Here is a 72,089-nt window from a genome sequence, read left to right as displayed (position 1 = left end):
TAAACGCAGCCAGCACACACGAGCACATCTGGAAATGCTCTGGAACCCTATTTCTGAAATATCGGTATTAAATACAAAAGAATGGCTTCCTTATCTGACGTCATTGCTTTAAGGAAACTTTTCATGATTTTGCTTCTTAGTCTAAAATATTGATAATGGGGTGATTCACAGAGAGTGATGACAGTAACCTTTTACCTTTGTTATCTCTTGAAAGGTCATTTGATTTTGTGGGATTTAAGGGTACTTATTTCAAATAATTTTGTACGAGTTATCAGTAAAATCAAAAGTATAACGTCAGAAGAGAAAAAGAAGCTCCAACCTCATATTGAATCCCCATGTTCCTGTTTGGACCCACTGCTGGAGCAGTGCCGTCTACACAGCAGGTGACATGCGTTTCAGGAGTGGAGGAAGGAAGGGAAAGGGGGAGAGGGGAAGGAGGCGTGCGAAGAAGGGGAGGAAGGACAGGAGGGGTGACGGAAGCAGAGGGCAAGGAGTCCTGCTGCACCCTCCTCTTAAACCAGGACACTCCACCCTGAGGTCCTAGTGATGCCAGACAGGCGCATAGGAAGTTCCCAGGTAAAGATATTCATGCGATAATGATACCAGGGACATGCATGAGCACAATGTTCTGCTGCTCTGAAATTCAGAGAAAATTCCTCTGGTTACAATGTACCGTTCAATTAGGTTAATCAAGCATGAGATCATGCTGATCATTGCTTTTTAATAATAATTTTAAAACACTCAAATAGTGTTTATTAAGTGTCTGGTACGGGTCCAATATAATGCTAGTTGCTGGGGGAAAAAATAAAGCAAAAGAAGTTGTACGATCATCCATTAATTCAGCATTTATTGAGTATTCAGTAATTTGCCAGATGGGCTGAACACTTTCCCTGCCCTTGAGATAATCTCATTGTTCCTGGGAAGCCAAAGCACACAAGTGTAAGACAGAACATTGTGAGAACACTGAGATAAATATGAGCATTTAATAATAAAGGTGGGATCAGCCAACATTTAGTAAGTGCTACTATGTGCGGTCAAGGTGCTAGGCATTGTACGTGCATTATACTATTTAACGTTCAATGTACTTGATATTCATTGTCATTGAAATCCCCATTTTATAGCTGAGAAAGCTCAGCCCAAAGCAGTTAAATAATTTGCTGAAGTCATCAGCTAATAGCATGAATCAATGGTGTTTCCAGCTCCAAAATTCATGCACTTAAACATGATGCTCTACAACCTCTGATCACCGGCCTAAATTTTTGGATATAGATAATATATTCTAAAGAAAAGAAATCTGTTTTGCTGAAAATTATTTTTTTTTAAGTTTCATGGCAAAGATGAAAGTTGAGATACAGCTCTTGAAGTGTTAATATGATTTATATTACTTGAATAAATAGAAGAAAAAATAGATAACATCAAGATGAAGGCAGGGATAGTAAGTTCAAAAATGTCAATGCAATTTTATGCAAAATGATGAGATCTGTGGAGGAGCAGATAATTTAATGATATGGAGGCTTTGGGCCCGTAAGTCTTTCGAGACCAATGGATGTGCCCAAAACGGCAACCTAGACCTCGTGATCCACCTCCCTCCCCTTCCCCATCGCCATTTAATGATACTAAGTTCTGTTCCCTTAACTTCTAAATCAGTTTTTTCCTTTCCACCTGCACCAGCAAAACCTTAGTTCAGGGCCTGACAATTTCTCCCTGGGATTAGGGCTTCACCACTAACTCGCTTTGTATCACCATGCAAATATTAAATCTCTCCCTATTCCTGCTCTGTATTTTTTATCAGAGAAGAGGAAAGGATAATAAAACCTGTTTCACAGGCTAGTATGTGCACTGAAGAAGACAATGCATGTAAAGTACATAACTTAGTGCTTTTTCTTGGCAAATAGTATGACCTCAATAACTGTTAGCTTTGTCATATTCTTAAAATCTTTTTAGGATGTCTTCCCCGTTATCTAGCTCCTAACCTACAGCTAGAGATAACCTTTCCCAAAACGCACATTTAATAACTTCAGTCTGATGCTTTAAATTTTCCCAAGAATTTCTCACTGCTCCAGGATGAAATCTAGACTGTTTAATCTAGTATTAGCCATATGGGCCATCCATTTATTGGCGGACTACTTTAGTTTTAACAACAACTGAGCCCCTTCTATGTGCCAGGAACTACTCTGGATGTGCAACAACAACAACAAGCTGGGAAATTCAAAATCTAGAGCCCAAGATGAAGCTCTGGTCTAGAAATAGAGATTTGAGTTCATCATCACTGGGGTGAAACCATGGGCATGGCTGTGGTTGTTGGTGGAGAACATGAGACATGAGAAGGAAAAACGGTCAAGAATAAGACCTTTGAGATCGCCAACATTTAAGGGTTAGACAAAGGAAGGAGAGTGCAGGAAGGAACCGCTGGGAGAAACAGAACGGGGACCAGGTGAGGGTGTCATGAAAGCCAAGGGAGGAAGAAGCAAAGAAGGGGAGCGTGGCCAACCACACAGGTCAACGGGCCTGCACTGGAAAGCCACGGGAGGCGTGTGCCCCAGCAAGGGTGGACCCCTAACTGCATAGCTTGAAAAGAGAATGGCAGGTAAGAACATGAAAGCAGGAGTAGAGCTGTGGCTTTGGGTGCTTCTTAGTGAAGTCAAAGAGAGAGAGATCCCTCCACTCCCACCCCTGAATCTCCACGCAGCCAAGAGCTGAACGTTCTTTAAAGGGAAGACTTCATCTGCTAGTAGTTTTCCACCCCTGCTGCTTATTAGAATCACTTTGAGATACTTTAAGAAATAATGACACCCAGGCCTAATGCCAACATTTCTATCCAATTGATTTTGAAATAGATCTGACATATATATTGGTTTAAAGCTTCATAAGTGCTTTGAAACTGCAGCCAGGTTTGAAGACCATTATCACAGGTGACAGGGAAGAAATCACGCACAGGCCTCCCGGTCTCACAGAAGATATGTGCAGACTCCTGTTCCATTACTCTCAGGAATAATATCTAACACTGTTTATGCATTTGTGCTGCACCGTGCCCAGGAACTGATTTATACCATCCTAACGTATCCTTACAATCACGCTATAAGTTCTACAATCATCCCCATTACATGGCTGTGGAAACTGAGGTTCAGGAAGGTCAGTTAGTACTTCAGCCAACTTTAGCTAGCTGGATTCACAGGAACCCGAGCTGTGTGCCTGGCTCTGCTGCCTCCCACATTTAAATCATCAATCCCACCACCAAAGCACTATGGCTGGCAATACAGAATAACCCAATTATTGATCCTCATGTCTACACAGACAAAAGAAAAAAGCCAGGTGTGAAAATGTAAGACAAACAGCATAGGACAAACTATATTATATATAGTGGAACCTGCAGTATATGGGAGCGACATGTTATCAATTTCCAAACTTATCCCTACATCATTTGCTCAGCTAACTATATGCTGCAGAAATCTAATTACCAGATCCAGCACAATCCAGATAAACCACTAGACAGATAATTAATTTTGCTTACACTTACCCTGAACCTGAATGGCACTTCTATTCTACCTTCCTAAGTGACCCAAAACTGAATGGATGCAATGACATCAACCTAAATAATGATTTACTAGAGCCATTACCAAAAGTTTAAAATTTTCTCCTGAGTGATCTGCATGATAGAGAGCCTTACATTTGCATGTAAGTGAAAGTTTGTAAATTATTCAAGACGGGTGGGTGAGCAAAGACTATCACCAGCTGCCTAAACTGTAGCTCACTGTAGCTGAAATCCATTCCCTCACTCACACACATCAGCGCACACACATCACGCCTGTCCTCAAGGAGTGGACGTAAATACATTCGTGTGGGCACACATGAGTGTAGGGTCCACATGTCCCTTTACATGGACCAGCTTAGATCTGTCACAGCATCTGCAGTTGCCCTGACAACTACAGCATCAGGGGCTAAATAAACAATGGGTACTTTTTTAATTTGTAAGTGACAGGATGAAGAATACTGTGGATTTTCCCCACCAGACTGTAACAATATTAAGGTAAATCAAATTTTGCACCTCATTTATTTAACAATGTCGTTTTTTCAGTTGCTATGGGTTTTTTCACCTCTCAAAAATACAAGGCTGCACAAATTTCCCAGAACTTATTTTTTAAAAGAAAGAAGAAGAAAAAAACACGTTAGCTCTTGAACACTTAATTATAATTGGCTACGCTTCTTTTCTCTTATTAAGTGATAATTTATGAAAGACTACTTCAAGATCGTCTAAAATGCTGCCTTCGGAAAGACTGAAGCAAGGGAATATGTAATCACCCTGTAATGTAATCAGAATATTTAATTAACATGTAATCATAAAAGGAGAAAGCGGGCTCATGGTCTTTGTGCTCAGAAGTCAGCAACAGGAATCTATGTGAAAGGTTATATGTGCTCTCTAAATTATTTTTAATGAAGGCAGCATGATTCTTCATAAAGTATTTGCTCGATCATTCTTTCATTTCACGCAGGGAAAACACACTTTGGCATGGAATTTGGCCTCGAAAGGGTGCTGCCTCTGGGCTCTCCTCAGTCACAGCCTCCACCCTGCCGGGAATCAGGCCCCCAGCCCGGGAATCAGTCCCCCCAGCCGGGCATCAGTCCCCCCAGCCCGGGAATCAGCCCCCCAGCCCGGGCATCAGTCCCCCCAGCCCGGGAATCAGTCCCCCCAGCCTGGGCATCAGTTCCCCCAGCCCGGGAATCAGCCCCCCAGCCCGGGAATCAGTCCCCCCAGCCCGGGAATCAGCCCCCCAGCCCGGGAATCAGTCCCCCCTGCCCGGGAATCAGCCCCCAGCCCGGGCATCAGTCCCCCCTGCCCGGGAATCAGCCCCCAGCCCGGGCATCAGTCCCCCCTGCCCGGGAATCAGCCCCCAGCCCCGTCCCGGCCGCTCCTCTGATCACAGCCTCGTGCCCCCCTCACAAGGCTCGCCTTCTCCTGCGTCTGGGGTTGCTATGGAAGGGCACCCCCCAATTAGTTTCTGGTCATTTTCCTTCCTATGTAAGGACCATAAGAACATACAGAAGTAGAATTTTAGAAAAGTCACTGAGAAATTAGAATGACACCGAACCCGTAGCAAAACGCAGGTCAAAGATGAACTTAATCAAAAAAGTAACATTCCGAATTATAACAGCAAGCAGCTGGGAATCAGGCGTTTTGTACACCCGTTGGCGGGCAGGTGCTCTCCAGCGGCGCTTGCTTTTTCAAGCTGCAACCAACTTTTGTGCGCATCTCCCTGGACACGAGGGCGAGGCTCCTTAGGGCAGGTTCCCAGGCGGCGCGAGGGCGGGGCGGGCAGAGTGGGGACAGCCGCCAACAGTTCTCCCGAGTTGTCACCACAACCACACTCCCACCCCGGCGGGAAGAGCTCCATGTCCCTCTTCTTGCCAACTCAACAGACTCTGTCATTTTAATTTTTGCCAATCAAAAGAGTATGAAAGAATACTTTGTTTCTTCAGTTTGTACTTCTCTGATTATTAATAAAGTTGAATTTCCTTTTACGTGTGTGCTAACCATGTGTGATTCCCTCTTCTTAGAGCTGCCCAGTTTTCAAGAGTTCTTTGTATTTCTTCCTTATGGATTTCTAAAATTTTTCTTATATTTTCCTTATGTTAATGATACTAATCTTCTATATTATACGTGTTAAAATTTTTCTCAGTTTTCACATTACTTTAACTACATATTGTATTTGTCATTGCATCAATAGTACTTTAATTTCTATGTGGTCAAATTTATAAATCCTCTCTCTTAGAGTTGGGCTTTTTGCACCTTGCTGAAGACATTTCTTAACTAGAATTTGTTAAACTGCACACAGGTATTATCTTAAATTTTCTTCTGTACCCAATATTTTTTAAAAAAATTGGTAGTCAGATCTAGAGGCCTAATTAAAGGTTCAATATTCTATTTGGCAAAAAATATTTCATAATGTTATGTATCATAAAGAGATTCGTAATGTCGGGCTGAATTTCTTCTCCTGATGTTAACAGCCAGTGATGAACTCGAGGTGAGTCAGTGCTAGACTCAAGGCCAAGAGGCACAAAATGATGACTTAGAAACTTTATCGTTCCTTCTGCAACAGTGAGCTTGAAGGCAGTACTCCTAAAAAGAGAATCATTTAATTCAATTATTTGGTTACCCTAAGCACAGTTCAAACAGAAAGATGGGATCAAAATGTAAACATACTTGATTCCTTCCTTTTATCAGTTGTCAAATAATGAGCTTCCAAAGGTAACAGGTAATGAGCTTCTTTGTTAGCATATTTATGAAGCCATGCATTTAAGCATACTTGATATGTTATCTTCGTTGGTTCTCAAACTGTCCCACCTTTGGCCAGCGGGAACCTTTTCAATTTGGCTCTGAAGTCTTCTTGACGTGGTACCAAGGGTCTTTGGTGGCTCCCTTCCTTTCTCTCTGACAAGCTATTCCAGGCTCTCACAACTGTTCTGCTCCAGACCTCGACTCAGCCACTTCCCATGGACTGTGGTTCATTTTATTGGTAAATGGCATTTAGTTACCACGCCCTGAGCCAAGAGACACTCATGGCCCATTGCTGTTTGGTGGTGTCCTCCCTACCCCACCCCTCCACCTCAGCAGGGGCTTTTTAATGAACACAGCTAGAAAATAATATTTTAGATAAATATATATCATGACTTTATACGGATGCTTCTAATTGAAATCCCTAAGAAATTTCTACATAGCCTCATGTTCCTCACACGTGTATCATTTCTCCTCACACTGAGAACCCTGGAAACCCTGGTTCTCAGCAACACCAGTGGGAACATTCATCTTCTTTATCCGTTCTCTTCATACACACAGTCTTAGGATAGTATCACCTCTAAAAGTGTACTGCGGTTCTTTTTGTCCCTGTAGTATATAATTCAACATGTAGTCACATTACTTTTTAAAAATAGCTTGGAATAATTTCTCTCTGTGTAGCGATTGCTTTTTTAGTCCTAATAATTTAGATGGTAATTATCTAATTTATTGTCTAGACTGTCTGCTTTGTACTGAACCTTATATATATATTAAAATTTCAGTGTTTAAGGGCACCTCTCAGTCTTAAGGGAAACCCAACAGCTGAGTCCCACTTTCCATGGGGTATTTCCCAGTGTCTCTACCGATACACTAAACATTTCACTGGTTATGAACTAATTTTATACTAATTTGTGGTTCTGTGTTTCATTGGCTTTCAGTACAAACTCGTTTCAATTCTCAAGACAATTCTTTACTCCCACAGTATGAACTCTTATCTTCCAGGCTTACAAGCAAAGATGGTCCTACTGATAGGTAGGGAGAGTGATTCACAGCTTCTCCACTGGGCAGGGAGCCTGGTATCATCTCTTAGGTACACCTGGAGCATCTTCTCTAACCTGCAAGTGTACGGTGAGTTTCCATCCTAGAACCCCTCTCACCATTACTGCTTTGCATACTCTCTTCATTGCGGGAGTTTTATTTTTATCATAAGCCTGATTGTATATTTCTTAATATTTTAAAATAGTTAGGCTGCCATGTCTACGTACTTTCAGTTCCCTGTACCTAAGGCCACACCTTGACCAGAAATTGAACTGGTACAGATGTGTTCACACAGTCCAGGAAATCCAGGAGACGTTTGATATCTGTAAACATCAAAATAATTGACTGAAGTTTTCACCTGGACGCTTGAGTTCATGTAGATATACATCCAATTTAATTTCTGGTACTCATTTCAAAAGAGTTTTAAACATTTAATCTATGCCTTGCAGTATTTTGACCTTGAGCCTGATATGTAGGCCCTGGGAGGCCTCGATGGGGATGCTTTACTACTTCTAGATTGTGTGATTTTAGCTGATATGTGAGTGCAGTAAAGCCTAAAAGATCCTACAGGTTTGAAGGCTCTTCTTCTGGGTGTGCATTAAGCACTGTTTAGGGGAACTATCTTTCCCAGCTCATTATTTCGTCAATTGTCAATAAAGGAGACTCCAGGGTTCCCCAAGTGCCACATTCGCATTTAAGACATTAGGCTCCTCAAACTGAGCCCCCATCTCCTTTAAAAGTTTAATTTTCTAAAAGAGAGTGAATTGTATATTTTCAGCACTTTCTTCTTTTATGTCTTAAACATGATTTAAGAAAGATATTTAAAAATTAAATTTATCCCTTGGCAATCTGATTTGTAGGCTAAGGAGAATAAACTTTTACCAGTGGAATACTTTTAAATAAGTTCTAATTAATTAACTATGCAAATATATCAAATAAATTTGGATGCATAGTTAGATGAGTAATTACAGTTAAGAAAGGCTAGAAATTGTAATGCCATTTTTTAACTTGGTGAGTATAATATTATAATTTGGGTTGCTTTGATCATGGGGAATGTCGGGGACAATAATTTTTCAAGCTTGAATAATTTTGAAATCTTATGGTTATGAGTATTAGCAGCTTAATATAGAACGTGGTGCCGTCCACAGAGTTAAAAGAAATTATTTTTGTCGTTATAAGCAATATTAATTTAATTAGTTGTGTAGGTTTTCATTTGAAAATGAAAGAATGGTAGCCGATAGATCTAGTCCCTGAAAAAGAGAAGAAAGGCTCTTTGATATTTTAATTCCACAGAAAAAAATCTGCCTCCCCAGGCTGTCCTGTCCCCCGCCAGGTTTCAGAGCTCTGCGTCCGCCTTCACTCCGGGCGCGGGGGGCGCAGCCTGCCGCCTCGGGGACCCCCCCAACGCCAGTGTCCCCGCCTCGGGGAACCCCCCCACGCCGGTCACCCCTCTCACTCCGCCTCGGGAGCCCCCCCGCCCCCCCTGCCCCCCCCCCCCCGACGCAGGTCCCCGTCCTGGGCCCTGCCTGGTGCCCTCGGGGCCCCTCACTGGGCGCCCGGCCGCGGCCCCCTCGCCTCCGCCTCCACCAGCCGACAGCCGCGTGCTCCTGGGCCCACCCTGCAGTGTAAGTCTTGTTCTTTGTTTAAATTTATTATTTTTTTAATATGTCTTTATTGATCTCAGAGAGAGGAAAGGAGAGGGAGAGAAACATCAATGATGAGTCACTGATCCACCCGCCCTGACGGAATCGAACCCCGAGCTCCTGGGCCCCTCGTCCACCGCCCGCAGCGCTGAGCCCGGAATGGATGTGCTGCCTGACAGTGTGACTCGGTGAGGCCCAGCAGAGGGGAAGACGGGACGGACTCCAGATTTGTTAGGAAACATACTAAGTTATCAAGCGTAAGGAAAAATATAGAGATCAACGGGACCTATCTATACCGCGTGGAGGGCTGGGTCCTTGAGTCATCTGACCTCGAGGACAGTCGGAGTCTAAGTGGGCTGAAGAAAAGGCTCCTCTAGTCATCTTGCCAAGAAATCCTGTCTCTTCCAAGAATAATAGAGCAAGAAAAGCCTTTGCAAATTAAGTAGATATTAATTGTAGGTGGGATAGTATATGACTCACCTAGTAACACCTAAAAAAAATGTGCAGGAAGGTATCTGGAAGGAGTTTGCAGCACTAGCACAGGGTGGGGTAAAGCTGCAAGAACTGAAGCCATGAATAAAAAGGGTGGAGTGCAAAGGACAGGTGGGCTATCCATAATTGGTATCCATTAATCAACGTCATGGTACCAATGGACTTTTTTAATCCATTGACCTCACCTCCTGGAAGAGACTTTGAACTGAAACAGGGAACAGTCACAGTTGGGGACACAGCTACTGCAGCGCCAAAGCTCCCACGGACACTGAACTGGCTGGAGGGCTGAGGCTAGGTGGAGAGGATGTCAGGACTCCAACCCGGCCTCAAAGCACCAAAAGACCAATACACTCCTTTTCAGCATAGTTACAGGAGTTCACTGTTCTTGCTGAAGAGCCTTCTTCTAAAAAGCACTCCAACATGGATTCAGGGCAATTATTTTGTTTTCTCCTCTTGGCCAGAAGAAATGCTAAAAATATGCCAATGGAAAACACAAATTTGGGGTTTAATATATGTAGTAGTAACAAGGCATTTCTTCGGGACAATTGTCCTATTAAGTTGTCTTCCACTGGGAAAATTTATGCTTTAAGTATAAACTTTCAAGCTTTGACATAAAATCTACACTCTCCCAAGAGCTATGTGGTCAGTGAGGTAGGACAGAGTAGCACTAGATGACTGATCCTCTTTACATGTGACAGACACAGCCTAAGGGCCCAGTCATTCCAAATCGTATTTTTTCTTTATTGGTTCAAGTTAATTAGCCAGGCCTTCATAAAATGCATTTAGCTCTGGATGCCAATCAAAATAGAATCATCCATGCACATAGGGAAGTTGTCAGTGGTTTGGGAAATGCATTTGGGCATCAATCTTAAAAGTAACATGGTCAGACAGGCAGACGCCAGGACTGGGGGTCAGGCACCACAGACTTGCAGCTCAGCCAGGACAGTTACTAACTAGGAGATCTTAGGAGAGTTACTGAGCCTCTTTGCCTCTCCACAGCCTCCTCACCTGTAAAACAGGTCTTAAACTTCCTCATAGGTCTTCAGGATTAAGTATCATAATGTACAAAATGCTGAGGACCTGGGAGGCCATCAGGAAACATCCATTCTCCAGGCCTCCAGAGAGCGATCACACCCTCCCTGTCGGCACATCCAGGCCCTGTTGTCTAGGGCGCAGGCTCCTGGAGTGAGCTCTTGGGAGATGCTTTCTGCTAATTCTTTCATCTCTCTCCACCACTGAGCAAAACTATGAAAACAGAGGGGTAGTGAGTGACGAAATGGAATAGCCAGTGGACTTGAACAACTGGGCTCTAGTCCTGTTTCTCTATTAACCAGCAATCTGACTTGAAACTAGTCCTTAAAACGAGACTATTGCTCCACATCATCTATACGTTCTCCCTCAGTTCTTGAGTACTGATTCTAGGCAATTTTGCTTCGAAGGATGGGGCTCTGCAAAACACATCTGAAAATATATTGCCAAATTTTTCTGTGTACGCGTGTCCTGCGTTGTTGGATGATGGTGATGATGACTGTGGACAGGGTTGTCCCGTTTTGCCAGTTTTTGGTTTAGTGCTTATCGAACAGCTGTAGAAATCTTGTCATGGTACCAAGCAAACATACTTCTTTTCTGTGCTTACAATTCTTTCTTCTATTTGCCTTTTTAAAAAAATTTTGTATTGTTTCAATTCAGCTTCCTAATGGCCCTTTGTCAACAAAATAAATCTTCAAAGTTATAATAATGCAAACATTGATAGGAGAGTAGAATAACAACAAATTGCATGAGATGACAAGTGAAGAGCAAATCATTTCATCCTGGAAGACAGATGCCCTTGAACCCGCTGAGTGACATGGGCATCTTTCAGTGCAAATGTGTAAGGCTTTCTACAGCTCATCTTTTCATATCTGGTGGTTTTACTGTAAAAACAAAACACTAAACCTTTGTTTGATCTTCCTGTTCTTCTGAACTCTGATCAAGCTGTCCCGCAGTTTGGCAAACTATCTTGTAAGTTCCTAGCAGGCTTAAAGTAAACTTTCCAGCTTGTCTAAAAGGATCACAAAAGGGAGTATTTCAATAGATGCTCATTTGCTTTCTTACTCGTTACCAGAAAATTCATGGCTGATGCAAGAAATATTTATTTATAGGAAGCTTGATTTATATTATTTCGCCCCTCCTCTGTCTATTAAATCAAATGGATGTAATTCATTGTTTGGTTCCGGAACCTTCCCTGGGGCCCACTGGGGATTCGTGAGCGTGCAGCGAGAAAGAGCAGCAGGAAGCGAGGTTTGGAAGTGCTCTCTTCCTCACAGATATGTGTCTTCAATATTTAGTTGTTGTGGCAGGAAAACGGCAACAAATACATGAACTGTAAACCATCTGGCTTGAAATATGTTCAAATATGAATGTTCATCTTGAAAAATGAAATCTATGGAATTCTGGCATCCACGTTGACTTCTGAGAGATGAACAGCTTGGCTATGCAAAGAAGGGGTTTCTGGACTAGTCTCCTTAAACCTTAAATTCCCCTGAACTCAGAAGTGAAATGATTCACTGCCTAGCCAGGAAAACTCCCATCTCACTGTTCAGCTTTAAGGAAAGACAGGGACTGCTTGAAAACCCTGCATCTCCCTGTGTAGGGGCTTGTACAGAATTGTCTTAACATGTGAGGAAGCGGAGAAGTGAGTCTGGTTCCACGATGATAATTTAACATCGACAAAGTTTCAACGCTTGCGGGACACAGTACGGAACACAAACAGGATGGCAATTCCAGCTTCCACCAGATTCCTCAGCCAAAAAGTTAAAACTGGCCAAACAGGCGACTCTGAAATGTGCCACTTAGTTTGGGGGAAGAACTGTGAGTTGGTCGCTCTGGTCCCTGTGGACTGATCGTCAGGCGACGGCGTCAGTGCCCTGCAGAGGCAGCTCTCCGAGTGACTTTGAGAAGGGTGTTAGTGATTTGCTAAACAGAATGTGTTGCAGACGTGTGTGAGCAGGAGGAAGACGCAGGCAGGACGGAGCGGAAGGAGGCACGGAAGCCCTCGGGCTGAGCAGGCCAGGCCGGAGCCAGCGCAGGGAGAGGGCCGGAGACTTTCTGTGTGCTCTTCAGTGTTTTGAGAACTTACTTCAGGTGACCCTTAGAGAGACGCTGACATTCAAATTGTTCTTCTCTTCTCCGCACTATATAATTTTTGACAAAGCCCAGCTTGATCCACTTCTGGGGAGAATTCAGCCTCGAGCAAAGCCCTCACCTAGATGTCTCTGCTTCAGGCGCCCCAGGAGCGCACCCTCTGCCACTCCAGGACGCAGTCCCCTTTAAAGGATTCTTCAGGTTGCACAGAACCTGTCGCCTCCCCACTACTTTATAAGCATCTAAATGACGGGATCCGACCTCTAACACCCACTGTGCCTAGGATGCCTGCAGGGGTCTCAGTGAAAATTCATTTGAAAATATAAAAGTTGGATAAATAAAAGTGATGTCATAGGTGGGGGGAAAAGTGTGAACTGGATAATGTAAACCAGGTTTAGGATATGAGCCATTTTTAAATGATGATAAGAGAGCACAGTTTCCTGAGATAAAAATATGAGAAACTTAATTCAGCAAAAGGTAGGGTACTGGTGACATGCTTAATTAAACTGTATTTGAAAATCAGATATATTTTAATGTACGGTTTTCTTGTCTTTTGCGTTTTATTCCTATTTTCTTTTTTAAAATGGAATTTATCCAACATATGATTTATCTAATATAAATGCATAATTATCCCAACAAATGTTCCTCAAAATAACCAGGTAAGAATTTGAGATTATATGTTTGTATATTTTTCTTTATTTTACTCATCTCTTTTCAATTTACTGCTTAAATATATATAAATGCTTTTAGGAAAAGGAAAAACAGTGTTTGATGCTTGGAAGAGGGGAATTTGACAACGTTACGTTTCATGCTCTGGGAGCTCCACTCCACCCACGGGGAACCTGGGTCTTAGTATGCAGCAGCCGACGCTGCAAGACGATCAATCCTGCCCTTGAGGATCAAACTGTTCCTTTGTTGGGTCAACTGTTTAACAAAGAAACTGAAAAGAATTAAAACTATAATGCAGTGAATCCAGCCCAGGACTCTGGGCAATGCAGAGTCTGTGTTCCTCTCGACAAGCAACTGGCCTGTCTCTGCAAACATCTTTGCTCTGCTTCCCTCCTCTCATTACAGAAAGTTTCTTATTGGTGATCTTTACGAGGGGAAAAACCCACGCATCTTTTGACAGTTGGCTGTAAGAGCCAATGCGTGCATCCCTTTAATTAGAAAGACTCCCCACCTTGGAAACAAGAAACGCAAATTTCACTTTGTTTGTTCTGAGAGAGAAAAAGGGCACCACTATTAGCAATGAACACAGTTAGGTGAGACTAGATCAAATTCTGAGCATTTATATAACTCTAGTAGATTCTGTACAATTTCCTCTCTCCTTAAGTGCAGTCCCATTAACTTGGCCCAGTTCAAACAAGTCTTGATTTATACTGTGATCTGTACAGATTCCTTCACTAAAGTAAAACCTGAGGCAGACATTTGAGGCATGATAGGCATTCCCGAGCCTACCAGATAAACTAAGAATAATGAGGGGGAAAGCACTGTCTTATTTATCAAAACTGAGAGCTTCTGGGAAGCAGCCCAGAGGCTGAACTGAGGGGCTCGGGCGTGTGACATGATACAATATCTTGAGTCTTACGAAGTCTGATTCCAATATTGTAAACCAACCAGTGGCATTACTGAATGATTCCTAAATGTGAAAATAAAAAAGTTGAGAGGAAAAGGTACGTCCATCAATTGCACAAAACTGTTGAGCTCTGAATGGATCTGAATATAATTTGAAGTTCACCTTTTTTATATGAGTGAACTAAATATCACGGAAAGTTCCACAAAAATAAAACTGATGATTAAAAATGCTGAAGTTAAGTCATGACTTGTGCTTTTACAATGCAACGATGAACCATTCTATACATTATGAATGAATAATAGCTCTAGTTTAACACTGTACCTTTTCCTATTCAAAAGAGGAATAAACACATTTAGAAATAAAAATGAGGCATGCAGAGATGTGTTTTCAAACCTCAACCTCTAAATTTTATTTTCACTACCAGAAATATCTTCAGCAACTAACAACAAAAGATGTGACCACACATTATTATTCATAAATCTATGCCTCTCATTTGTAACACTGTGCGAAAGTACAGAAGGCTAGAAAATGCCAGCTCTTCCTCACACTCACTGAATCTAAAATAGACACGGGAGTATAAAATTCTAGGTGTATTCTCTCTGAATTAATTTTTATAACCCAACTGAATACGGCCTCTAAGATATGTAAATCCTAAAGCACTTCAGAAATAACAAATCATTTCATCATGGAAGATTACTGGTTTAAGGAAATGACTGTGAAGGCTTTGCATCTTTATAATACTCACTGTTAAAGAAGCAACTAAAGGTATTTCACTAACTGCACTCTAATCTCAGGTTAATGCTGCCCAAATACCTCTACTTTTACATATTTCTAGAGGGGGAAATTCCTTTAAAAAGATGTATTTTCCTAAAGGGAAGAAAATTTGCTAAATTTTTATTGGCAAACCTAAGATTTCTCCTAAAGAGCCATCGTCTGGTGAGTGTACATGAGTGTGTTAAGTAGGTGGGTGTATGAGTGTGTGTTCGGGGCACTGGAGGTGAAGGAGAATTAGATGGGCTTTACGAGGTAGATGTATTTAGCTCCATTAAACAAATGTGAAAACTAGGCTCTTTAAAAGAGGTAACACACTCAAGGCTGGATGACAAGTAAAAAGCTCACTTATTTATCTAAATGTTTAACCTGTGATACTAAGGTTCCGATGGTTAGAAATATAGATGTTTTAAAATGGAATTTGTTCTGAGTATGGTAAGATGGTAGACATGGGTACATCGGCCTTGAAAGAAGAGTTTGGTACCAATAGTTCCCAAAAGGAGGGGGCACACCACCCCATTCAGGGCCACACAGGGAAGCACCAGGGTCAGTCAGGAGGCAGGAGGAGCACGGGGAGAGCCTTTATTGTGGTTTTTGAAGAAAAGTGAGCAAGACTGGGTGGACAAGCTGAAAAGCTTACGATTGACTAGTTGGAAGAATTTCAATAAGCTCTAGGCTGGAGGGGTGGTCCCGAATTGTCCAGTACTTGGCCCTGGGCTGCACTAGGGCAGAGAAGATGCTGACTTGGTGTGTGAGAACTTGATGAAGGAGGTGACTGGGGCTGTGAGCTCTGGATTAGTTTGTTTGCCTATCAAAGATGTGTTCACATGCAAGTTGTTTTCTATCACTAGGAATTAGCTTATCCTGAGAGCGGTAGTCCCTGCGCGGTATCAGCAAGGCCCCCAAGATGTTAAAGACATCTTTTTATATACAAAATAAAAAATATGATTCATATGATACAACAGAATATATAATTCATTGGCATTATATGGAAATAGCATACTTAATCAAATACAATAACATAGATATCTGAAATTAATAAATTAAATTAAATGAATTCCTATGGTTTAAATACGTCTAATTTAAGGAATAATTTAATATCTGTATATTAAGTATGTTTGATACACAAATCTATATATTAATACTTTGTAAAATGCTTCATAAGATAGTGTTTAAAAATGAAGATGCTCGGGTCAGAGAGAGCTGAATTCAAGTACCAGCTTCCCCTACTACAAGTTATTTCATTGGGTCTGTTTCCACATTTGTGTAATGGGATTTATAATACCTACTTCTTAATGTATGATTTGATTGGACAATACTCAAAAAGTTCTTAACCTAGTACCTGGATTATTTATTTAAAGTTTAGGGTTGTTATTATTATTGTCAATTAATTATTATTATTATTATTGACAGGTTTTTAAAAATTGTTAATTCTTTTAGAACAACTAAATAGACTCACCTTATGAAGACACAGAAAGCTTAGACAATCATTCAAATGATTCAAATATCCTCCTATTTTCATCCTAATTGTCTGAAAATTTTAAATAAAATACTTGGGCCAGGACTAGCGAGAAAATTGCTTCAAGTGGTACAACTTTGTTTACCAGAGTTGTCATAGTCATTGTATTTAACAACTACAACATGCAAAATCAGAGCATGGTCAGGTTCACACACAGCCACTCCTGGGATCTACGCATCAAAGGATATTCTCATTTACCTCATGGGTGCCCCAAGTGGGATTAAGAAATATTGGATTTATTTCATTAAACCCACAAAAAATAATCTACTTCATTCTTCATAGTCACACTTTTAGGTTTATGTTAGTTTTCCTGTATGTGATTTTTTAAAAGATCTTTAATGTTTTAAAGGAGCTTTTTTTTTAAAAAGGCGGGGGGGGGGGGCAGTGCTGGAAGTAAAAGAGAGAAAATAAACAAAGTAGAGAAAGCTCCTGTGAAGTGTTTTGCTGTATCTAACCTTCGGCAGTTAGGTTATTTCTCAAATTTACATAAAGACTTATTATCGTCTTGACTGCAATCATGTAGAAAATGAATAGGGTATCAAGTACACGAGGATAATTTAATACAATGAGCTCTCTTTGCTTATGAGACCTTTGAAGGAAGGAATCATTAGACAGAGACTTGCCTTGTATTCCAGCAGGTCATGAGGCATGTAGCTCGGTGATGTGCCTTCGGCAAAAAGTCCTTAATTAGAAATTCCTCGAGAGCTGCGCCCGGTAGGTGCTTCCTAAGACATAAAGATGTAAGAATTTAGCAGAGGAGCCCTGACTAAGGATAGAACTCAGGTGAATGAAAGAAATAATTTGCCAACAGCAAAAGAGCAGAGTCAGCGTGATGGCGTGCTGGCTTCTGAATGAGAGTCTCTCTGTCGTATTAGTAGTAAGTTTCATTTCTGTTATTCAAATTTAAATGTATATATTGAATAGTCTTTGATTTTCAGAATAACTTGTATAGGGATGCTAAATAGCTTCAAGTATTACTTTGGTTAAAAGACTAAAAACTTGTTAGAAAACATTCAGTAGATATATTTAATTTACCCTTGCAGAATCATATAAAGTTGTTTTCCGATTGAGTTTATTTTTAATTATTTTTAAAGTCAAGTAGTTTGTTTTTGCATAATCTATGAGTGTTTCTCTAAATCAAATGAAGTCTTTGAATTAGACTATGAAATTGGCATTTTTCTAGAGTACCTTCTGAGCTGTTTTTAAAGAGTTCCTCCACCTTCACATCGTTGAGTTAAAACATTACAGCAATGCTGATTAGGAAGATTTTGTACTTTCATAAAATTCCTTAAAGAATACCCATACGTACTTAAAATCTTTTTTATAATTATAAAGGTAATGATTTCTTACCAATATAATTACTGTTCAAAACTAATCTATAAAATAATTGCATGGATTAATTCTGATTAATATTGAGAAGCTCATTTCACTTGAACTGAACCCCAAGAAGAACCCCAGGTGATTTTGCAAAGAAAAGGTTGAAGATCACATTGACTGGTTCTCTTTCCATTCTACTCTAGCTCTCTTGGTTGGGAGTTAACTTGTACCTGTTTATCAACACTTTCTGTTGGTATGAAGAGGAAGAGTCTTTCTTTTACACACGAGTTATTCTGGGTGTAAGTAGAGTTGGTGACTATACATTATCCTTTCAGAAGACAAAATGCATTCTCTTTTCCCAGCTTCCCTGTTTTCACTGTGTCTCTTATATCTTTACATATATACAGTCAACACTGGCGTGGGCAAGAGCATCTGCAGTCTGCCTGAATTTTAACTGCATGCTAATTCTATTACCAATCAGTCGAAACCTCATTTCGTTCATAAGAGGAGCAAGTATCGTAAGTACTAAATTATTTGAAATAATTTTAGTTGTTATGACTAACATAAGTGCCACTGAAAATAGAGATGTACTCTACTGTGAAATTCCCAGTCATCTTGTTTAGAATAAGGTTTGTTTCTTTGTAAGAGAACACAATAGCTAAAACTGAAAATCAGAAATCAGTACATCTGGCTTGACTTTTGTTTTTGCTACTGACTCCCTGCATGACAATGGACATCGCTCCACCTTTCCCTGATGCATTTGCTCCATCCGAAAAGCAGGGCTCATAAAAATTGACCTCACTCACCGACATGGAAGTGTTATAACAGCTTGAACTATTACCATTTCTGATTGAAAGGAGACAAATACACAGTTGAGCCAAATATCACTGCAGAAACGTAAGAGTTCTCAATACCAGAAAGCACAATCACAGTACACAGATTCTACTATGAGTATTTTAACCCCTACCGGACATAATGGAACAGTTCCTAATTATACTGATTGCACTGTGTTGGGTACTTAACCGTGACTCATGCTAAACAGAGTAACACACTGCACAGAAAAATGAGGCCTTCAATTACTTTCAGTAGACAACGTGATTTATTATATACTCATCAGCATAATGTTATGAATATTGAGATGTAGGTGAGTATAGTTCCTTTCTTTGTATAATACAGAATAATTTATAAGCTACTAAACCACATCAATGACAGTGATGAGCATCATCATTTTCCAAATAAGCTGAGCATGAATATTAGCGGGTTTATTCTAGAGTTTTGAATTATACCCAGTGTACTACTAACTCAGTCATTTTTATTGAGTTGAAATTTTAGGAAAACCAATGATAACCATTTGGCTTTGCCTGTTTGACTAATTAATGTGCACTAATTGTGTGTCACATTGCCTCACCTTCAGTTATTTAGAGGCAGAGTGTGGGTCCTCCTCTTATCTCTTATGACAACTGTCATCGCTGTGACATTTTCCAAAACAGGACTTTTATTTTTGTTACCCTAGTGCTGCAGAGGACCATGGAGAAGACAGTTAGACAAAAACCTCCAATTCCACAAGCTGGTCGCCTATGGAATAGCCATTAATGCAAGTAAGTGCTTATTATTAATTGACTGATGGATTTTCCAATGCCTGATGTTTAACTTTATAGCTTTGTTTACTTCCTCTCACCAATGGCTCACGCTCAGGTAAAAAAATCTTTGCCTTCCATCTGACCACAGAAACCTTCCACAAATGGATTTTTAAATTTCTAATCTATACTCATGCAGTTTTCCCTACCAAGCCTTCTGTAGCTGAAAAGGAAGTTTACGAAACTTCATTTTCATCTGGGAATAATTGGGCTTGTTGTTAATACAATGATAAATGCCTACTTGACGACCAAACACTTTGTGATTCAATATCATTCACATCAGGAATAAAATTGACCTATATTCAAAATTTTATTCAGTCATAAGAAAGTACCTATCAAATGGTATCATGGGCAGTAAAAAGAGAAAAGAAAAGCCAGATCGCATGAATAGGTTCTGAATAGTGCTGAGCTAGTGAATATAAAAGGATCTTGAAAAGATGTGAAGCTTTATAGGCATATAAAGTGTTATTGTTATTTCTTGAATTAGAAAACAAGAGAATTCAAGAGAAAGGCACTAGAAATTAATATCCAAGGCCAAGGTTAAACTCTGGGGGAAAGACAAGTGTTGGGGGGAGGTGGCAATAACCAACAAGCTTGTGGTTTTGTTGGACAAAAAATTACGTTGAAATAAAACGCTATCTGAACAATAAAGACTTATAATTCAGGACTGTTTCCCTCAAACTAATTTAACTATAAAATGTTATCCTCATTTGTTTTTATCCTTTCATGCATAATAAATAGGAGAGTAAAAAGAACACTCAAAACAAATGTGGATTTAATTAAGCAACAAGACATGACAGACGGTACCCAAGTGCCACAGTAACACAACTTTGGGTATGTGGCGAGACTGTGACTGAGATATGTGGGGAGATTTCCCCACTGATTGTCTTCAACACCAGATAAAGCCAACCCAGGAAATGTTTGCAAAGGGTCTTTGTAGTTTGTTAGGAAATAAGGGTAAAAAGACATCACGTTCTAGAGAAAATCAGCTAAGGGAGGGAGAGCAAAGAACACGCTAATTCATTCCTGTGTCCCAAGGCCCACAAGAGCACTAAATACTATACATAGGTGCCAATAACCTTTGAGGAATGCGTGAATGCACGAAAGAATGAGGACTCAGGGAAGATTTCAGCTCAGAAAAGGAAGTCTTTCCCAGACCGTGAAAATGATCTAAAATTAGAATGAGGGTCCCCTGAGAGTACTGAGTTCCCTGTCCTGGGTGGTGTCCAAGTGGAGTCAAGATTGCTCCTTAGAAGGCTCTTAGAGAAGGAATTCAGGAGATTTCTAGGCTGCCATAAAATCTTAAGAATCCTTAATTCCTTCATTAAAAGAGATAAAACACGATAAAATGCAGGAAGGGATATTATCACTATGCAATTACTTAAAGGCAGAATTGGACTCTAAGAGAAAGTTACAAAGATACTATAAACGGAAGAAACAGAAAAAACAACAACAACAAAAACCCAAGCATCAAAGCACATCAGAAAAGAAAGCGAAGAACAAGGGAAAGTGTGTTATGCAGTAGTATTTCCGTAACCCTTTGGGCACGTGCATTTCCCCGGCTGTGATCACGTATCAGCAGCAGCGCATAAGCAGTGTGCGTCACATGTCTCCCAAGCGCAAGGTGTTCTGGTAGGGACGCTACCTTCTCAAACCAGTGTAGTCAGCACTGTTTTCAGAATGGAGTATAATCAAGTGATTATATACCCCTGCAGCAGGAGACTGGTTGTGTGATCTCAGAGAAGTTCCTTACGCCCTGCCCTCTGTGGAATTAAAGTAACACTAATACAACCCACCCAGCCCTATGAGATGTGCAGACTAGCTGTCGGGAGCGGACCTCCTGGAAACCTACAGGCTACAGGGTCACTCACTCACTACAAGTGAGAATCAAATCCAAGTTTAGGGTGGGCAGGGCTCCACTCATCAAGCCCTGCCCTCTACTCCAGTCTCCTCTCCCCCCACAGCCCTTGCTTTGCCCTCCTGTGCCCAGCTCCTGGCGGCCCCAGAGTGGTCTGTGCCTTTGCTCTTGCTGTGCCCTGCGTCTGCAATGCTCCCCCTCCCCTCCCTCAGCGGGTAACATCCAGGGCCCCTGCCTGGTCCGCCTCCCGACCCACCGGGTCTGGGCTGTCCGCCCCCTCCCCGGGGGCCACAGTCACACCTCCTGGCAGAGAGGAATTTCTCAGGCTGATTACCCCAAGGGCTGGGACTGCGCATCGACAAAGGCGGTGGACCCTGAGGATGAGTAGGCGCCGACCAGCGGGCAAAAGAGATTGAAGGAATTCCTGGGGAAGGTCCGAGACAGGACAGGAGTTCTTCAGGGAGCCCGGGGCAGCTCAGGGCGCAGAAAATAGGGTGTGAACAGGAAAGGTTCGAAATGATGCCACTGTCCACGATAGTAAGTTCACATTCTGGTGCGACAAGAGAAAGCAGGTGCTCCCCCCCCAGTCCCTCTCGGACCCCCGGAGAGAAGCAGGAATGCCCGCCAGCCCCTCGCGCTTGAACTCCCGCTGCTCTGCCTGCTCTCCTGGCACCGCCTGGCGGCCAGCCGCTGGGGGGTTTCCATTCCCGGCAAGGGGGGGGGGGCTCGCTTCTCCCAGACCCTACAAAGCCATGATCACATTTCACACTAACTCAGAAATGCGGCTGGCGATTGCACTTGGGGGTGCTAGGCGCTGGTTTCGCGGACGCGCGGCTGCTTCTGCCTGTGGTCCCGCGGGTGGGCCTGGGAGCGCGAGAAGCGCCCGGAGCCCTGCCTGGCGGAGGCGGCTCCTTTCTCAGCGTCCCCACCCACGAACCGCAGCCTCGCGGGGTCAGATCATTAGGGAGGCACTCAGAGCCGGGGCAGGACGCGGCCGGGAGGAGGGGCAGGCGAGCTACGGCAGCTGTGGCCCAGGGCATGGCGTGGAGCCGGCCACGGGCCTTCCCGCCCACCGGCCGCTAAGAGCGCCGGCATCTCGGCCACCCAGACATTTCCAGGGGCCGCGACCCCCTGGCGTGAGACCCGTGGTTCCACAGCCCCTCGGCTCTCGCCGGCGCAGATCTCCGGACGCCCCGGCGCACGGCGGGCCCCGCGGGCCCTGCGCCGAGCTCCCCGCGGCAGCGCTGCACCGGGCGCGGGCGGCTCTCCAGCGAACCCCGCGCTGCAGCCGCTCCTTCCCGGGGCTGCGGGCGCCCAAGGGCGGCTCCTGGTGAGCAGCTAGAATTAGTTTACAAAGCTCAGTGACCACAGCAAGGGCAGGCTGCGAGGCCTGAGCTCAGAGGAAGCCTCTGAGAAAAGAGACGTGGAGGCCTCCGGTGGAGAACAGCCCCAGAGGCCCTCGCTCTCCGGCCGGATCCCCAAAGAATTGCCGCCAACGCGGTTCTGCGCCGGGCCAGGGAGCTCCGGGGAGACTCTCCCAGTCCTGCCAAACATGATTAAGTGTGATTTACAAACGAGTGGCGTGCGCGGGGTGCCACAGACAGAGCATGTTCCTGCGGAAATCAGACCACAGGCCCGAAAGTCCGGGCCGGACTCTGGCTGCGCAGCGCAGCCAGCCTTTGTCCCTGGGCCCTTATTTCTAGCCGCTGCTTAATTAGGAGGTGACCGGCTCCAGAATGACTGTTATCACAGACCGGCAGGCAGAAAGCGCAGGAACAGACCACCCTTCTGAGAAGGTCCCTCAATTACTTTCCTTTGATTTCCTGAGAAATAAAAAGGAGGGAAGAAGGAAGGAAAAGGAACTTTCTTGGGGCAGCTGGCTCTAATTGGAGCCTTTATGATTTTTTGCTTCTCTCCTCAATAAAAGCTCCTTATTTGAACTCAAAAGTTCACACACCAATTAAATGTGCATTTGTAGTATGTCCAAGATTGCTGCTCTCTTTTAACTGTAAAAGTACTTTGGTGAGAAAGTAAAATTGTGGAAAGACCCAATAGTAGCATCTTTTAGCCTGGCATTCGGGTGGGTTCTGGAAATGTTTACCACCAGCTCTTCCAAGCACTCCGCAGAAAGTCCTCAGAGGCCCTAGGAAGAGCCCACCTGCGTAGTTGATGTCATTGGATTTGCTGCCGGACTTGAAACGCCCCTTTAAGCTAGTGTTGATTTTGAAAACAAAAGGCTGCAAAAAAAAATGTGAAAAAAATATACATCAGCATAGACAACACTATTCCAACAATGTTGCATCGAAAGATCGACTTCCTGGCCCTTTTTCTCTCTGTAATCTCACTGTCACTCAGTATGTCGTTATCACATACATATTGGTGCTAAGCAATGTGCCAGGCGTTGAGGTTTCAAGATGAACACCCGTGTTACCTACATAATGTTAGCAGGTTCTGTGAATGAATCTACTTGTTTCTGACCACTTCCTAAATTATACTGGGATTTGGTTTGGGCTGGGGTTTTTTGTAGGGGGGTCGTGTATATTAACTTCCTGGGGCTGCCCTAACAAAATACCACAAACTGGGTGACCTAAACAATAGAAATTTGTTGTCTCACAATAATTTCTGGAGGCTAGAAGTCCACAGTCAAAAAACAAACAAAAAGAATATACAGAGAGGTTTAGTTCCAGAAATACTGGCTTATTTTAATCCACTAGGAAAACAGATGCGATTATCTGTGTGTATGTGTAGGGGTATATATACACTAAAATATGTAAAGTAAGAATATAAAATATTATGTCTGAAAGACAACAGACACAGTATCTCCCCCCTGGAATCATCATATGTGTCATATGCCCATATATCAGTGTGTGCAAGGTACAGTATTCTAGAATGATGCTTTCTGATTTCTTGGGAAAGAAGTTTTATTCATAATTACGTTGTGATAACAATACCTCTTCTACTTCTAGAATAATCACATTATATTCAATTATGGTGAGTTGAGATCTACTTTATTTCTTAATATAATTAGTATGAATGTGAAAATCATACAATATCTTAGGAAGCATTCACTTCATTTAAGACACTGGGTACGATGCCCATTATAGTTCACTCGGCCTTGGGATTACAAAACTCATAACAGAAGAGCTTGACCACACACACCTTGTGTTCCTAAGTAACTAGAGAGGGAGAAACCCACACGACGCATGTCCCGTTGCCCCCTCCGCAGCCATCCACATCGTGGCGCACGTGTGCAACCTGGAGCGCTACCACCGGGGACAGTCCTCAGAGGCCCAGGGCCTCCTGGCTGCACTTTCCAAGCTTGGCGACGCCTCAAATGAGAGCTACCTCAACCCCATCCGGACCTCCCAAAGGGTGAGTTCTTGCACGCTACCTAATTTTTCATCTGAAAAATGCGCTTTTCCTATCCCTTTTACAATCAAGAACATTGTATTTTAAAAGCTTTTAATAAAAGAGCTCGAGAGAAGAAGTTTCTGCCAAGTGTTAACATTAATTTCACTTTTTCAAAACAGTCATTTTTTCTGCCATAAATGTTGCCAAGAGGTTGTGAGCAAGGAGAAAACTGGTGCCACTTCATTTGTTTATAGCAAAAAATAATAATAAATACACCTAAACAGGAAATATGGTGACCTTTTAAATCTCCAATATTTTAAATTTTTAAAGCGGCTCATGATTAGGTATTTTTTTGCTGATGTAAGACTCATAAAGAATGTGAAGCACCATATAAATCCGGGGATTATAAAGTAGGTGTCTCCATTTTCAATTTGCAGATTGTTCTCTAGATCTGTTCAGCGTCCTATTTTGGCACACATGTGACTAAGCTGGCTTGCCAAATCAGGTGCTGGCCAACGTAGCTAATTTCATAGTGAGGCCTACCTGGCTAGTGACATCACTAATGCTAATTATCTGTGTGCAAATGTGGGAAACAAAAAGAAAACCAAACATGTAGCCACCGAAATCCACCTGTAGAGATTAAGACATTTCTCTCGCTTAATGTACCCCCTGCCTTTCTCCCTAGTTGATCTAAACCTTTGGCCATGTGCTACCATATTGGAATATGCATCCAGAGCACTGATCAGGTTTGAAAAACATCTATATTGCCCAAGAGGAAGCCTAAGACAGAAATGGAAATCTCTCCATTACCATCTGGGCCATTTTGCCCAGGCAGCCTTATTTGAAGAAGGAAAATTCAAAGTCTCTTTTTGGGAAAATTCTTCCATGTCATGTCCCCTAATTATCCTACAATGATTTCCAATACCAGGCCACTGGTCAGGTAGAGCTACATTTTCTTAGCTGACAACAATTCAAAGCACAAGTTTCAAAGTTATAAATCAAAACTACAGATGCCCTAAGCCTGCAGGAATGCCCTGGGGTACTCATTTGAGCCTTGGGGTACTCATTTGAGCCACAGCGTTTACCTGGGCACCTACAGTAGGGTTAACTGTTTTCTCCACTAAGGCTCTGGAAAGTTCATTGCCACACATACCCAAGAATAAGTCTCAACATTTTAAAGAGACTATAGAGTAAATAACATTTATTATACATAGTTTTAAAGCAATTTAACAACATGATTAAGGTACTTCCAATATAATGATTTCAAAATTTTAGTAGTAATCTATGTAAGTACTAATTAAGTCCAGGAAACCCTCTAATTTGGGGTATTTGGAGAAAGATGAGTATCAGTAACACAAAGTGTACTTTATAGAGCGTTTCTAAACAGACGCAGTGGGACTGTTTTAGAGGACACATTGCAACTCAAACCAGCCCATAAGTATGGTGCAAGAAAAGGGACATGGGGATTTGCTTTAAAAAGCCAAGAGGGATGGTTTAAAATTATCACATCATATGATATAAATGGATTTCTAAAATGTGTGAGTACACTTGAAAAACATCTTTTAAATGTTTTAGACATACCCTTTCAATTTTATTTCCACGATTTGCTCCATGAAGAAAAAATAAACATCAGAGAAGTCCCTGTCCAAATTACCTCAAGATCTCAAGGCAACCCAAATTAATGAGATTTTACTGACAAACGATACAGTGTGAGTTTATTAAGCTCACAGTCGTCTCAACGATAGCAAGACAATGTATGAATACTAATGACTTGACAAGAATATGGGAAACTCACAATAAAAACAAAACACTTTGTGATTTATATTCTAAAAGGCTATTTATCAGTCCCCTGAACTCACAGGTCAGAATTCTGGCCTTTTGGCAGTGTATACCAGATAAGAATAGCTGTATCTTTATTGATCACCTAGGATTTGCAGAGTCTTATGCCAAGCCTCCTGAGGTGGCATGAAAGAAATGCAAGTCATGATCCTCCCAATTAAAAAGCAAAAGCAAGGAATCACTAACCACCAGAGGAGCAGGGGCTACAGCTGCTTGATTCAAATGCCTCTAAGGGGTCTCTCAAAAAGAGTGTTTCTTAATGTTAAAACGCAATTAAGCAAAGGGACCCACATTTTTATCTTAAAAATTAAAAATCTGAAACTCAGATTTATTTTGCAGTATTTGATCTTAAAATGTCTTTTCATATATTGCCCTAATTTCATTTCAACATAGTATTTTTGACATAAAAATTGATTTATACAGATGAAAAATGAAGTTAATGAAATGCATTTGATGAAATTTTCACAAAGTGAATGTTCACCATCAAGTGGGAGAGCGGAAAGGGCAAAGGAGCTCCCTTCTTGAGGTTTTGTGTTTTTTTTAAATATATTTTTATTCATTTCAGAGAGAAGGGAGAGGGAGAGAGAGAGAAACGTCAATGAAGAGAGAGAGTCATTGACTGGCTGCCTCTTGCACGCCCCCTGCTGGAGATCAAGCCTGAAACCCAGGCATGTGCCCTGACCAGGAATCCAACCTCAATCTCCTGGATCCTAGGTCAGTGCTCAACCGCTGAGCCACGCCCAGCTGGGGCCTTCTTGAGTTTTATGGGGACCATTTGGAAGCTAATATGGGGTGGAGCAAAAGTAGATTTACAGTGTGAGTGTGCAAAATAGAGTTTATTCTTGTTATTATTTGTTACTTATTGTATTATTTTCCATACAAACAACTGCAAACCTGCTTCTGCCCTGTATATGTGTCTGACTAGAACATTTTGAACTGCTCTTTGCTTGGACTGTCAAGTGCTGGTCCTCAAATGGAAAACTGGAACTAAGTTATTAATGTCCTGGCGTCTGTGTTTTTCAGAACACAACCACTGAGTTGCTGATGACAGTGGCGGGCATTACTGGCCTGCTCATCTCTCTGGCTTTAATCTTGATCATGACCTCTTCCACCGAGTTCATTAGGCGGGTCTCCTATGAGTTGTTCTGGTACACACACCACGTTTCCCTCGTCTTCTTTATCAGTCTGGCTCTCCACGGGGCAGGGTAAGTCCCTCCTGTGCTTAGCATGTGAGATTTTATCTCAGTGGACCTCGCAATAATCTTAGAAAGTCCTTCAGATGGAGGAACATGACGTGCAGGGGACTAAAGGACACATAGATCACATGAAAAAGCACATTCAGTGTGGCAACATACCTTTTTTAGTACGACTGGAAATAGGAGACATAGGTGTTGAAGTGTTATATTTTTTTTTCCTAACTAACTCTGTTGGGGTGTCTTGACATGTTTATAAAATGTAGGAATTGTAACAAAGGTTGACGACAATAGATGTATGTTTTACTCCGGACCTATTTCCACAATCCCTTTTATGTGGCATTAGTCGGGATATATATTTTGACACCCATATTTCACTTCTACTTGACCAAAACCATCTGCTAGGAAACCCATTGTGGGTGAGAGGGTGGTATGTGAGGTGGCCCATCTGACCCGGGCTCTGCCACTGGCCCTTTAAATTCTCTGGCCCTCAGTTTCCCCTCTGACCTCAAACATCCTTGTTGCTCACACATCCCATGAATGTGCTCTGGCATTCGACACCTACCCGATGCTGTTAATCTCTTCCTCAGGAAGCTAGAATGAAGTATGACTCAATATAATGTTTTTAATTCTTCAAATATTAGCAAAATAGTTTTGGACCAATTAACTAATTGATGTCTATAAACTAGTTTGTCCCAATTAATCATTTCAAAAATGGGTGCCTCTTTCCTCCATTTCACAATTTGCAAAGCACATTCATGCGCATGATCAATGTGACCCCAACGAAAGTCCCGTCCAACAGAGACTGAGCTGTTTTCCCATCTCATCAGGAAGAAGCAGGTTCAGAGGGTTCACTGATTCACTTAAGGTCCCAGGATGAATAAATGGCAGAGTCAGACCTAGGATGCCGGTCTTCAGACAACTAAACCTTTACTGGTAACAAGCCCTGAAGGGCTGCTCTTCATTTTCAAGAATTAAACCTTCCTCCTTGATACCCCGGGAAATGCGGCAGGATGCTGCAGACACCGGGCGTGGCCTGGAGCAGCTTCTGCTCTGTGTCCTGCACTGTCATCGCGCATCATCACAGCTGCTGAGCACGGAGGTGCCTGGTGCCCAAGGCGGGCTCCGTTCTGCCCAGACCTGGGACGACAAGCACAGCCACAGAGACGGCACAGCATGGTGACCTTATCCTCTGTGGGCCCAATGCCAGCTCTTCTAGACCTGCCCCCTAACAAATCACTGCCTCCTCCCACGCCCCCTATACTAGACGCCCCTCTTTCTTAGCCCCCACTCCTAGGAGGGGGTCAGACTTCTGCTTTTGTTGCTCCTGTGCCTAGGACCTCCCCCACCACCCAGAGTTTGTCTGATGCTCAGACACTGGAAGACCTGCCCCTGGGGGTGTACCGTACCCAACCAACCACCTGGCCCTCTGTGGAGCCCCACAAACCTGTCGGTCAACACTCGCACTGCTGCGGCTGCCTGCCTCAGGCTCTCTAGTCTCTTTGGCTTTAAAATCTCTGCGGTTGGCTCCTCTGAGTGTGTGATCAGTCCCTCACTCTGACTATTCATATCTTGAAGGGGAGTGGTCCCAAAGGTTTTCACCCCAAAGACTGTCAGTCCCTCCTCAGATTCTTCTCCCAGTGCCGAGTGTTAACCCCTGCAGTGCATCTGGGAGGCTCTTCATAATCCACATAGGTCTAGAAATCTCTTCACAAAAATTATGCATACACCCCGCCCCACCCCCTCACCCCAGCCTTCACACCCTGGCGATTGTCGAGCACAAGAGGATTTCAATGGGTAGTGCTCCGCTGGAGATAGTGTTTAATATCCAAATACCATTTCATACGATGAAATTTTCAGTCATTTTAACTTAGTTGAAAGGCTTATTTTGGGATAAGGGCCTCATCGAATCTTCTCAGCTTGAAGTATTTTACAGCTACTGTTTACAGCAAAAAGCAATTTGTGAATTCCAAGTAAAGGAGGGTTACTGGAATATGTTAAAGCCACTAATCCTCCTATTATGGGATGGCAGAGATGAAGACGCAAAAATTGAAAAATTTTAAAAAGATATTGCATTTGTGGAATGGCCTGGGGTTTCTTTAGAGAATATAGAGAATGTTGCCTAGAGCCTGCGAATGAAGGTGTTAACATTTACAGATTCCGTTCCTCCAGCTCCCATTTATTATTCCCCCTTCCCGTATCTGGGGAGATTCAGAGATAGTCTCTCTCATCTAACTCAGAGGGATGTTATCTAGTTTGGATGACTTCCACCAACAGACTGGGCCAAAGGCCAGGATAACAGTTCTCCAGGCGATTTCCAAGGGCATTGCTGCTCCCTCCCCCATGCCCTATGATATAAGGGATCACCTGGTACCCCACAGGCTACCCAGGGCATGACCCTGTGTGATGTTCAAGTGTCTTGGTCTGTGAGTACCATGTTTCTCAAAAATAAACCAATGTATTTCATTCATAAACACTTAAGAATTGAGTAACTACCAGATTACACGACCTCAATGTCTTGTACATCGCAGCCTGGGCACCAGTGGGTAAATCAAGGAACTTATAGGAAAACTGCTAGTCAAAGGTCAGTCAGTGCTGCATTTGTGGCAAATGTAATACAGAAGGATCACAGGATTCTTGATCCAGCACTCTGTTCACAGAGGCCAGTTTCCTTTCTCGCCCTCAAGTTCTTCAATATAGTCCTGAAGACCCACCTGTTTTGACCCTGTCCAGCACTAAGCCTGCCGGTGGTCACTGGGAAAATAATATCTTTATTCAAGTCCCTTCCTCTGACTTCTTCACTTGAAAACTTCTAGGTGCTCAGAAACAAAGCAAGAAGGGTAGAAGTTAAATAAATCTGCAAAAGACCCAGATAGTACAAAGTTAGCCAATTAGCCCAGAATCAGTAATCAGGATGAGATGTAACCTAATTAAATCCAACAGGCTACAAAAGGATGTGTTCAAACAATTTCCCTTCATTATAAATTCTCTAATACAGACGCTTTCCATTTAACACAGGATATCACAGAGGGGCACCTCTTTTCTGGGGTCTTCAAAGTTACTCAAAGCTTCTGAGGTTCTCATTTTGAAAGACGCTAAGGGAAATGAATGAATGACAGCCTGATACGAGACGTGGACATGTTATTCTAGAGCCCATTGTAGAATACATATCTGTGGTATCACAAGACTGCACAAAATCAATTTTAAGTGTCTGAGCTTTTTGTTTTGTTTTGTTTCGTTCTGTTTTGAACGGCAAGTCGGATTGTTCGAGGCCAAACTCCCGAGAGCCTCCTGCTACACAACGTCACCTTCTGCAGCGACCGCTATGCCGAGTGGCGGGCGGCTGCCCCATGCCCTGTGCCTCAATTTTCTGGCAAGGAGCCTTCGGTAAGAATGAACCCAGGAGGTTTTAAAAATAGCTGTCACCATAAAATAACTAGAGCTCTTATATGCTTGAGAAAAGAACCACCATGTCACTACGAGACAAAGCCAAGTCTTTATTAAGTGTGCTAATGGGGAAATCGAGTTATGGGTAATTTTAAAAGAGCTTTACTGCCAAGAGCACTCTGTGCATTTCAAAATGTGTTCCACTTACATTTGAATGGGGATGTCTGATATTTCGGGAATTCATAGCACCACCATCGCAATAATGTCCCCGGGGGAATCAGAAAGCCGAGTGGCTCTCCACCCCAGTTCTCAGCAAGCTCAGCTCCCTGTCCCTCCTTTCCAGTCTGAGAATTAATAGCATCACTCTTCAAATGAACACCATCCAACAACCAGATGAGAGTGTGCCCTCTTCCTAAGCTTGCCTTCTTTCTTTCTACAGCTTTTGGGACAGAGAAAAGGGAGTGTTAAATTCATTGCTTTCTGTCCTAATTAAGCTCCCAGGACTGAAACAATGGCAATGGGAGCCAACTGGAGACTTAATGAGAGTAGATGGGGGAGCCCACAAGATCTCAGGAGTCAGATTCCCTGCTGTGCTGTGATCATTTCCGTCGAAGGCACAGGTGGATAGACAGAGCAACCCTATGTGGTCCCTCAGGTATCTTAGAACAACACCGACCTTGGAGTGGCTGGGGGATGTGTAAGAAATAAAATTAAATTAAAAATTAAAAAAACAAAGCTAGGGGATTAAAACTAGAAGAAAACATGTGCCAAAAAAATTCGTCATGAAAAATGGGCTCATTGTATATAACAGAATATAAATCGTGGGATTTAGGAAATTAAGTCATCAACTTTTGAAGAATAAAACAATCGACTTTTTCTAAAATCCTCAAATATATTAAATTAAGCACTGGATTTTAAGGTGAAAACTGCTGGAAAGAATGTTTAAAACAGAGTGAACCGGAATAAATGTGCCCATAAGGCTGTGGCTCTTTTAATAGCCATTGTAGATTGTCTTTGTCTTACACTCAACTACCAGTAGCCATTACCCAGCCTGCATATTAATAGGGAACGTGAATGCCTCTCTAAAATTTTCAGCTACAGTGTCTCCATAAAAAAATCAATATCTTCCTACACCTCAGGAATACAGACCAGAGCCCGCTCCCAGCAGCAGCAGATGCCGACATTAATTACCATTAAAAGGGAGACCTTGCCCATCTCTCCGACTCTCCCCTGCTACACCTGCATGCACACCCAAACCCATGTTGTCACTCCTCCCCATTATTTTTAATGGATCCTAATTCAAAGCGTGTGTGGGCTGTGCAATTACCGCTTGGCTGGACGTACAATATTCTCTCTGATGTCTTAGAGACGGTGAATCCGGAAGGCATCCCAAGGACAAGGAAGGGCTCCTGCACTGCGCTGCACCAATGTACCTGGTCTCTGCAGGGCTTCATCCCTTCCCCTTTGCCTCCCTTAACTCAGTGCATGTTCATGGTTCTTTTATCAATGGACTATTTCAATTCACCATCAGTGGTGCACTACTCCCCAGGTTACATCGCCTCATAGAAACTGAAGTGATCAAAGGAACCAATTATACCTTGCAGCCCCTTCTCCCCATCTTGTCTTTTGTCCTGAAACTCAGACACATACAAGACTCCAGATTCTAGAATTGACACAACCCATTCTCAAAAGATGCCTGGTCTTCCTTAGCCAAAGAAAGCACCTTATTGCCGTTAACTATGGCATTAATCAGTAATAATAAGTAACAATAATAATGATGATGATAAGGCTGATGCCTTTTAAATTATTAGGCAATGACATCAACAGTACAGGAAAAGTTGTAACTGCAGTAGGGTCAATTCAGCAAACTTTCTCCAAGTGGCTATTACACGTTTGGACCTGCACTAGACGCAGGATTCAGAGACGTCACTCCTGCCCCTGGAAATCTTATTGTCTAGAAAAAGAGGCCATTCATAAGCTCACACATAAAATACAATCAGAGCCAGCATGTTCTTATTTTCTGGTAGGAATGAAAAACCAGGAGTGAAAGTGTAGGAAACAAGTTTCATTGCTGCAGCTTTTAAATCAACGTTACTTTATTTCTATCATAAAATACTCACTGTGCAGTGACTTTCTGAGTATTTTTGGGGAAAAAAAAAATAAAGCTAAGAATCCAAAAAATATTTTAGCATTTAAGAAACTTGGATACTAAACAGGCAGGGCTCTTTATTTAACAGATGGAGAAATGGATGCCCAGGGAGTTTTAATTTCTTACCTATGGTCATGAAGGGCATTCCCAACAAAGCCACATGAAGAAACCAGAGTTTCGCCTGGCTGACGTGGCTCAATTAGTTGAGCATTGTCCCATGCACCAGGAGGTTGCTGGTTTGATTCCCAGTCAGGGCACATGCTCGGGTTGAGGGCTCGATCCCCAGTGGGAGGTGTGCACGAGGCAGCCGATTGATGTTTCTCATCAATATTTCTATCTCTCTCCCTCTCCCTTCCTCTCTCTCTGAAATCAACAAAAGCATATTTTTTTTAAAAGAAATCAGAGCTTCTAACTCTGTGGCCATGAACTTCCACCTCTACAGCCTTCAGCATTCATTCTGAATCTCTGGCCTCCTCCCACCCCTCACTTTGCCAGCTCTCTGCTGCTATCTATGAGCACATGTCCCCAACATTGTATTTATCTCTGTGAATAAAGCGAAAACATTTAGGAGCTTGGAGAGGACCTGAAATGATAATTTCTTCCAACCCATTTTATGAAACAGAAAATTTGAACATAAAAAGGCTCAAGACTTGCCTGAAGGCATAGGGTTATGGGTAGTAACCCTAACACCAGACCCAGGTCTTCAGAGACCCGGCTCCAATCCACCTGGCCACCCGCCCTTGTTGCTCTGCGCCTTGGCCTCTTTGGCCTCACTCACCCTGTCTGCGCTGGCCATTGCTGCTAGGATAACCTTCTGAGATTCACCTCTGGCCAAACCTCTCCCTCACTCCCAACTTTCAGAGCACCAGGACTAACTATCACAGCGGAACTAAATTGGCGCTTCTCCCCCTGAAGCAATTTATATACCATAGTAGAGACAGATCCAAGAATGGCTAGCTTACATCTTCCTTCCCGAAGAGACGTACAAAGAAAATTAATCCATTCCATTTTATCCACATGGAAAAATCTGAGACCGTGACTGACTGGACACCACCGAAATCAACTCTGTGATGTCTGAAACTTTCCAAAATGCACATGAAAGATTATTTGTAAAAATACATAGAGACTATGTGAGTGTTTTTGCAAGTATCTAAATTTATACAGAAAGAATTGCATTCTTGCTATTATTTCTGTAAATATCCAGACGAATTCTCACAACACTTTTTGGTTCATTTGAGCATAAGCGACCGAAGGACTCAGTCACTGGGTCCATCCTTCACGTCGACCCCGCCCTGTCTTTTCCCTTATTCTGCTCCTCATCGCAGCTGCGCCCACAGCAGAGGTGCACAAAGATTTCACTCTCTGCTATTCTGGTCATGCTGCTGAACACCACTGAGGAAGAAGGGAATACGTGGGTCAGGTTGCTTTGCATTGCCTGCATAAATCAAGCCTTTCTCGGGTAAATGGGAGACTCTCAGGGAAAGAGCAAAGAAGGCTGATGCCGGCAGGAAGAGGTGCCAAGCAAACACACCCAGAAATTAACAGGACAGAACTAAAGACAGCAGGAAAGATAACAGCAGTAAACATAATGCTGAAGTGCTGTGACCTGTCAGCAGACAAGATGGAGCGGTATAGCAGGTGAGGGACCAAGGCGTGAGGAAGACAGTTAATCGGTGATGGTTTCACGGGCATCCTTCTAAGGCAGTAAGATACTAGGGATTTAAGATTGTGCAGGGTTTAGAACACCAGGGAGGGAATTTAGGGAAACTGTGAAATGGGTTGAGTTACAGTCCTGGCTCTCCACGATCCACATCTGTCTTCTTAGGCAACTCATACCCATTCCCAGAACAACTGGTTTTTAATTCTATAAATATAAAATTAGGATAGATTTCCAAAAACCCTTAACATCCTGAAATTCAATGAACTAATAAGTCTCTAATGCTTTGTAAAATGAGTGTCAGTACCAGTGTCAGGGTTGGATGGGAAGAAGAGTGACTACATGGAAAATGCTCGAGGGAGGCACTAGGGTCCTGGACAGACCACAGCCCAGGTGGCCAGGCACACTGGGGTTCACGTCTTTACTGTGTGTCTCATGGCCTTTGTGGCCCTGGACAACTTGATCTTGCTGAGCCTTAGTTTCCTCTTCTGTAACATAAAGAGAATACCGTAGGCTTGTGGGTTTGTTTGGTATCAAACCTAGGCAAAGACTTCAGAAATTTTAAGATCCCATTCCTTTCCTTTTAGGGCAGGGGTGGGGAATGTCCAGCTGTATACGGCCTGTAAAATCATTTGGTCTGGCCCTGCCAAGGCCTCACCAAAGAGAAGCAGTTCCAGTTATCACATTAGGGGTGAGTTAATTAAATGTTTGACCAAATATAGCAGGCTAATTTTTAAGTTGATGATTCTGTATGGACTTTGAATGATGTTATAAATATCCAAATGGCCTTTGGCAAAAGAAAGGTTCCCCACCTCTGTTTTAGGGGACAAAGATACCTTATGTTATCCCCAACACCTGGTACAGGGATAGCCTGCTGGTCAAATGAACATCCATAATGCAGTTTATACTCAGAAAGGGTTGACAGAGGATGGGCTTCAGTAAAAATGGATATGCTCGCTGTCACAGTTCTCCAGACAATTGTTGAGACTTTCGTTGATTCTGTAAACATGGATTTAAAATGCTGAGAAACTAGCCTGGCTGGTGCAGCTCAGTGGTTAGAGTGTCAGCCTGCTCACCAAAGGGTCCACAAGTTTGATTCCCAGTTAAGGGCAGGTTCCTTCCCCTGGTGCGGTTGGATGCCTGTGGGAGGCAACCAATCCACGTGTTTCTCGCACATCGATGTTTCTCTCTTTCTCTCTCCCCCTCCCCCTCCGTCCCTCCCTTCCACTCTCTCTAAAAATCAATGGAAAAAATATCTTCAGGGGAGGATTAACAAACAAAAAAACACTGAGAAACTAACTTTCTGTTTTATTCCAGACAACACTGGCTGTGCATGCATGTGTGAGGGTATGTGGGGGGGGGGGGGGGTTCTTCAGGCAGACCCCCAAGTTGTGATGCATTTTTGGCTCCCAAATTACTATTTGAAATGTTTTTATTTAATTCTCCATGTCCTGTGCTGGCTCAGTAATGTGGCTTTGTAAGCCTTTGACTTCGGCTGAGTTTGGGAGCATTTATGACCCTATCATATGTAACATAAGCATCAATCTGCTTCCTTATTTCTTTGCAAATTCAATTATTTCTAATTACATAAAGGCATCATTGATCAAGTAAGCATAAAAACCAATACAGAAGAGTTTAATCTCTTAAATAAGCTTGTAGACTTCAAGGCATAATCGAATGTTCTAGTATTTAATACAAGGAGACATCTTTGCTGTTGACAACTGGCCCAGAGTTAAAGGAAAATGCCTAAACCCCAACATGTTGCACATTGATTGGTTCAAGCTGCAAGTATTTGGAGTCTATTCTCATTTCCCTCTCTGCTCTCTGCAGGCCTGGAGATGGGTTTCGGGCCCTGTAGTCCTATACGCGTGTGAGAGAGTAATTAGGTTCTGGCGATTCCAACAAGAGGTTGTCATTACGAAGGTATGGATGCAGATTTACGTCAGAATAAGAGCCTGCGTGTAGATGAGAATTTTTTATTAGCCCGAGTTTTTAATTTGCCATCTTTTATGCAGAACTGCCTGTAATTTAGAGGCTCATCTCCTGTCCTAATAATTGCTTGCATCCTGCTCGTCGCTTAGTGTGACTCATTTAACTGAGGGCAGGTACTAGGGCCTCAGACTGACACACAGGATTCTCATAAAGGCTATGGCACAGCTGCGTTTCTCACTATTTCAGTTTCTCTCCAGAGGGAATGAGCATGCTGTACACTGGGCATAGCAGCTTGAATATAATCGCTTCCTTCCCCACATAGAGACACAGACTCTGCAAACACACAGATAACATGCAGACATCTTCAAGCTCAGATATTCATACCTAGAATTACTGAACAGAAGATGGGGGAACTGTCACCCTCAGGTTTCAGAGGGGGGGGGTGCTGAGATGTTTAAAACATATAGGAAGGACGTCTGAGGAGCTCTGCCCTGGACAGTGAGCAGCAGCTGCTCTGTGGTAGCATTTTCCAATCTTGCCAACCCTGCTCAGAGCTCACTGATATCTACCTCATGCTGGAGAAAGATATGAGCAGATAGACCAAGGACACATTGTCTCTCCTGGCCAGCATGGCTCAGTGGTTGAGCGTTGACCTGTAAACCAAGAGGTCCCTGGTTCAATTCCTGGTCAGGGCACATGCCCAGGTTGTGGGCTCGATCACCAGTAGAGGGCATGCAGGAGGCAGCCAATCGATGGTTCTCCCTCATCATTGATGTTTCTCTCTCTCTATCCCTCTCCCTTCCTCTCTCTCTAAAATCAATAAAAAATATTTTTAAGGTCTAGGAGGCTGAAAAAGTACCAGATCCTCTGCTCCCAGCTATTTAAATGTCTAAGAAGAAATTCTCTGCTAACCGAACTTAAAACACTTTGCTAATACAGTATTAACAGAATGCTATATCTCTTTAACATCTTCATGAGAGTGGAGGCTGGAAATTGCTTCATATTTCTGTTTAAGCTATTTCTGTGTTGCTGTTTTCAAGTTAAGCACCAAAGGCTATGAGGCCATATCCAAAGCTAGACAGTAAAACTTCTAGAGATCTACTAAAGCTGTTACTAGGGAGACAATTTAACAGCAGAATCAGAAAGAGGATCAGTAGGAAGGGGAGAAACTGAACCAATGATTAAAATGCAGTGAAATTCTCTTATGTGTGGAGATACATTGTCACCGATTCTAGATGCGAGATTTTGTTCCCTTATACCTCTTGCCACAGTAAAAGACCTGCAGAGATTTCCCAGAAAACAAGATGGGAATTGAAAAGGGGAAATTAGTTCCTTTCCTCTGATAAGCAGCAGGTTACAAAATTCTTATATAAGCAATGAATTTTGTATGATGCTTCCTCTATCCAAAACTCAGAGCATAGGTAGGAGGCTGGATGAGACGTGACTAAAACAAAACAAAACATCCCACTGAAAGGAAGAAATACCAGGGTTAATTCATGAAGGACTGAGAAACGACTCAGATCCTTTAAAACCGAACCTACATTTTTTAACCACAGAGATAATTCTGTGACTATTTGAATAACTTGAAGCAGAATTAGGTGTGATGCAGGCTATGCTAGCTTCTGCTTTCTTGGGTCTGGTGAACTGTGCTAAGAGAAGCCTAGCCATGTGAGACATAAAGTCACATGCCAGACACCAAGTGGCACCTAGATGCAGCTACCCAAGTTTCAGGCGTCACCGTGAAGGAAATGAATTTCATTCTTGCTGGACTTGCCAACCAGACATGCAAGTGATGGCAAAGACCCTTGGAGGCTCATCGCAAATGGTACATGTAAATTAGCCCTCAACAAAGCTGATTTATTCATTCATTTACTTATTTTTATTGTTGTATTACAGATGTCCCCCATTTTCCCCCTTTGCCTGCCCACCCCTTCACTGCACTACTGTCCATGTCCATGGGTTATGCATATATGCATATAATTTTTCGGTTAATCTCTCCACTCCCCCAATACCCTTCCCTCTGAGATTCGTCAGTCTGTTCCCTGCTTCCATGTCTCTGGATCTATTTTGTTTTTCAGTTTATTTTGTTCAGTAGATTCCACATATGAGTGAGATCATGTGATACTTGTTTTTCTCTGACTGGCTTATTTCACTTAGCATAATACTCTCCAGGTCTCTCCATGCTATCTAAAAGGGTAAGATATCCTTTTTTATAGCTGCATAGTATTCCACTGAATAAAAGCTGATTTAAAAATTTGAAAACCATTGATGTAATGATGGCTATTTCCTTATTACTTGAGTAATACTGAATAAAAAGACCAGCAACTCCCTGTTCTAATTTAGGTGGTAAGCCATCCATCCGGGGTCCTAGAGCTTCACATGAAAAAGCGTCACTTTCAGATGGCACCGGGGCAGTACATCTTGATACAGTGCCCTTCCATATCCGCGCTGGAGTGGCACCCGTTCACCCTCACCTCTGCCCCCCAGGAGGACTTCTTCAGTGTGCACATCCGGGCAGCAGGAGACTGGACAAGAGCTCTATGTCAGGCCTTCGAAGCTGAGGGACAGGCCCTCAGGGAGCCCTGGAGCCTGCCAAGGTTGGATCCCACTCTTTTTATGTATATGTTGGAACAGTTTTAAAAGTAAGGTATTTTAGTACATCAAAATGCTATCAAATTTAGCAATATCCTTATTCTAGATGATATGTTCGAATCCATTTCTTAAATTTCAGAATCTATATAAAAAATACAGTCGTTACATACTGGGGGAGTCAAAAGTGTGGATTTTCAACTGCTGGGGCCGGTGCCTCTAACCCAGCATTGGTCAAGGGTCAGTTGTAATTTAGAAGATTTCCGATAAAAGCAAGTACATTTCTTTAAAAAAAAATTTTTTTTTAAAGTTCAACAAAGGCAGGCGATGCTTCAGAGAGAAGGAGAATTTTGCTTTCCCAGCTCCAAAGCATCACTTGGCAGATTATATGCAGCCTATGATAAGTAAGACAGCCCTGTGGACTTTCTGTTGTTACTCTGAGGTCTTTAAATTACATTTGTAAAGTTTGGTCTTCGTAAGCAGCATGCTTTGTGGTCAGAACTAATCTGGCAGGCTCCACACACTGGAGAAAGAGCTGACAATTACAGATTGAAGCTCATAAAATGACACAGTGATCTGACAGTGAAGAAAGTTAGTGGTGTCACCAGTCCGGCAGTCCTGCATGTGTGTGTGCAATGAGCACTGATTAGCCTCCACTGCGTGACAGAAATACAGAGATGGCAAAACATTGCCTCTGTCCTCCAGGGCACCAGGAGGTCGAATGCTAGCAAATGATTTCATTTTGCTACGAGGAGATGTGCAAAAGGCAGGTCTGAGAAGGTGGAAAAGCACTGGTGCCGTCTGGATCAGTCTCCTGGGGTGGCTGTGATGAAGGACCACAACTGGGCAGCTTAAAACAATAGAAATATGTTCTCTCACATTCTGCAGACTACAGTCCAGAATCTAGGTGTCCACAGGGCTGTGCTCCCTCTGAAGCCTGCAGGGGAGAAAGAGCCCTTCCTTGCTTCTCCCTAGCCTCTGTGGTTGACCAGCAGGCCTTGCTTCCCTGGCCACCTGCTGCAGCATCCCAGCCTCCCCTCTGTTGTCACATGGCCCTCTTTCCTCTTCTGACTGCATCTCTGTGCTCCTGTAACCTCTTCTTATACAGACACAGTCATGTTGGAATAAGGGCCCACCCTACTACCTGACCTCTTTTTACTTGATTAATTACATCTACAGCAACCCTATTTCCAAATAAGGTCACATATCACCTGGGGGACATGATTCAGTCCAAAACAGCGTCCTATTTGGAAAATCCTGGGCACATGACAGAAGTCCCACAGTAAATTACCACTCCTGGCTCCTCTTAGTAAACAATGGCTTAATGTTGATCCCCACTCTTACTGCAGGATTACCTGATAAGCACACAAAGCCTGTGTTTAGGGCCCCAGATAAACAGGGAGACACACACACACACACACAATGTTGAGAAAAACATTTTTTTAAAAACTGATATTTCAAAAGAAGTATCAATAGAGGTCCTCTCTTCCCCCACCCTTGGAGGGTGTCAGGGATACCGAGCAAGGCCACTGACGTGAGAAACTGGTGGTGAACACTGTAAAGACACCTAGAATGGAACGTCCTGGGGGCGGGCTATTGTCTGTTCTCTTCTGTACAGCCAGTATCTGGAACAGCATCTGACACAGAGTGGGTGAGAGTATACATCTGATAAAGGAATAAATGAGCCTCTGGACCCAACATGCGTGCTTTAGCTCATTTAACTTAACAAGTATTTACAGGTGGCACACTAGGCACTGGAATAAATTTGAGGCACAGAATCTAATCAGTGTACTGTCCCCTTCTCCCCCTTCCAGTGGGACACTGAGCTGTAACTACCTAGCACTGGACTCGATTGTGTTTAGTGCACAGGAAGAGCCACATGCTTTCATACTAAACATTGGTACTAAAAAGCGGCATGTTGTCAAACCAGCCAGAGCCCCAAGTCAGAGGACAACACCTGGCTATTCCACTAAGACCTTTATTTTTTTTGTGGAAAAGAAGCAACAGAAAGAGATTCAGAATGCAATGTAAATGCTTAAAATCAGGGATAAAAGTAGGTACACACACACACACACCCCCCACTGCTCCCTCTGCCAGGATCAATACCGTCATCCCATCCCTAGCCTGGTCTCTGCTCTGGGTGCACAGTTATCTGGTTGACTCACCAACCTTTCCCCTCACAGACCAGCTAGCATTTCAGCCAATCCCCCGAAAGGGACTCGGACAATGTTTCTCAGGGCTCCATATGCCTTCTCTTTACGGAGTGTGTGATCAGCTCAGGGCCTGACACAATCTCCCCACACACACCCAGGGTCCTGAGGTCCTGGGCGACGCCTCCTGCTCGCTGGGGACACAGGCCGTTACTGCTTTTCTCACACACCAAGCACTCTCCTTAGTGCCTTGGCCACTGCCACTCCCTCCACATGGGACACTCTTGCTCAGATCTCTGCTCCCCTCTTCCTGCAAGTCTCTGCTCAAATGTCTCCCAGTGAGTCCTTTCCTCCCTCCTCAGCCCTGCTGACGCCCGGGTCACTATGCTCCTGCGCCGCTTCATTCTCCGCCGCAGGGCTGCTGCCACCCGACACATAAACATCTGTTCGTTTGTTTACCATCTCTCTCCCCACACTAGAGTGGAAGTCCCACTGGAAAAGGGACCTTATCTGTTTGGTTCACCTTAGTGTCCCCAGGGCTGGAACAGACCCTTGCCCTCAGTTGGCGTAAATATGCACAGAATGAATAGAAATGAGTCATCATGAACACCGAAGTTTCCCTTTTTTTGTTCAATTCATTTGAACAAATTGTATATGTCAGCACACGGACTGGCAGCAAAAAACAAAACAAAACACCCTAGAACTCGTTTATATCATCAACCCATGAAGAACCCTCATACTGGTCTTCCTCGGGTGACTTTCTCTCTCAAAGGTGTTTTACTTTTGAATTAAATCAAACACTTTGGGGAGAAAACCGTAAGTTTTCACTGCTTTTGGATCCAGAAAGGATTTAATCCAGCCCCAGGAATCGGTGACTGAGGAGCCCAGAGGCGAAGCAAACCTAGGCCAAGAGCAGGGGCAAGGAGCCCTGGAGAAAGGGAGAGAAAGGGAGCTCCTTCAGACATTCCCTCCCGCATTAAATGGAAGAATTTCTGAGTTGACTCGGAAGTTTTCAACAGTTTAACCTGCTGCCGGAGCCAGGGGCTCCTTGTCAGATAGCCTGGGTTCAAAGCCCAGCCGTGTGTGTGATCCTGGAGAATGTCTGTACCTCGTGCCTCCATCTCCCCATCTGTAAAATGAAGATGATAATAATAGTAGCTAAGGCCTTGTTTAGGGTTAAATGTGGCAATCCATCTAAAGCCCTTAGCATGATGCATAATAAAAATAGTTAGCTATTATTATTAGCAAAATAAGAAAGGCCACTGACAACAGATGTGACAGTGAAAGTGATGACTGGGTGAGGAGAACCAAACAGGTGAATCAAAGTCTCCAGTTCAAAGAGGCGAGACTGGAGGCTGAGGAGGTAGGCGGGGGTGTTGCTGACCATAGCAACAGGGAACAGCATGATGTGGATGCTGGAAAGGCAAACTGCTTTTTATGCATTGTTAGAAATTCTCTATGTCCAGGTCAGAGAGGGAGTAGCTGAGTGAACTTGATAAACAAGAATTTGGGCAAAGGAAGCCAGTTCAGGAATGGCCTTAAGAAATGAAGACATTTTGGCCAGAAAGAGTAAGTAGTGTCATGGTAACTACGGTCAACTATTTAAAGGCCCAAGATGCAGGAAAGAGGAAAGACCTGATGTGTGTCTCTCAAGAAGACAGGAGAGCTGTCAGAAGACAGATTTCAGTGAGATGTAAGGAAGAGTCTCCAATTCTTGGAGCTTCCCCCAATGGGGAACAAGTTGCCCTGTAATTTACTATCAGAAACTGTCAGCTCTCAGGGATGTGGAAGGAAGGAATCCCACATTAGCAGGGACATTGGGCTGAATGTTTTCTCCTGCCTCTTCTGGCTCAGGTTCTCAATTCTAATTATGTAGAAATTTGTGTATGATGTATTTCTGTGGATTATAGGACACAATTCTTCTCTAGATTTCATTGTTATCTTTTCAAATCAGTGTCGAATAAATCCCAAATATGACTAATTATAAAAACAATTACCAATAGGATGTTAATCCATGGACAGTTTCCTGTTTTCTCTCTCAGTTCCTCTTATCTAATTATTCATGAAATAATCTGCAGTGGGATGAGATACTACCCTTTCTGGCTAATGACCTTCTATTTTTATTCTTCCATTTCCATATATCCATATGTAATAAAGCCTTACTAATTAATATTAACTTGGGGAGAGTTCATTGGAATTATTAGGAGGTCTAGCATGTGGAATATTTTTAAATAAACTCAGTTGAACTTTCATGGCACATCCTAAGCCCAAATGGGCCAACCTGGGGTGCCTTCAACAGACATCCCTTGGGGAATGGTTATAAATAGCTTAGACCCCTTTTAATTAGCACATCTTTGTTCACATGTAAATGTGTGCTTTTGGAATAGTTGATGGTTTTTAATACATTCTGCTGACTGAAATCTTTTAAACATTCCCTTTACAATTTATGCAACAAACTGTTATTGACCAACTACGTGCTGGAGAGCATATGAGGCACTGGGCTGCAGCAGTGAGCAAAGGCTGGAGAGCGTGTAAGGCACTGAGATGCAGCAGCAAGCAAAGCCAGACACAAAACAATCATGCACACACACCAAAAAAAAGTGTAAAACTGCAACTGTGATGAGGGTTACAGAGGAGGGTTCATGGCGCTATAAATTACATATGAAGGGATTGAGCTAGTCTAAGGGGTCTGTGAATCTTCCCCAGGGTAGTAATGCTGGGATACAACCTACTGAAAGGGCAGCTATTAACCAAGTAAGGGGAGAAATTTGGGGCAGAGTGTGCCAAGTGATTTACTTGGATTATGAAGTGCAAAGGTCTGTGGCAGAATGGGTTATGCATATTTTAGGAAATGACAGAAATGCCAATATGGAGAACTGGTCATGAGAACTGGAGTAGAATCCAGGGGCTATTCAGGACCATGTTAAAGGCAATCATATTTATTCAATGAATACGCTTTCTCCTTATCAAGGAAAGTTTGCTAAGCAAAGACACATCAGTGCCACCCCGCCTAACTGTTACAGATTTTAAGTTTGCACAATCTAAACTAATGAGTTTTAGAAATTGCACATAAATGACAAATTATCTCAAGTTTTTTTATTTCAAACGAACGGCTTCCATTAGGCTAAAATTATATAAATATATGGTACTAAGATGTGAGACAGAATAAATAAAACAGGGCGGAAATATATTAACAAAAGGACAGGTAAACCTTCTAAACCACCTGGGTGCTTCTGTTTTGTCTCTGGTGGCAGCTGGGAGGGTGAAAGGAAGGAAACAGCTTCCTCTACCAGCCTTCATGGTGCTTAGAGCCAAAACAAGCTTCTAAGAACTGTAAGAAGAGCATGCACCGTGGAAAAGACATAAGCTCAGACCAGAGAGGCCAGGCATTGTCCCTCCATGGAGACCACCTGGGCCAGACCACCTGGTCAACCCCCCACGAGGCAGGCCCCCTATCTTCATGCTGAGTCCAAGCCCTCAAACGGGGTGTTCTCCAGCACAGAGCCACCCTCCCTGCACGCACTTGCAAACACAACCCACAAAAAGCACTGATGTAGGATGGTGTGTGGTCAGGAGCAAGTTCTGACTGCCACACGGGCTGGACTCTCCTTGCAGGCTGGCTGTGGACGGGCCCTTCGGAGCCGCGCTGACCGACGTGTTTCACTACCCAGTGAGCGTGTGCATTGCGGCAGGAATCGGGGTCACCCCCTTCGCTGCTGTCCTGAAATCTCTGTGGTACAGATGTTGCGAGTCACAACCCCAGCCAATGATGAGCAAGGTACGGAAAAAATCATTAGTTCACCCATCCTCGGATTAAAAGCCCAATGTCCTGATATCTATCATCTGGCGATTCTTGGGGAGGATTTTAATTAACTATGAGGGATAAACTCAAGGATCCTTAGCTACACTTATGTTCTTCAAAATCTCCATTTAGCATTACATTTATGAGAAGGGTTATGTCTAATCTTGTTAAAGATGACAAGACATAAATTTTATTGCTTCATTGCCATTGCAGGACACGTAATTGCTCATGTCAGTAAAATATGGACAGGCTGCAAATGGCTCTGCGACTGGGCTGCAGTTGGTCATATTAACAGGCTGCCTTCCAGAGTCCCTTCAGCTTGTTACTCTGGTTGCAAGTATACAATTCAATACCTTCCTCTCATGGACTCAGGTCTTAACGAGAAGCGAAAATGCCGTAATTGTGATTCACTGGCTTGCTTATTTGTTGTTGTCATCCATCCCCAAATCTCCCTTTTGTCATTTCTTGTATGTTCTCTGATCAGATCCTCCATGGTTGCCTTCCTTCCCTTGTGCTACTCTGAGGCTCTGTCCCCTACTTTCTGCCTCCTAGGACCAGCAGCAGACCCTAGAGCTGAGTAGGAAGGGTTCTAGGATCCTAGTGGTGTCAACTCAGGAGGACCCAGGAGGTCAGGTGGGCCTAGTTCTGGTTCTGATTCTGCTATTTCTTGTCTGGTTGACACTTCAGCTGCAGTTTCCTTATCTACCAAAGACAGATGCTTGGTTAGATCAGATTGTCTCTGTGTCTGTTCTATGGAACATTAGTCATATGATATGATCTACTAAGGAGAATTCTGCAGTCAAATGAACTTAAGAAATGTGAGTACAAATCCCACTCTAGAAGAATCACATCATCCATTAGCCTATTAAATAAGTTCTGCAGGAAAGAACTTCGCTCAGTTTGCTTTGCCCACCCTCCTCAAGCTTACTTAGCCATGGAAGCTTTCTTCAGTTAACATCTATTAAGGAATAGCATTAATTAATAAGGCACTGTGGCAGTGCCAGATCAGGAGCTCTCTAAGGCTGGGGATTCCAATTAAGAAGTCAGAGTAAAATTAGCTGTCGTTTCATGAGCTTCCAAGGGACAGACGGCGGCCATACATTTTCCTACTTGATGATTATAATCTTCCCAACAACCTTACAAAGTAGATAATAAAAGACCTGTTTTTTCAGATAAGGAACATAAAGCTTAGCAAGACAAAAGTGGCTTTCCTGAAAATGCATGGGTAGTAAAGGGCAGGTTCAGGATGCAAACTTAGGTCCATCTGCTCTCTCTATTTCATAACCAGCGCATGGTAGGCAGGACTCCCACCATGGTTCTGTGGGAAGGCTTCCTGGTCAGAGACTCACTCTTCCTGTTCCACTCTCACTAGAAGCATCACCTTGAGTGAGTCAGCTCAACTCCCTAAGCTGGATTTCCTGGTCCACACAATAGAGAAACGAGTCCTTGCCCAACAGGAACTGAAGCACAGAGAGCTAGTCAATATTAGAATGTGGTTTTGAATCCAGGTCCTTCTTGTGCTAAAGCCCATCTTCTTTCCTCTATCCCACAATCTAGCAGTCTGTTTGTGCTGCTAGCACAAAGTACCATCACTAGCTGTCTTATAAACAACAGGCACCTATTTTTCCAGTTCTAGATGCTGGGAAGCCCAGGGTCAATGCCCTGGCTCATCTGGTGTCTAACAAGAGCCTGCTTCCTGGTCTACAGACAGCCATCTTCTAGTTGGAATTGCCATCATCCATGGCAGAAGGGCATCGGTAGCTCTTTGGAGTCTACTTTCAATCAGCAGTTTGCAACTCAATGTGGAAAAAACAGAGAGAGAGAACTCTAGGAGATTTTTTTATAAGGGTACTAAGCCCTTTCACAAGGGCTCCACCTGTATGACCTAGTCATCTTCCAAAGACACCCTGCCTCCAAATGCCTCTAACACATTGGGAATTGGTTCCAACATATGAATTCTGAGAGGACACAAACATTCAGTCTATGACACAAAGCAAGCAAAACAGCTACTGTTATATATATTTGGACCCCACGGCAATGCTTTGTTATGGTTGATGATGATTCTCAATCCTCCTAAACTTTTTCTTTCCTCTTGCTGTCTACCAAGTAAAGCCCACCTAGAGACGTGCCTCCTTGCTTCATGGTTCTCATTACACTGAAACTTACATTTCATGTGACCTGATGAGATGGACTGTCTGTCTCATTTTCATTCACTTACTCACTCAATGAATATTTATTCAGCACCTAGTATGTGCCAGGCCCTCTGATACTGACATGAAAAGCTCATCACTCCACTTACATCAGATTTACAATATCTCACCCTTCTCTCAACAGTCACCTCTTTCCCTCATGCATGTTCAGATAATACTGTATTTCCCCTAACTCCCTCTGAGCTCCTTGAGCCTGGCTTCTTTAGATATCTTATATATACACTCTACAAATTTTGAATAAATCAGTGAGTGAATAAACGTCTATGTGCCCAAAAGAATAAAGAAGTGGCTCCTACACAATTCTCTACAAGATTCTAGGTTACTAAGATTAATTCATTTTTTAATTTAACCAGAAAAACTGTTTGTTCAGTAATTTTATAATAAAAATAATGCATCCGATTATTTTACTATAAATAGAGCGGGAAAATTCTTATAAGAACCCACAAAATCTTAAAGCCCATATAGGAACCCTCAAAATCTTAATGCTGCCTCCTCTCTCAACATCCCATTGTTATTCCTGGGTGCTGTTATGGGGTTTCTCACAGCTGTTTCAATGGGAGGGTTAGGCAGTTAACACAAAACTACAAAACAGGGACATTGATCTTTATTCCAAACACAGAAATTGAAAAGAAAAATACAATATTTTTATAACATAGAATCACAAAATAACTTGAGGGGTCTTAACCTCCTAGCTTTGCACATGACAACAAAAGTCGGCATCTGTACTTGGAGTGGGAAGTGATTTGTCCAAAGTCACCCGCTGGGCTGGACACCGAGTCAGGACAGGGGCATGTGTTTCTGATTCCCACATCAAAGCTCTTCTATGAAAGTGAGATTTCATGCCATTGAAAGTTTAGGCAGAAAATTACACTGAAGAGCCACTTCCTTCAAGTCTGTGTGCCTGAGAAACAGTTGAAGAAGTTTCTCCATTTTAAAGCAAATTTGTGTTTGAGTACGGCTATCACTAGGCTCATGTAACTAATATTTGCCAGGGCCTCCCACGTGCTTTTGAGATATAAATACTATTTCTTCCACGAAACTGTCAGCATCTGTGTAATTGTTAAAGTACATCAGAGCAGAGCAGTACATATTTTTCTAACAGCATCTTCACAATTACAGATCTGGACTCTAGTTTTCAGACTGTTCTCTTCTGTAACAGGAAAGAGAAGAAACAGCACAGGGGCCCAGGGCTGGAATCTGAAGTCTACATGGTTAACTGCAGTGGATTTTCTCTTCCCTGGGTAGAACACCAATTCACACAAAGGCATGCATATTTTTAGTAAAAGCCTCATGTTGCAAGTCTAAAATTTAAAAAAAAGAAAAAGAAAGAAAAAAAAAAGCACAATTTTCTCTGTTGTTCCCACTGCAAACCATTTTCTCCACCCCTTTCTGCGGCCACACTATTCTAGAACACATCTAAGGAAAATGCAGAAGAGCCAACAGGCCCCTGCTGCTTCTTTCTGATCATGGGTAGGTAGCAGTTCCTATTTGAAGGCCGTGGTTAAAAATTTCTTCCTGCCCTGGCTGGTTTGGCACAGTGGTTAGAGCATCAGCCCACGGACTAAAGGGTCCTGGGTTTGATTCTGGCCAAGGGCATGTACCTTGGTTGCAGGCTCGATCCCAACCAGTCAATGTCTCTCTCTCACATCAATGTTTCTCTCTCTCTCTCTCTCCTTTCCACTCTCTCTGAAAAGCAACGGAAAAAATATCCTCAAGTGAAGATTAAAAAAACAAAACAAGAAAACTTCTTCCTAACAGTCCTTTATTTTTAAAGATAGCCAGGGGGAGGTGGAGAGGAAGGGAAAGAGACTCCCCAAGAAGGCAGAAGAACACGAAGTATAATAATGGTGGCTTGTGGTGAAGGAAATGTGGGAACATTGTGATATATGAGAGGGATATGTTGAACCCAGGAGTAAAAGCCAAACTTCACTTAGCGAAGGCAGACTAGAGCACAGGCCCTTTTGGGATGAGGTCAGGGGGTGGGTTGGTGAAGTCTCTGTGATGCCAGGTGCTTAGGGGCATAAATCCCCATCACCATGGATGCCCTCCAACTCCTGCCTAATGGTATGATTAATTCTACATCACACTCAATTTGGGAAAAGAGCTTGAAAAAAATTAGGACAGTGTGCTTGTGCAAACTGTAAACATGATGAATGAAATAGGTGTGTACGCATGGGTAGGGCGTGGGAAGATTGCTGACATAAATATCCGATGTCATAGCCATGTAGACAGGACTGAGAGGAACTGCCAGACAGGAGAGTGGGTTCATTTTCTTAACTGCATATGTGATTCTCGGACTATAATACAATAGTTATAGAAAAACCGAGGTAATCTAATTCCTTCATAAATTGTCTTCTTCATCTGCTCAAGAATATACAGCTGTGCTAACCGGTATTTATAGTGTGTCCCATGCAAAACGCCCTTTGGGTTCTTAACCTAATATAATAAACAGATGATTCAAATAAAAAGACAGCATGGGCTAGTGGGAACAAGACAAGGAGGCCAAGAAAGGCAAAAATCCATACTCTACTTAAATATATTAATGGAATATAGGAAGGCTGCTCTCTTTTCTAATGAATGAAAAATGCATTTAATTGAATCTGTTTCGTTTGAGAAATTGTTTACTTTCGCTTCCCCTCACACTTGGAGCTGCGGCTACCCCTGGAATCGATCATGTCTCCTCACCACTCGGAGGAACAGGGAGCATGAGGCCACTTCTGCCTCTCCAAAGATACACGTTCTTTTCAGCTTTCAACATGTGGTCCCCAAAGACTTCAGTCCTCCATCAGGCCTCACCATTGCCTTGTGGGGAGTGACCAGTATTAATATTTCTAATATCTTGGTTTATTAACCACACACACCATACAAGACTACAGCATTCTCATAAAAAATTCAAATAAAACACTCGAACAATCAACAATCTTCCTTCATTAGTCTTTCTCCCCAAACTAACCAGCATTACCACTATTAAACAGCTGAGTGCATCTTATTAGGTCCCTCTTCCACTCATTTGCATGAACCTGCTCAACTATGCACACATGCAGGGTGTTATTTTATTTTTGCAGGGTGGGGAGTGAGAGAGAGAGAGAATAGGAGAGGTGTGCCCATGTTTTGTCTTTGTTTTCATTTTAACGTGGCTTGGAACACATTCAGTGTGAAATCCTACAGATTGACTTTATTTGATGCCTTCAGAGTATTCTGCAGTATGGGCGTCTCTCGATTTTGTAACCATTCTATTATTGACATTTTGGTTGTCCTACAATTATCATTAACTATGAATGGAGCAAACCAAGACACAAACAAGGTCAGTCAGTCCTTGGTAACGGGGCAAACCAGCAGCATGGCCATGAAATAGTTAATGTGGCTTTGAGAAAAAGTCTTAAGGTCTAAAAATGATTGACAAAGTCTGATCTCAGACTTATAATGGTTAATCAGCAAAACTATTTTATTAATATGTTTCTTTAAAACCGGATGTGGAAGCCACATTAAGGAAGCTTCTCAAAAAGTAGATATAGTTGCTTCCAACTTTGTCATCATGCCCGTCCACGGTGACCCCAGCAACAATCACAAAATAAAAGCCTGGACAATAATGGCCACAATAATACTTTGTTAGGGAAGTACAGTGTTATGCTTTCCAAGTATCAGCCACAATCCTTCTCTTTTCAGAGAGAAGAGTGTTTTTTTCAAATGGTCATGAGTCCCTCAATGAAAGTCTCCCCCACCCTATTGGTTTGAAGCTTCTGACAATTGTGCTTTTTCATACAGTGCAACTCTCTTAGCCAGCTCAGGCTGCTATACCAAAATGCCACAGACTGGCTAATTTTAACAACAAACGTACTTCTCACAGTGCTGGAGGTTGGAAGTCCAGGGTCAGGGTGCCAGCAAGGCTGGATTCTAGCGAGAAATCTCTTCCTTGCTTGCAGATGGTCACCTTCCGTGTGCCCTCACTTGACAGAGAGAAAGTGCTCTGATCTCTTCCTCTACTTAGAAGGGCACTAATCCCATATTAGAGGCTCCACCCTCATGACCTTATCTAAATATAACCACTTTTGAAAGGATCATCTCCAAATACCATCCCACTAGGTTTCAACTTATGAATTTGAGGGGGACACAAACATTCAGTCCATAACAATGGGGAACAAAGAGTGCTGCCCAGGAGCAGGCAAGGTCACATTGCAACTCCATTGTGGTGGAAGCATTGACCAAGGTCAAGGTCAACCCCGGCACCTATGAAACTCCTCCCTATGGGTTTAGCACACTGGAGCTTAGGTTTCATTTTGCTAGTGAAGGAGCTCCTCTTGCAGGACTAGGCCTTTGTGACCCATGCTGAGGCTCTCAGACTGTAGTGGGGATAAAGTTTGGTTTCACCTCCCCTCGATGACCACCATCTATAATTCAGAAGTGACCGGTGGGGACACAGACCTCCAAGTAAGGCAGTGGCCCCCTTTGTTCTTAAACTTAGGGTGTTTGTTCTATAAGTGCTTTCAAATGACACAACAGCTAACAGCTCTGAGCTTTTATCATTTTATTGAGCGTGACTTTCTGTTTAACAAAGCCTTTTAAAGTAACCTTATCTATTTTGGGTCTCAGATATTAGCTACAGAATCCTGAAAGCCATGGTTTACATAAATGATTTTAGGGTCATTTTATTTTTGGAGACTGAGGAGGGGTGGGGGTTAGGAAGCACAGGTCATGGGGGTGTAGCCTGTTGTTTGGGATGTTTGTTGTACCACTGACCAGGTCCTTCCTCCTGGCCAACATGCAGCAGTGGAATTCCTCTGTCCCTCTGCAGCATGTCCCTCACCATCAGAAAGATGAAAAAGCATCAAAGTCTCTTGTTCTTTCCCTGCCTGGAGCACTTCTCCTGAGCCTGTTTAGTTTTCTACACTGTGTCATGCGTGCACCTATAAGTCGATTACAGCGGGGAGACACACAAGGCCGTTACAAGGGAGCAAAAGTGTAAAGGTTCTCAAACCCTAAGAACGCTAACCCAAGGCTAAGCCACAAGAAAGTCAGGACAGGAGTGATTTCTGTTTGAAAGGAAAGCCGAGATGGGGGCATTTTTCAAGTGAGAATGATTGGGATTGGATTTGAAATTGACAGGTTTTTTTAAAAAACAAATGTTTTGGTTTATTATTTCTACCTGAATGTATGTTAAGCATGTTCCTTAAAGAGTGGGAATAAGAGAAAATGAGTCAGTGAAGTTTGTTCTACGCCAACTGTCACCACTTGTGTTCTTAGATAAAACAGCCTACAGAGGGCAGAAGGGAGATGTGCATAGGTGAGAACAGAGTTAAATTCAGTAGCTTTTCTATGTCCATGGGGAGCAAAGCAAGTTACAGGGAGGGCTAAGGTTTGCAAAAAATACTTTAGATGAGGTACCACACCAAGTGAAGGGGAAGCAGAGAGCGGTGTTCTTCAGCACAGAGCCAGAAGTCAGCCTCCCGGCCTTGTCCGCTCCTCCCTGCCCACCCCACCCTGCACGCACAGACCGTCTATAACCCACACTGCAGCCAGGCCAGTCCTGCCCTCACGGAGCTTCCTCAGATCACAGCGCTGCCTGCTGGGCACGGGCGCCTGCCGTGCCCTCCGCTCTCGCTCTGGCGATCCCGTCCTGGCTCTGCCAGACAGGCCCCACTCAGGGAACCCCACCTTTTTTCCCTCCCTCTGTAGAGGTCCACTCCTGACTATCCCACTCCCTGGCCTCTTCCACATCGTTGCTCAAAAGTTTCCTCTCCTTGACCACTGGACTTCATATTGCAGCCCTTTCTGGCCTGCCTGTTTCTATATGGCACTCATCACTGGCTGACATAAGGACAGTGAATTTTTGTCTCTTTTGTTTGCTGTTATAGTTCCAGAGCCCACAGTACTGCCACAGACTAAGCATTTAATACATAGTGGGTGAACCAATCTCTGTGCTTATGGGGCCCTCGAGCACTCACCTAAAGGAACCACTGGCTCAGTTTCACAGCTGAGAAGAGACAAGCCCTCCTTCGGGGGGTTAACATACCTAGAGATTATCATTTGTCCTGAAATTAATACTCAAAATCCCCTTCCAAGTGGCAGCTGTCCAACAAATCCTTAAGAGAAAAGATCTTACCATACTAGCTCCTGCTCCTCCTGGCTGTTAATATTTTAAATTCCTGCCCAAACCTGCAGAGAAAGAGCATGATGCTTAGCCTTGAAATACATTCCATGATTTTTTTTTTTCATGAATTTTTGCCTGTTAATTAACTCTCAACTGTAACTTCCATTATATGATGGTGAGTTTGCGGGCTGGCTGGTGGAGCGAGTGGGGAGGACACTGAGGATTGGAGGAGACCATTCCTGGTGGGGCTCAAGGCCAGCCCCCTGGCAGACTTTGTTAAGCAGTAGAGATGTGTCTCTTTGGGGAGGGGCTGTGGAAACAACAGTGGGTAAAATGAGGTGGGAGTGTGAGAAAAATCAGGAGAATTAATAGATCTATCTCCTGTGGTTTCTTCCAGAGACAATTATCTAAAGCTCAAAGCACAAAAACTAAGCCTGTATTTTTAACAAACCCAAACTACTACTTGTCACAGTCCATTCACTAAATACAGAGAGGTTCTTGTTTTTTATAAATGTTCCTAGATATAATTTTATTACAGCAGTTGACACACAACCATAGGCACCACCCACCAGCCTTCTTGGACAATGACAAGCCTGGCTGAGGGGAAATTCCTGGCCCACGTGCTTGATCCTGCAATTTCCATAATCCACACCCCTGGAGGCCAAACTGGTGAAGTGGATTAGCGCCTGAGCCTTTGGGGTCTCGGTAGAAGAGAGTCCAAATCCCCAGCTTAGGTCATAAGGAAAGATGAAGGGCTGGTTCAACGGTGTATCCCCCTTCGGGAGCGGTGAAAGGCACAGCTAGTTATGATTATTAACCTCGTTCAGGAGAAGCACAGCCAGGAATGTGGTGAATTGATTTTCATCCAGAGACTGGCAACAGCCAACAGGCTCTCCGACTCTGAATTCACTCTGGGCCTTTTCAAACGCCACGTGAATTTTTTCAAAAGAAATCACAGTGTGACTGTTCACTGGCAGAGAGAAGCATGTCATTTTGCAGAAGTGCCCATTTGGGCTCAAATAATTTGATGGAGATAAAGTAGCTTGCGATCATCAGCACATTGTGAAAAGAGGGACAAATCCGTTCTCCTCTCTTCTCTCGGCAGGTGTATTTCTATTGGATTTGCCGGGATTCCAGAGCCTTTGAGTGGTTTGCTGACCTCCTAGTCTCGCTGGAAACACGCATGAGTGAGCGAGGGAGAACTCACCTCCTGAGTTACCATATATTTCTTACTGGCTGGGATGAAAACCAGGTATTGATAAGACCGAGAATGAGCAATAGTATCTAAGTCATCTAATAATAGAGCAGAGAGAAGAGGAACAGTTCTAATAATTAGCTATATAGTTTCTGGCAGCATGGAAGAATTATTTTTTGGTTCTTAAAGAGGAAAAGAGGGTGAAATCAAACCAGACTAGAAAGAGCTACTCAAATCGAAGCGATGAAAGAACCTATAGTTAACATGCTGAGGACTAGGAAAGAAGGTGGGAAAAGACGGTGATCCGTGGAAGACAATCCCAAGTTTGGAAATCCAAGAAAAATTATGTCACTGAAAGTGGCATTTGTTATATGAGCGACATCAAGCGAATATTATTGGCTGTACTGTCAAGTTGAGCTCCTAATTGGTTCTAATTCTATGCTTTAAGCTGTTCAGAGCTCGACAGAAAAAAACTCCCTCGTGTTTATATTCACTGTTTTATCTTGTAAAGTATGTGAGTGTCTATAGAAAATAATCACTGTGAATATGTGATTCATCTAGAGATGCTGTTTGTTATGGCATTCTTAGAAAGTGTGTGCCTGTTTGTTAATTCACCCAAGAGCAAAACGATCTTCTGTTGTAGCAGGTGCTCTGGGGTGGACTAGATTAGAAATATTCAGGTTGAATTTACCCAAAATCATGTATACCACGGTAAAATACTACGGTAGTATTTTAGTGTTGAGAATATTGAATGATAACTGTTAAATTTTAAGTTGTTTTAACTCCTCAAATGTGGAAGCTACAGTGACATGATTACTAGGTTATAAGTGTCTGTTCTAATGGGCACTTCTATAGTGGCTGCTATAGATATTTACCTTAAGGAGAGTGTATGTGAGTCAAGGAGATTTGTATTAATCCCTCTACTCACAAGTGAATGTGCTCCTATAAGCCAGCGAGCGCACTCTGTCTCTGTCTCTGTCTCTGTCTCTGTCTCTGTCTCTGTCTCTCTCTCTCACACACACACACACACACACGCAGTGACCTTATAGGACATCACTGTCATTTTACCCTGCCTTTTCATGAGCAAAATTTTGGTTGAAATTCAGTAACTAACTGAACTTCTAAGGTCTCATTTGTGGTCAGCCTTAACTATTTGTACCTCTGTGATAATTTGAAATATAGGTGTGTGTCTTGTTTTGTTTTGTTTTTCAGGGGGGGTAGGGACTAGGTTTGAAGCATCTTAATAGTGTTGTTTTCCAAACAAACATTTTCCTCATTCGAGTGGGGTTTTGACTAATGATCCATTCGGTGAAGTTCAGGCATAGCCTTCGTCTTTTGCTTGCTAGTTCCCTGCTCTGCTCCCGGCTTCTAGAGTGAACTGATCCGAGTGTCCACCTAGGAACCCCCAGCCACTTGGGAGACTGGGGCTCTGTTTGATTTTGTGGCAACACAACTTCGCCCCATCCCATCTGTCCCTCCCAAAAGTGTACTATAACATATACTTTTTATAATTATAAGTAATTTAAAGTAATATTATTAAATTTTCACATTGACATGTTGGAAACACTTGAGATGCTCAAATTCCAGGAATAAAATAACTGATGCAGTCTGTCAGTAAGAAATCAAAAGGCTGTTTTAGGAACAGCCTATTGTTAAACTGAATCCAGCAACCTCGATGTGGCAGAATGACAAGCACAGAAGGGACAGATGGAAAAGGTATCACGAAGGGCAAATCAACAGGGTTTGGAGATTAATTGAGCATTGGGCTGAGAAATACGGAACAAATACAGTTCCAAGAGCTCGAACATCAGTGACTGGCAGCTCAGTGCTACCACTACCATAAGCAGGAAAGGCCTTTTTCCTATTAAATAATGCCGAGACTTAAAGTACTGTGAGTGCCTAAGTCCCTTCCTGAACTGATGGCAACCCACTTGCCCCCTTCCACTCTCACTTCCCCTGGCACTGGGGCCACCAAAGAATGCGTGTTCTCCTACCATGCTGTGCACCCTCATGTCCTCCCTTTTATTGTCCCCCTTCCCTGCCGTGTCCCTCCCCTCTGCCTACTGCACGGAATCATCTCTAACCCCAGGCCCCTGTAAAGCCTTCCCCAGTTCCCTTGGTCAGAACCCCTCAGGGCTCCTGCAGAGCACTTGTTTCTGTCTCTCGTGCAGATGACTGTGGCCCTACCCCCTTCAACGACCAGTTCCTCACAAAGCAGAGGCAGTCTCTTTCTTCTCTGTACCTCCCACTCGGCACACGCTGCCCGCTGATGGGAATCACTCAACAACTGGAGTCACAAATGATTCGGGAAGATTCATTTTTAGCTATGATGATCAATTTGAAGGAACAGAAAGAATTAATAAAAATAGGTTTGGGAAGTTTGAGATGCAGGACTCCACTCAGGCAGGAAGAGGAGGGCTTGGGGAGAAAGCCGGGGTTTACCTTTGTAACTCATGCTAATCGGGAACATGGAAATGGAAGCTCTTTGGGGTGTAATGGTCTCTAAGAGGTGCATAGAGCTGAGAATAGAGGCAGCTACCTTTTGTGACAGGAGAATATAATTGGAAAACAAAACCTAGTGTTTCTCCCTTGAATCAAAAGAGAAGCCAGAGAGCCCTGGCCGGTGTGTCTCAGTTGGTTGGGTATCATCCTGAGCACCAACAGGTTGCCAGGTCGATTCCTGGTTAGGGCACATGCTCGGGTTGCAGGCTCGATCCCCAGTACGGGGCATGCGGGAGGCAGCTGATCGATGTTACACTCTCACATTGACTTCTCTCTCTTATCCCTTCCTCTCCCTCTAAAAATCAATAAACTATTAAAACAATGAAAAGAAGAGCCAGAGAGAAGTAGAAGCAATGGGATTCTACAACACAAACAGAATCAGGAAGCAGTGGTTGGCCACATGGTGAGGAAGCCAAGGAGAATCAAGCTGGGTTGCTCATTAGATCTGGCACTTGGTCAAAAGTAAATGGACTGTGTCGTCCTCCTTGCCCACAGCAGAAACCAGCTCACTGTGTGGCACCAATCAGTCCTGCTGTTACGCAGGGGAGCGGTAGGGATGCCGAGCCACCACTCCAGCCTGGAGGCCAATATAGCTCTGACTTTGGCTCCAGTTCTGGTAACAGGGCTTCTGCCAATTTCCAAGGCTCCTTCCTACCCAGTCCTCAGCTCTCGTGTATTTCCTGGCCTCCTGTTTCACCTTCGTGCTTCACTCTCCATCTTGATAAACCCACCCTCCTCGCACCATTTTTCTCTCCTGGAGTCTTATTCCCAAACTCACTCCCATAGCTGCCTGGGGGCAGGACTGGCCTGACAGCAACTTCCCGCAGCCTGGGTCTCCGCGGTTCCACCATGGCCAGCCATCGACTAGCCTGCTAGGGCATGACCAATATTTTCCACTCAGCCTCCCTACCCCCTTCCCCTGGCTGCTTTCTAGACTGAGAGGAAGCCCAGCTGGGGACATCAGGTGCTCAGGAGGAACCTGGGGCAAGAGTTGGGCCTAGCAGGGTTGTTAGACAAACTGGATAGGAGCAGAAAAAGTTAAGATGTGAGAAACCAGAGCACCGAAGGGTAAAAACACACAAGTTCAAGATCTGTGGAGGGGTGGAGGGGAGGAGCACAGGGGACACGAATCCCAAAAGGTAAACAAAGTAGCTACCAGAATTTAATGACAACAAAAAAGTTATTGCTAGGCATTGCTATGCCCAGGCTCTTCCTCGTCGACCTGATGCCTGGGTGTGTTCATGCAATTTGAAGGCGAGCAGCTGCACATGGAGCTCCAACCAGGCCCTTGCTAGGTTTGGCCACCATGTCCTGTCTGCCAGACTCAGCATCCTCCTCGCCCTTGGACCTGGACAGTGCATTGCAAACTCTTTCAACCCAGTAGGCAGCCTGGTTGAGATCTTCTTGGCTGTTTCCTGTCACTTTAACCTGTCAGCCTTTCTCAGATCCCCAAGGTTTAGTATTAAATGAATGGAGACAAAGGTAGTGATTAATTTTTGAAAAGTTTGGCAGGAAAAAGGAAGCAGTTTAATGCTTGCTTTCCCTTAACCAAATTTACTCTATTCCTCTCATTTCCTAAGGAAAAATCTTCCTTCTAGGCTCCTGTTATTGCACATCTACTATGTGGGAGGTGCCTCGTACCAATAGCACCCACCATGGGATGCAAAGATAAATGATTCAGACGCCTGTCCCAAGATGCAGGATGGGTGACATCTGATAATAATGATAATAAGCATTTCCAGCCCCATAAAGAATTTCTTGAGTATTAAATCTACAAATGAGCATAATTACTTTTATTTGGTAGCAGACTCCTGATTTTTCTAAATGTCATCTGATACCACAATTTTTATTGTAGGCTATTCATATAGCTTTGCACTGGGATAAAAATACTGACGTGATTACGGGACTAAAGCAGAAAACCTTCTATGGAAGACCTAACTGGAACCACGAGTTCAGGCAGATAGCCTATGATCACCCCAGGTAAGGCTTCCCCCCCGCCACTGGAGCCTCCCTGGGAAAGGACAAGTTGCTGCTGAAACGGACAGCTCTCGGGCGCCCTGGTTAAGCTGCAGCAGCGGGCATCTCACTCAGAGATAAGACGGTGGCCTTATAATAGGTGGCCCTGGGATATTTCTGGAACTTCGATGTCTGCCTGACTGGCTTACAGCACCCCACAATTAGCGACTACACTGACCCGCTTTCACACTTAAACTAAAAGATGGTGTTTCTTACACTACCCATGTCTTCAAGAAATCCTTGGTGTACATAGTTGATCTCTATACCCAACGGGAGAATTCACTTACATCCAACTGCAAACTGTATGTAGCATGTCTAGCAAAGCAGACAAAGTTATAAAACCCAGTGGGGATTTCGCATGGTGGTTAAAGACCCAGGATGTGGAGCCCCAGTGCCTGGGTGTAAATCCTGGCTCTACCATAGCCACCAGTTTACTTGGTCAGGTTATTTATTCAGCCACTCACTCAGTCCCCTTCTCTGTGAACTACAGATAGATAGCAGCACTGCTTACCTCCTAGGCTTCTGTGAGGATGAAACACAGGAATATGTATAAAGTGCCTACAATAGACTCAGTAGATGTTAGCTGCCCCCTAAGCCCCAGCCAGCCTCCTCTGAGCCCTGAAGGTCACCACCCTTCATCTCACACCCATAGGGTACATGTCCAGAGGCAGGAATGGATCATTTTATCTGCAGTTTCCTTCAAGAGTATATAGGTAGAAAAAAAATTTTAAGTAGAAAACTAACAAAATGTCATAAGCTCATGTTACTGCCACAATCCAGTTTTTTGTTGCTATTTGCTCCTTTTGGAAAAAAATATATCTATTCATCTAATAAGTGTTTTAGACTCAGTTCTCATAGAGTGAATGTTCCCACTCTGCAGGCTTTGACGCAGACTCATCTTGGTTGTAAGTCCTTAGAGATAGGACCCCTCTTTATGATGATTGTCCCTATTGCCGTCTCACACTGCATTTGTTTATTTCTGTTACACATGAGGTTTGCAGCACAGTGGGGAAGGCCTTTTGAGGCAAACTATTTCATGGTCTCCTTTCCGTCAGAAAGGCATGAGCCAGAAACATCAAGAGACTAAGAGAGGCACTGAGTTTGCACAGACTCTGCCCAAAGAGTTATGTTGCGTGGTGCTGCAAAGTGAGTGTGCCTGGTTTTGCAGGGAGTGAGGAAAAGAGGACAGTTTGAAGATGGGAAACAGTGTAGCTGTCACTTTTCTTGTTGCCCTGTGAAGAGAGTGCACATTCCTTTTCAGAAGCAATAATCAAAGCTTAGCACAAAAATGTATTTAGCCTGATTTTCTCAGCACAGTAGCTATGTAAACTCTTCCTGATGGATGACTTCATCTCTTTCTGAGTAAACAGGCCCCAAAGTCTGGACAGCACTGAATCAAGCCTCTACAGCTCACTTGCTAGCCCAAATTTTTAAATTAGCATATCTGTAAGAGCCTTAGACTCTAGAACACCACAACTTGTTATATAGCTTCAACTATCAATGCCATTAATATTAGACACATGTAGGCAAAGCAATTATCATTTTAACCCTGGAGTGCCAGCTCCCTGGGAAGATGAGTCGCCAGTAAAGGGCTTTAGCACCACCCTTCCAAAAGACTTTTCAAATGACCTCCTTAAAATAACGTTGTTTTCTGCTGTGCGAAAGAAAATTTATGTTTAATGAAGCTTTTAATGAAGAAATCTTAGAAAGAGAATGCCAATAAAATCTAATTTTTAAACAAGAAAATTTAATATGAAGAAGTATTTCAATATCCTGGCCTCTGTCCAGATATAAATGAAATACACAATCCAATTATGGTTCTACACAAAGGACAAAGGAACATTAATTTTCCTCAAGATGGTTATTAAAGAGATAAACAGCATGTTTTCCCCTGATTATGTCAAGGATACGTTTGTTCCCAAGACTGCTTGGCTAGTCTTACAAGACAGGTCTGTCCTGTCATTAGCTCCTATCTTTTGGCGAAGATGGGTCAGAGAGAACTGGTGGGTTTGTTAGTGGCCTCAAAAAAGGTTCTTTGTTCCTGGGGCCCTTTGAAGTGGGCTCTCAACCATTTCCATTCATCAGCACGAAGCCCGGGATTCTTAGGGCTCCCTCTTTCAAAAACACTTACCTGTTCGCTCAAAGCTGGGGTTTGTTCTTGTTCTCAAAAGAAAGAGTTAAATCAAAAGAATAAAGGGAAGAGGGGCAGACATTTTTTATAGAACATGAAAAAACAGCACCAAAGCTTGAAGGAAAGCAGATCAAAGAGAATGGTGCCTGCGATAAAGGAACTGGAAAATTGCAAAAATAACAGTAATCGGGAAGCAAACCGATGGGCATCAGAATGAATACAAATAAGGAAAGGGGAAGACAAAATTAAAAAGGGATCAGAGTCTGGAAGCTGAAAATGAGGAAGTGGGTTCTATTGTTTTCCTTTGCAATTAATTTTCATAATTATGTCGGCTGTATTACACACACACAAGTATGGTTTTACAGATCAACCAATAGTGAATAGATGCATAAAACTGATTCTGATCGACATGGTTGACATGGTAGTGACCGCTGTGGTATCCTGCCTGTTAGACAAGCACAGAACAGTACTCTAAACATAAAAATAATGAAAACTAGGCTTCCAGTTAAAATATGGTTAGTTGAATACGTGCACTGGTGTCTGTCTCACTTATCTATAATAATGTGCACCTTACACAAACACAGAAGTTGCGTTTCATTTTTTGTAAGCGTTTTCAGTATGTTCCCAAGCTTTAGACAAATATTCAGAAAACCAGGAAATCATTTCCAAGGAGGTACACAGAATGAAAATAGATTTTTGTCGCATCTAGCTACTTTTCTGTTAAACACATATTGTGCATATACTCAGCCTTCTGGATGTATGGGTCATTTGTTTTTAATTAATTGAATAAAATGATTTTCCATAGGACTTCGATCTTTGATCTTACACTTCACATAATATTTGTGGTTTGCTATTTGTGACTTATCTACTAATAACTTCAGCATGCCTTGTAGGCGTGTAACTTTATGTAATTAATTACCATAAAAACTCTGAAGAGTTTTTTCATAACTTCAATAGAAGTGCTTCTTTCATCTGAAAGTGAAAATAAAGACTAAAAGAGTACAGCCATTTGTCAAGACAGTTCAGCCCAACCCAGGGATGAGCAGAGGTGACTGGGAGCTTCTAATCCATATTGTAAGAGTGTATTTTAGACCAGCAGTTGTTTTCAGAGATGTAAAAATACCTTTAAGCTAAAGGGAGTAAATGTGTCCATCTGGAGCCACATTTGCTGGTATGCACACCCTCTACTTCTCATTTGTACGTGCATATGTGCAAAGTGTTCCTAAATTATATTTCTAAGAAATTGGCATTCTGATTATAGAATATAAGGCCCTCTGTCGAACAGGAATACTAAACATTCATTATAGGGCTAAAGTGTTCAGAATGTTCAAACAAGTAGACTTCAAAGGAAATCCCACACATGACAAATTTTAGCTTCATGAGCAAACTAATGCCATCATCAACGTATGGTTGGGATAGTGTTTGCATATTTAAATAGCATCTTTTTATCAGAGGATACCAGCTCTTTATTTACAATCCAGTGAAGACTCAATGAAAATTATTGGCATTATTACTCCATTTGTGGTAGGTAGGGTTAGGGAGGTGGGTGAGCACAAGGTAGATTCATCATTGCTCTACAAAGTTACTTTGGTGATATTACCTACCAAATCATTAGCTATGGCAAAAATGTTAGGATATTTCTATATGAAGGTATATGTATTTTAGTGTTTTATCAAAGAGGGGGAGATGACAGGGTTGGGGAAAAAAATGGGTCTATCATTTCCAGGGATCTAATGCTACAAGTCAACTACTTTCATTTGACATCCTCAAGGACAGCACGTTACCTCTGCTCCTCAGGGTCCAGCACAGTGACCAGCCTCGTTAAGTGGAAGGGCCATAAGAAGGGTGAGGAAGCTGGGACAAGAGCCCTACTCTTGCCAGGGAAGACGGAGTTGGTGGGAAGAGGGCAGGAGGGCCGCAACAGTAAGCTGTCAGAGCTGCCTGGAGGTCCTAGTGAACACCTGAGTAATCAGGATGCAGAGAAGTAACAGGGCAGGCCGCTACTGATCAACTGGGAGCTGATCTTCTAAAAAAAGAAACCGGCCAACACAATGATCATCTGTGGTCATGAAAAAGAAGGTGTTGTATGAAATAGGATTATGTGGTGAATCGTTTGAAGGCCTGGGTAAAGAAAAGCATCCTCTAGGAATGATTCCCCAGAAGTCGTGTCCATTGTCTGATGCCGAATTTGTAGCTCTCCTTGTCTTCCTGCCAAGCCTTCGTAAATTCATGGGAAGCTCCTGTTTATCGATTTTATTTGCAGAAAGCGCTCAGAGTATAAAGTAATTTGATTTTTTTAAATGGGGTTTAGGGTCTGCCCCTACAGGGTTATAACTTACCAAGTATAAAAGCCAACACATAAAAACAAGCATGCAATTTAAAGAGAGAAGGGCTAAGGCAGCAGAAGCTGGGAATCCAGGAAGATGGCGGGGTGACTCCGGGCGCACCCCACCTCCCATGCATCTGCTGGCCAGAAATCTCCCGGGGGTGGCATTTCCAATGCCTTTCATTGCCGAGCTGCTTTGAAAAATGCCTCAGCCCCCAGAGAAAAGATGATAGTTATCTAGTAAATACGAGAGGACAAAGGGGACGTGCTCTGACGTTGTCGGAGTTAAATACAATGCTGTAACGGTAACCGTCCTTGCAGCTTGCGTAAAATGTGTCCTTTGCTCATCAGAGCCAGCAGCTCAGACTCATCAATGCTGTAATGTCCCCGATCCAACTCCTCCTGCGTGTGCAAGCTCGGCAGGCTATAAACTACAGAGCATGCCTCGTGTTTTTATACTTCTTTTACAGAGAATGTTTCTTTTAATTCTAAGCAATCGTGGGTAATTAAATTTTATAGATTTTTTTCTTTACCAACCCCATTAGGGTTCTGTTGCACTTGTCCATTGCCTCATAAAGGAGGCGGCGAAATACAGCCACATCTGTGTCTTAACCACTCTGGGTGGGTTCTCAGCTCTGTGAGTTGCAGTTCGCACTTGTGACAAGAAATCTCCATGTTTGAAATCACAAATGCCGAGCAGGATAAACAAAGCGAGCAAAGGAATGCCACGCGTGGGGACAGGATCACAGTTGGCTAGTGAGGGACTGGCCTTTCCGCCTAGTGGAAGGTGGACAATAAATGGCTTTGTGAGACTTAGCTGGGCCGTGTAATAGCTGAAACTTCAAGAGAAACAGGGTAGCTGTGAACTGCTGGGGACACCGGTGGTCTACCTGGCAGCCAGCAATCAGAATCCTTTGAAACAGAGTCTTACAGGCAGAGCATAAAAGGGCAGCCTCAGCTTCTGCAAGCATCGCTGTGGCAGCCAACGAAAGGGCAATCTTAGCCTGTTGGGAATGGGCCAGTGGCAATGTCTTTGGTGACACCTACAGTAATGGAAAAATATCACCACCCATAACTGCATCTTTGAACCTGGATACAAGGATACCTCTGGGCATCAGACACAGAGCCAAGCTGTGACTTTCACTGGGAAAGGTTATGCCTGACCCATCTATCATCCAAAACATTTCAGTCCAGAAATCACAAAACCTAGTGGTAGAGTGCTGATCCAGGAAGTCTGCAGTCATCTCTGGGTTAAGAGGCCACTTCAGATCTTCTGTACAGCTTCCTAGAGCAGGCAGATGCCGTGTGGGCTGTAACGTCAGCTGTCTCTGAGAGTTCACTGTGGACCAAACATGGGGCAGAAAGCTGGACCCACAACGTCTAATCCTCACAGGGGTTCTAGGAGCTGGGTACTATAATTCTCCCATTTTACAGAGAAGGAAATAGGGCTTCGGGCAGGTGCTTTATGTGTCCAAAGTGGATCAGCACCAAAGTGGTGGGACCAACAGCACTTTCCATAAACACCTTACACTTGCTTCAATAAGCCATAAACTCATATTTTCCAGTAAGAAATGTGTTCTGAAAAAAGCACTTTCTCCAACTTAGCCATGGGAATGTCGTCTTTAAAAATAAGACTTAACAGATTTTAAATATATTGTCATTTATAAATGAATCCACTTGGTAAGTTTCTTTGAAGCTAGAGTTTGAAATGTAATTGCGCCATCCATTTCTCCCATGGATCTTGTGTTCCTGGAACCATAATTAAATGTGTATATGACACAGGGCAGAGAACCACAATAACTTAAAAGCTGAGTAGAACGATGCTGTAGTGGTGCTTCCTAACAAAAACTAGGCATGGAGACCGGAGGTGGTGTGGTGGGCTGAGCCTGGCAAAGGAAGGATTCCTCTAAGATAGTGTTTCTCAGAGTGTGGCTCATACACTGTGTGCCTGTGTCACCTGGGGGCCTTGCTAAAAATGCGTTCCTTGGCCTCAAGCCTGGGAACCTAAGTCTTAACAATCTGCTTAGATAATTCTATGCACAGCAAAGTAGGAGAGCTTTTGATCTAGACTAGAGTAACTAATTAAATTATGCCAGAGGTTGGAAATTGCTGTGAGGAATAGCACAATGCCAGACAAGGGAAACCTGGTCTCTGTAAGTGCATATAGAGACAAGCCCCTCCTGACTTCCAGAGGTAACCTGAGTCCTCTCACTGATAGCGTTGTTTATATATCGGCAGAGCTGGCAGTAGTGGTCACAGGGGACTTGAGCATCCCTGGGACCATCACTATATGCAAAAATACCTCTTCAACACAGTTTTCTGAAATGCCATGGTCACAGATGACAACTTTTGTGTGACCACATTTTCATCAATGCCTTTTTTTTCCCTTTCCAACTCTTCTTTTTGGCCTTCTTTGAAAACGAAAGTAATTCTACCAGAAGAAATAAACTAGGTTGTTATGACTTTAGTATAAGTTGTATTATCTGTAAAAAGGCAGGATTGAACAGCATATTAATAACTAACACTTTTTAAATCCTTTTGAATGCATTGTCTCATTTTACTTTCAATGAAACATAATGTGGTCATCACTATCTTTGTTTTGGAGACTGAGGTCCTGTGTCTTGCCCAAAACCACACAGATAACTTGCAGAGCCATTTATTCATTCATTCAATAAACACTTCTTGATTGTCTACTGTATGCCAGGCAAGATTCTGGGGGGTACAAATATAAGAAGAGTAAAAGAGTCCAGGTTTCTGCTCTCAGAGAGCTTACATTCTACCATCCAAGAAGACATCCATCAGTCACCAGACCAAAAATCCAGGCCATGTTACCTCTGTATTGAAACTCCCTCCCCAGTCCTCATGAATTTACCAGCCTCAGTCTTCTCGACCCCACCTACCAGTGTGATTTAGGGCATAACAGGACCCTGGGGCCCTTTGGGAGACCATGGTGCTGAAAATAAGAGAATCTGAGAAAAAAGGAAGCTCATGGAGGAAAGTCAGTAAGTAAAGTCACGACCACAATAGCTTCCCAATTTTACAATTCCGCCTTGGCTTCCAGCCAGCCTGGACCCGTTAACCTTTCTTTCCTCTTCCCCTCCTGCAGCAGCAGCGTTGGCGTGTTCTTCTGTGGGCCCAAAGCTCTCTCAAAGACACTGCAGAGGATGTGCCGCTTATATTCATCAGCTGACCCCAGGGGGGTCCACTTTTATTACAACAAAGAAAGCTTCTAGACTTGGGAGATAAACAGTGGCTACAATCATATAGGTCACGTCACAACTATTCAACGCTGCCATTGTAATGTACCAAAGTAGCCACAAACAAAAGCCAATGAGTGGGTGTGGTTGTGTGCCAATAAAACTTCATTTATAGGCACTGAAATTGAATTTTATGTAATTTTCTTGTATCATGAAATATTCTTTTGATTTGTTTTCAATGATCTAAAAAATGTAAAAGACATTCTTAGTTCATGGGTTATCCAAAGGCAGATAGCTGGCCAGTGGGTAGTTTGATGGCCACTGATACAGAGAATCTTTCCCAAACTTGTTTTCATGCTTAACGGTAAATCCAACGTGGAGACTAGTGTTACAGTTTGGATCAGAGTGTTCCGTAGAATCATTTCAAATTTCCATCACCCTGATGGCAGAGACGTCTGCCTTATGTCCAAACCTGATCTTTTCTGCTTAAACTTAAGCTCCGTTGTGCTTTTTCATCCCCTGGAGACCTAAGAAATCACCAATGGAGGTTATCTTTCACAAAAATCCTTTATGTGCTTGAAAATGACAATAAAATCATCCCTTCTCTAGTCCAAACAACACTGAATTCTTAACCTTTCAGGGTAGGATATATATATCATAGCCCTTCAATCATTTTTGTTGCTCTTCTTTAAATCCATTTCCACTGCTTCGCATCCTTCTAAAAAGAGCCCACTGAAATGGGACATACTGTGCTGAGGAGGCACCGCTGGTGTTACGGAGCAGTGATTTTTTAGATCTGCTTTGCCACATGCACTTCAATACAACTAAATTCTGTTTGTCTCTCCTTTTCTTTTCTTCCTTTATTTCTTTCTCACTTTCTTTTAACAGACACTTTTTATCACTATAACATTTTCATCTATGATCATTTTGACACTTATACGCTAACTCACCTTCCACCTCACAAACATATTGGGATTTTATTTTAAATTCTGTACTCCCATTGAGCTAGTCTTTCCTTATCAAGCACTGTTTCACCCCAAAAGTGTTCCCAAAGTGTTCCTCATAGCTTATCGTTTTCTCTACTAATACTGGTTAATTTTTTTAGAATTTTCCCTCCTAATATTTCAAGATTGTTTTGAAGTTTAGCATCAGAGACCAATACTAGTATTTAGCTTAGTAATACCTACAGGTTTAATTAGTAATACCTCAAAACTTTTCTTTAGATTTTTAATCCTATTATTGAACCAAAGAACTCCACCACGAATTCTTGCAGCTACCTGTTATTATGAGCCTCTGGGTGGGAACAGGTCAGTAATAACTGGCCATTGAGAACAGGGCACCACCCATATTTTCTTAGCTCATAAATAGCATGTCATATACAATAGAAAAAACATTTATTGCAATTAAAATAGATCATATTTTACAAATGCTTCTTATGCTTAATGTTGTCATTCTGCCATAAAAGATAATTAAATTGGTCTGATTTATTTTTATAAAGTCAGGCAGCCAGTTAAGCTCTCTTAGGTATTTCTAAATTATAAATTGATCATTTCTTTCACTTTATCCTCAGATACTGACATTAATTCTACAATCTTTAAATATACTTTAGGAAAAAAGTTAGGTACATTCCCTGATGTCTCAAAAATTATTACTACTAACTCTGCATTAGAATTTCTCAGCATCTTTAAGTGTTGCTTGATGCATATCATTGAAACTCTACTAATTTTAATATACCCAGTCTTTCTGTATTTTTATTTTCCCACTTCAGTTTGATTTAGTCTTTATAACTCGAACTTTCTGCAATCAAATTTATATACTAAATCTTTACTTTAGTAGGAAAATTTGATATATTAAAAGATCTTTTCTTAATTGTATTCAATTACTTTTCAATTATTATTTTTCTTTCCCTGTATATTTTAAAATAAAATGCATTCTATATTCAGCTATTTTTATCTAATAAATTAAAATACACTCGTCTTTTAAAAAAGATTTCAAGTTCTATACATTTCTCTCAATTTTGTTGTAAACCTAAAACTGTTCCAAAAAATAAAGTCTTTAAAAAAATAATAAAAATTTTGCTGCATTTTTTTTTATAACTCTGCTGTTTGCATCCCCCATTTTCATTGTGAATATTAGGCTACTTCCCTACATACTATGTAGAGCCTGACCTATCCAGACAGAAAAATATAACAAAAATCAGTATATTACTTTAGTGCAGCAAAAACCAAATAGGAAGTGTGGGTTATTTTTTAAAAAGAAAATAATCTATTCAAAGTAGAAAAAAAATTGTAGCAGACCTAGATGTTAATTTTATAAGAATTATGAAAGATGATTTGATAAATGAACAAACATTTGTAAAGAGGCATTTAAAATGGGTAATATTAACATGCCTCTAAGTAGGAATATTAAACATACTGAAAACATTCATTCGTTCCAAATTAATAGGTTAAATGAAATTCCAATCCAAACTTAAATTCTCTCTTAAGTTTTTTTAACTGGTAGATATTCTAAAGGTCATCTAAGAGAATATATATGAGAAATAAAAAAGCAAAATGTGAAGAAGACAGGAAAGGAAATAGGAAAGAAAAAGAAGAAGAAAGAAAAGGAAGGAGGGGAGGGGAGGGGAGGGGAGGGGAGGGGAGGGGAGGGGAGGGGAGGGGAGGGGAGGGGAGGGGAGGGGAGGGGAATTCAACATTCTGAAGCATCATCGTGAAAGAGAAGACCCTTAAGTAACCAGAGAGAAAGAAGTTAAATTACCTACAAATGAATAGCAATAAATCTGTCAGCTGCCTTCTCAAAGAGATCAACAGAGACCAGATGAGAATGAAATAACTTCACAAAGTGCTGAAGGAACATCCGTTGAGAATCTGGTGCTCAGTGAAATTATTATTAAAAAGTGAAGAAAAAATACAGATATTTTCAAACAAAAGGAACTGAAATGTATGTCCCTCACTGAAACAACAACAAAAGGATATATTTGAGGAAGTAGGAAATTCAGTTAGTGGGAAACAAGAAGCAGGGATGAGCAAAGAAATTAACATTTTGTAAAAATCTTTAAGCACCGACTCTAAAAAAAAGAAGAGTTATTATTTTGGAAGGACTGTTGAAAAAGGAAAACTAAAAGACTGGGAAACAACGACAAGTGTGCTCACTCATTCCCTCCCTCTCCCAAAAATCCTTATTGAGATATAATTCACATGCTATAAAATTAATCCTGACTGATCCTAAAGGTAAAGCTTAGTAATGATCCAGTCTCAGTTTACTGATTCAGTCAAGTAGTCCCCTAGCTGAAGAAAGGCCTCCCACCATTTTTATGTGATGATCTTGTGCCACACCTTCCAAATCTCCAACCAGCCTACCTTAAGCTTCAAATTTAGTTCTTAAAATATTCAAAAGTGTAAGAACAGCATCAAACAATACAAGGTGCCAATAAAGAATCCCAACAAAATACATGAAACTTTTAAAAAGAAAAGTATAAAACTCTACCAACCATATCTGCCCCACAATAACATCAAGAGGTGTTATTCCCTCACTTACTCTACTACACCCTGAGACTGTGGGGTGGAGACCTGCCCAGCACTAGACAAATGTCTAGCACAGGTTAGAGAGAGTTTTGGTGAGGTTTGGGGGTGGGGGGTGATTACAGAGAGAAGGGAACTAAGAAAAGGATTCTTACATTTGTGTATGAAGTCCTGGGCAAATTCCCAAGAGGCCACTGTGTGAAACCAACCAGAATCAACACAGCAAATGATCAGAGAACTGAACTCTGGTGAGGAATGCCTCCCACATTTCTGATTGGCCTCTGGGTGCACATAAGCAGGGTATATCAGAACAGCATTGCAAAGGCTTTCAAAACTAAATTGATATTGGACCACAAACCACAAAAGTGGGCCAGGATGTGTGTTCTGAACCTAAACCTGTTAACTGCCAGCTAAAATAGAAGATCTAAATAAGAACCATAATGTCATAACATTATGCTCAAAATGCAGAGGATACAGTCCAAATTTTTTGTCATACAAAGAACTAGGAAAATCTCAACTCAAATGAAAAAAGAAAATCAACAAATGCCAACAACAAGATGGCACGAATGTTGGAATTCTCTAACAAGAATCTTAAAGCAGCTATCATAAAAAATGTTCCAACAGACAACTGCAATCACTTGTGAAACAAATGGAAAAATAGTCTCAGCAAAGAAATATAAGATATAGAAAGAACCAAATGCAAGTTTTAGAACTTAAAATTATAACAAATGAAAGAAAAACTCACTAGATAGGCTTGTTGTAGGTATAATAATGGCCTAAAGATGACCACATCCTAATCCCTAAAGCTTGTGAATATGTGGGGTTATTTGGCAAAGAGGAATTAAAGTTCCAGATGAAATTATGGTATTTTGACATGATTCTCTAGAAATGGAACGATCATTCTAAATTTTTCTGGGTGGGCCCAATGTTATCACAAGGTATGTAATAAGTAGAAGACAGAGGGAGAAGAGTCAAAGTCAGAGATGATGAGGTGAGAACAGGGGTTGGAATGATGTGATTAATAGCTTTGAAGATGGAAGGGGCCACAAACCAAGGAATGTGGGCAGCCTCCAGAAACTGGAAAAGGCCAGGAAATTGATTCTGCCCTAAACTTTTCAGAAAGGAACCCAGTCCTGCCGACACCTGAATGTTAGTCCAGTGATATTCATGTTGGAGTTTGACCAAAAAATATATATGACAAAATTTGTGTTGTTTCAAGCTGCTCAATGTTTGGTAATTTGTTACAGCAGCAATGAATAACTAATACAGATTATCAATTCTCTTCACAACAACCCATAGATTTCAAGTCATTTCAATCAGAATTCTGAAATGCCTTCTTATGAAACTTGACAGGCTATTTTAAAAAGTGTACAAAGAAGAATGGAGGGGTAAAAATAAGCAGGACAGAACAAAAGAACAAGAGCTGTCATCCTTTCTCCACGAAGAGCCAGGTAATGAACATTTTAGGTTTCATCAGCTACATATGGCCTGCCTCTTTGTGACTATTTCTTCGATTTTGTTATTATTCAATTCTTTACAAATATGAAAAAATTCTTAGCTCAAGGGATGTATAAAAACAGACTACCTGTAGATTTGGCCCATGGTCCAC

At 42.6% G+C, this 72,089-nt stretch overlaps 1 protein-coding gene across 1 annotated transcript; it reads left to right on the top strand.

Annotated features, from left to right (window-relative positions):
- Nucleotides 1-17,220: 17,220 nt before the first annotated feature.
- Nucleotides 17,221-66,995, top strand: NOX3 (NADPH oxidase 3). Its single transcript, XM_016200663.2, has 13 exons — nucleotides 17,221-17,310; nucleotides 17,954-18,049; nucleotides 18,158-18,268; nucleotides 19,264-19,348; nucleotides 24,472-24,617; nucleotides 27,459-27,640; nucleotides 30,886-31,015; nucleotides 36,652-36,744; nucleotides 39,097-39,350; nucleotides 45,108-45,270; nucleotides 54,698-54,844; nucleotides 59,145-59,269; nucleotides 66,869-66,995. Exons 1-13 carry the CDS (start codon nucleotides 17,221-17,223, stop codon nucleotides 66,993-66,995), a joined length of 1,749 nt encoding a protein of 582 aa, XP_016056149.1.
- The last annotated feature ends 5,094 nt before the right edge of the window (nucleotides 66,996-72,089 follow it).

This window comes from Miniopterus natalensis, chromosome 5 (genome assembly GCF_054644295.1).
Source record: "Miniopterus natalensis isolate mMinNat1 chromosome 5, mMinNat1.hap1, whole genome shotgun sequence".
NCBI lineage: Eukaryota > Metazoa > Chordata > Mammalia > Chiroptera > Miniopteridae > Miniopterus > Miniopterus natalensis.
This window is presented reverse-complemented; position numbering and strand designations above follow the sequence as displayed.

Excerpts from the sequence above, each read along its gene's own strand:
- NOX3 (XM_016200663.2), top strand. The coding sequence starts at position 17,221 with ATGAAAGAAATAATTTGCCAACAGCAAAAGAGCAGAGTCAGCGTGATG. Across the intron at positions 18,269-19,263 it reads TCATAAGAGGAGCAAGTATC|TGCTGCAGAGGACCATGGAG; the intron begins GTAAGTACTAAA and ends TTGTTACCCTAG. Across the intron at positions 36,745-39,096 it reads AAGAGGTTGTCATTACGAAG|GTGGTAAGCCATCCATCCGG; the intron begins GTATGGATGCAG and ends GTTCTAATTTAG.